The sequence below is a fragment of the Heterocephalus glaber genome, unplaced genomic scaffold (assembly GCF_053883595.1).
Source record: "Heterocephalus glaber isolate CG9 unplaced genomic scaffold, H.glaber_assembly_v1.0 deba00001613, whole genome shotgun sequence".
Classification (NCBI taxonomy): Eukaryota; Metazoa; Chordata; class Mammalia; order Rodentia; family Bathyergidae; genus Heterocephalus; species Heterocephalus glaber.
In genome coordinates, this window is record NW_028258384.1 from 7,390,709 (window position 1) to 7,462,797 (window position 72,089).

At 37.0% G+C, this 72,089-nt stretch overlaps 2 pseudogenes; one reads left to right on the plus strand and one right to left on the minus strand.

Annotated features, from left to right (window-relative positions):
• Positions 1 to 27,385: 27,385 nt before the first annotated feature.
• Positions 27,386 to 28,513, plus strand: LOC101707814 (protein DEK-like; annotated as a pseudogene).
• Positions 28,514 to 31,961: 3,448 nt separating this feature from the next.
• Positions 31,962 to 35,025, minus strand: LOC147822473 (histone-lysine N-methyltransferase, H3 lysine-36 specific-like; annotated as a pseudogene).
• Between the last annotated feature and the right edge of the window lie 37,064 nt (positions 35,026 to 72,089).

Genomic DNA, 72,089 nt, shown 5'->3' on the forward strand with positions numbered 1-72,089 from the left:
AGAACCTCAAGCTCCTAGAAAAATAAGAGCATTACAAATCCAAAGCTCGTACAAAAGAGGAAATTATAAAGATCAGAGCAGAAATCAGTGCAATGGAGACTAAGAGAAAGATACAAAAAATTAATGGAACAAAGAGTTGATTTTTTGAAAGAATAAATACAATTGATAACCCTTTAGTCAACCTTATCACAAAAAAGAAAGAAAAGACTCAAATCCATGCAATTAAGAACAAAAAAGGGGAAGTCACAACAGAACCAGCAGAAATCCAGAGGATCATCAATACCTACTTTGAGAATCTGTACTCTAATAAAATGGAAAACACAGAAGAAATGGACAGATTCCTAGATACATATGAATTGCCAAAGTTAAATGAAGAAGATATAGAAATTCTAAACACCCCAATTACAATGAGTGAAATTGAAAATGTAATGAAATATTTGCCAACAAAGAAAAGCCCAGGTCCTGATGGCTTTACTGCTGAATTATACAAGACATTTAAAGAAGAATTAATGCCATTACTCTTTAATCTCATTAAGGAAATTGAAAGGGAAGCAATGCTTCCAAACTCATTCCTGGAAAGAAGTGTGACTTTGATTCCAAAACCAGGGAAACACCCAACCCAAAAAGAGAACTACAGACCAATCTCCCTAATGAACATAGATGCAAAAATCCTCAACAAGATACTGGCAAACAGAATACAGAGGGTCATCAAGAAGATCATACACCCTGACCAAGTCCAATTCCTCCCAGGGATGCAAGGATGGTTCATCATATGTAAATCAATAAATGTAATACACTATATTGTCAAGAGTCAAGGACAAAAATCATATGATCATCTCAATAAATACAGAAAAGGCATTTGACAAAATCCAACACCCATTCATGATAAAAACCCTACAGAAAATTGGAATAGAAGGTCTTTATCTCAACCTGATTAAGGCTGTCTATGAAAAACCAACAGCCAACATCATACTAAATGGTCAAAAACTGAAAACTTTCACTCTAAAATCAGGAACAAGACAAGGATGCCCACTATCACCACTCTTGTTCAATATAGTTCTGGAAACATTAGCCACAGCAATTAGAAAAGAGAAAGAAAGAAAAGGAATAAAGATAGGAAAGGAAGAAGTTAAACTCTCATTATTTGCTGACGATATGATACTTTACATAGAAGACCCAAAAAACTCCACCAAGAGGCTTCTGGACTTAATTGACAGATTCAGTAGAGTAGCTGGATATAAGGTCAACACTCAAAAAACAATAGCCTTCTTATACACAAATAGCAGACTCATTGAGAGAGAAATTAGGGAAACAATTCCTTTTACAATAATAACCAAAAAAATGAAATATCTAGGAATCAATCTAACAAAGGAAACAAAAGACCTCTACCCCTAAAAACTACAGCACTCTGTAAAAAGAGACTGAAGAGGATATAAGGAAATGGAAAGACATCCCTTGTTCCGGGGTAGGAAGAACCAATATAGTGAAAATGGCCATACTTCCAAAACTACTATATAGATTCAATGCAATGCCAATTGAAATTCCAACAATATACTTCACAAAACTAGAGAAAACAATCCAAAAATTAATTTGGAACCATAAGAGACCTAAAATAGCTAAAGCAATTCTAAGCAACAAAGGCATGGCTGGGGGTATCACAATCCCCAACTTGAAACTATACTACAAAGCTACTGTGATAAAATCAGCATGGTACTGGCAAAGGAACAGACCTGAGGATCAGTGGAATAGATTAGAAGATGCAGAAACAACTCCAGACATGCTCAGCCAGCTCATCTTTGAAAAAGGAGCCAACCACCATCATTGGAGGAAAGATAGCCTATTTAATTAATGGTGTTGGAAAAACTGGATGTTAACCTGCCAAAGATTAAAACTAGACCCATACCTATCACCATGCAATAAACTAAGATCAAAGTGGATTAAAGATATAAGTATTAAGTCAGAAACACTAAATTTGCTGGAAGATAAGTTAGGTAGAACTCTTCAAGACATTGACATAGGAAAAGACTTCATGAACAAAACCTCAGCAGTAAGGGAACTAGCAGAAAGAATCATCAACTGGGATCTCATCTTATTAAAAAGCTTCTGCACTGCAAAAGAAACCACCAACAGAGCTAACAGACAACCTACAATATGGGAAAAAAATTTTAGCAGTTGTACCTCAGACAAAGGACTACTATCTAGAATACATAAAGACATGAAAAAAATCAGACCCCCCAAATTCAAAGACCCAATTCAAAACTGGGCATCTGAAATGAACAGACATTTTTCAGACAAAGAAGTAAAAGCAGCAAACAAATATATGAAAAAATGTTCAACATCACTTGTCATTTGAGAGATGCAGATGAAAACAACACTGAGATTCCACCTCACCTCAGAAAGAATGGCTGCTATCAAGAAATCAACCAATAACAAATGCTGGCTGGGGTGTGGAGAGAAAGGAACCTTTCTCCATTGTTGGTGGGAGTGCAGGCTGGTGCAAACACTGTGGAAGTCAGTATGGAGATACCTCAAAGAACTAGAACTGGAGGTCCCATTTGACCCAGCTATTCCCCTGCTGGGTGTCTTCTCAAAAGAATTAAAAGAATCATACCACAGTGATATATGTGCATCCATGTTCATAGCGGCACAGTTTGTAATAGCTAAAGCTTGGAAGCAGCCCAAGTGCCCATCAACTGGAAACTGGATAAAGAAAATGTGGTTTTTTTATAAAATGGAGTACTACTCAGCCAAAAAAATGAAAAACTAGTGTCATTTATAGCTAAATGGATGCATATAGAGGCCATACTCTTAAGTGAAATAAATAGGACACGTGTAAATACCGAATAATTTCTCTAGTGTGAGAAACTGATAGTGTAAACAAGGGTTAAAATGATTAAAATGAATAATTGATAATTTGAAATAGGAAAAAAGGTCCAAAGACGAAGGAGTGAAGGGAGGGGAAGGGGAAAGGAAAAGAGGGAAAGGAAAATCTATGAGAAAAGAAAAAAATGGAAATGAAATCTTTGTAAATAGGGAAGGGCGGAGGGGATGAAGAGCACACAGGTAATGGGGGAAAAATAAGAACCAAGATATATCATGTACAGGTACAAACACCCAATGATAAATGTAAACTAATTGTATACCTAAAATGTACCAATAAAAGAACAAAAACAAAAAAAAGTCTGATGGGACGTGAAGGGATGGAGGTAAACACTCCTTTCTGTGCCTTGTATCTCTTAGCATCCTTAGTGAAACTCAGTGGTCCTCCTAGTGATGTCTCTCCCTCCAGCCCGTGTCCTCTCTGGGTTGGGGAAGAGAAGCCCCCTATGGCTGGACCCCTCCAGGGCACCTGCCCCCCATCTCCATGCCACACTATACTCTTCTTCCAGCCAAAGATGTCATCCTGTCACCCAGGATGGGCTGGCCACCTCTGCTGCTATTGGCTCTGTCCCTTTCTGGCTCTTAAACTCAGTGAGTGGCTTCCTACCTCCTCCTTCTCATCAGCTTCCAGCCCTCAGGGCAGGTGTCTGATCAGCTGTGTCACACCACACTTGAAGATGTGCTCGTGCCATAAGTGCTCCTGACCAGCTGCACCTGCCCTAACCTGCAGCCTCTGCGTCCTGCCCCCTACTCCCAGCCTAGCTCAGTGTCCCTCCTCCCCCCCTCTCTGTGTTCCAGCATAAAAGAGCCAGATGGTGCAGACAGGGCTGCTCAGAATTCTGCCTCCCACTACTACAAGAGACCTTGGACAGGTTGTGGAATTTCCCGAGTCTCTTTCCTTGCCTGAGAAATGGAATAGCACCCGCACTTGAGAGGCTGAGGCAGAAGGATTGCTGCAAGTTCAAAGCCACCCTGGGCTGCATAGTGAGTTCAAGGCCAGCCTGACCTACATAGCCAGACCCTGTCATTAAAAACAACAACAAAATAAGAATGTCATGTAGAGCTTCAGATTAGGATTTCTAGGTAGAGGGTAGTTTCTCTTGTCCCTCTGGGGGCCAGAGCCTTCCAAACACCCGGCATACTGCTGAGCACAGCATGTAATGGATGAGGAACTAAATGAATTGCTGTTAAATTTTCTTTAATGGAGTTTATGTCTCAGAGGGTTAAAAAAAATTACCCTGTAGGTTTCTCAGGGACCTTTGAGATTTACAGAACATGAAATCAGAAAGGTCTAATTTCAGAACTATGCTGAAAGTAGATAGATTGATGCTAAGACGGGAAGTTTAATGTATTCACTTCTATTAAAAACACAAACAAAAGCTTCTCCGAATCTGGAAGCCTGAGCCTTTTATCTTCTCACCTTGGAGAAACAAAGAGGTGGATGAAAAGTGCCCAAAGGCAGGGCCTCGGGTGGCCACTGAGCTCTGTGAACCTGTACGCACTGCAGTGCCTCCCACAGGAAGCCGCTGGCCACAGAGTTCACCCAGAGCCTGCAAGCCAGGAGATGGGGACCTTAGTTTCAGGTGCACCTGATGCTAGCCTCTGCCATATTGGCACTTTTCTTTTCTTTTGATTTGTTTGTTTGTTTTGTTTTTTGAGACAGGGTCTTGCTATGTAGTCAAGGCTGGTTTCCATCTCTCAGCGATCCGCTTGCCTCAGCATCCTGAGTTCTGGGATTATAGGTGTACACCACCACACCTGGCAATTTTGGCACTTTTCAAAGGTCTCCTTTGTGGTGGACTGATAGTCCTCAAAAGGGCCTTGAGATGGGGATTGATCTGGACTTGGGGTGACGTGGTCTTGTCTGAGCTGGGCCACCCACTGACCCAGGCAGCATCCAAGGCCCTTGAGCAGTGGGTACCACCTAGGCCCATCCTTAGCAGGGAGCAGGGCTTGAGGAGGTAGCTTGCAAGGAAGACGAACTTCTGACTGTGCAGCAGTAAGTGGATGGGACACAGACTTTCCAAGCTGCTGCATGGCCCTTGCTAGTCACAGCGCCTGCACCCAGCTCTGTACCTGCAGACGACACACTCTCTGCCTCCATTGACCCTCTACAGAGAACTTGATCATTTCACAGGGGTCCAAATGTCAAATTTCCTCAAGAGCACGTTGCTAGAAGTAAGACTCCTGGAATTCCATCTGAGACCAAAACGGTGCCTAAGCTGGACTGTGAAATCACCCCCGAAGGTCCCACCAAAGCCTTGCATGGCTCAGATTTCAGGGACCCAGCTTCCTTACTGGGGACGTGGATGGCCAGGTCTATAGTCACCATGAGGCTGAAAGGAGCGGTTCCTGGTGGGCGTATTGTCACTCCTAGGTGAGCACCGCACGTGTCTGAGAGCTGAGCGGCAGGCAGGTGAGTGGTCCTCAGAGGTGGCTCCTGAGAGTGTGCTAGCAGGAGGAGGCTCCGGGAATCCGGAATCAGGAGCAGGAAAGCGGCTGGCAACTGGCGGGAAGCACTGAAGCCTCAGCCTGGGGACCGCCACCAAGATGTGAGGTCCGGCCCCATCTCTGGCTTCTGGTGGCCTGGCCCGGTCATTTCATCGCCTGGTCGATGGAGTGCCGGGGCAGCTGGTTGAGCCGCCCCTGCGTAGGTGCGCAGGAACTTCTCACTGTCCATGAGGTTCGACCCCATCTTCCTCAGCATGAGCAGCACTCGGACCTTCTGCTGGATGCACATCTCCTCCGGACTCTCCCAGGGCACGCCCTCGCGGTTCATCCCCTCCACCCAGCTCTGGGGACTCCTGTTCTGAAGTTGACTCCTGTTCTGAATTTAACTCCTGGGCACACGGGTGCCAGGAGGAAGAGAAGGCTGCTGCCCTCAGATCCCTGCCCGGACATGACTCACCTCTCGCACCTCATGCAGGAGGGAAGCGCACTCTTGTTAGCTAAAATTTTGATATTATAATTATATTTTATAACAACTTTGGATATCAGATTTTCATTTCTCTGTAATAATTATTGTTGACATTTGTTGTTGCTGATTTTTGAAGGATTTTTTTCTGAAGACATTCTGTGAAGTGTTTATTGTTTGTTGTTTTGGAGGCACTTTAGTCTCTGCTCCATTCGCATTGCAGTTAGCTAATGATTGTACAGATATTTTCATAAATATTTGGAAACAATAAGTTGTTCAGAGGGACATTTTGTAGATTGATACTTGGCTTTAACACATAACCAGACAGTTAAGATCTCTGCCATTATCTTTACTACTTTCTTACATAGAACATCAAGTTAAAGTATATATATCAAAGTTTTTCTTTTACATTTCTCCACTCTCAAATCCTATATCTTTAATAGTAAAAACATAAAGCTTTAATTGTTGATATTTAACTCTGTAAAATGGTCTATTTGTACATGCACAACATACTCCGATCATTTCCACTTTCAATCACCCACTTGCCCCTCGCTCCTCCACTCATGGTCCCCTTTCTATTTTCTAGTAGACTCATTAAATTTCACTTTGGCTTTTTTCTAGATTTCATATAAGATTTAAAAAATGATATTTTCTTTCATATTCTCATTTATTTTGCTGACATTATGTGATCTCCAGTTCCATTAATTTTCCCGAAAATGACATGATTTCATTGTTCTTTATCTGTGAATAATACTGCATTGTGTATATACACAACAATTTCTTCATCCATTTATCAATTAACAAGCATCTATGGTGTTTCCATAGCTTATCTATTGTGAAATGCCTCTCAGTAAACATGGGTACACAACTATTTCTGTACTATGCTGAGTATAATATTTTGTAGTTTATGCTAAAATGTTGTATAACTGCCTCAAATGATAGCCTTACTTTTAGTTATTTGAAGAACCTCCATATTTATTTCCAAAGTAGTTCTATTAATTTACATTCACAATAGTGTATAAGGTTTCCTTTTGTTCTGCATCTTCACCTGCATTTATTGTTTTTGTATTGTTGATTATTGCCATTCTGGCCTTGTGGAGATGCAATCTGAATTTAGTTTCAATTTGCCTTCCCCTGATGGCTAATAATGTTGAACATTTTTCCATGTATTTACTGATCATTTATACTTCTTTTGATAAGTGACTGCTCAGTTCTTTTGCTTGGTTATTAATGAGATTATTTTTTCTTAATGTGTTGTTTTTGTATTTCTGAGTTCTTTGTATATTCTGGAAATTAATCCTCTGTCAGAAGAGTAGCTGGCCAAGATTTTCTCTTATTAAATAGAATATCTCTTCACTCTGGTCTTTCTTTTTCTGTGCAGAAAGTTTTTAATTTGATGCCATTTCATTTGTCAATCCTCAGTGCTTTTTTCCTGAACAATTAGAGCCCTATTAAGGAAGTCATTGCCTGTGCCTATGTGTTGAAGTGGTTTTCTATGTTTTATTCCAGCATTTTCAAAATTTAGTAACTTGCAATTAGGTCTTTGATTCATTCTTAATTGATTTTTTTACAGTGTGAGTGATGTGTTTCTAATATCAATATTTATATTATGGAAATCAAATTTCTCCAGCATGATTTGTTGAAGTCTGTCTTTTCTCCAATGTATGTTTGTGTTGCATTTGTCCAGAATCACCTGACTGTAGCTCAGTGGTTTTGCCTCTTTGTTCTCTATTCTTTTAAGTCACTGTTTTTATATAAGTTCCATGTTCTTTTGTTGTTTTGTTTGTTGTGTTTTGTTTTAAACTATGGCTTTGTAATATATATTATAATCAGGAATTTTGATGCTCCGAGCACTATTTATTCTATTCAGGATTGCTTTGGTTATTCTGGGTCTTTTTTATTTCCACATGAATTTTTGGATTTTTTCTCTAGTTTACTAGTTTACTCTATCTAGTTTTTCTCTAATGTCTGTTAGGACACTTTGAAGAGCACTTTTATTTGATTAGTCCTTTTATCATTAACACTGTTGCTAATAAATTTAAAATGGGTATAGTTTTCTCTACAAACTTTTTTATCTGTAACTACTTATTCTGTACCAGTTGGACATGTCAATCTCTTCTAAATTTACTATTTTCATTTTTCTTTTATGCTATTCTCCACCTTTCAATGAAAGTTTAATTGCTATGCCAATTCTTCAACCTACATAAAAATTTGTTGTCATTTAAAAAAAAAGAGAATGTTAACAATATTTTCTAGGCCAGCCTACTTCTTTCTATGTATCTTACTCTTTGCCATAGCATCTATCCTTTTTATTAATGTTATTAGTACATTTTAGGTATAGAATATAATGACATTCATCATTGGAAATTTGTACCTTTACATAATCTATCTTGGTTCTTTTATTTTCCCCCATTCCCCTGCCCTTCCTGGAACCCCTCCACCCTTCCCTATTTACAAAGACTTTGTTTGCATTTTTTCATTTTATCATATTAATTCCATTCCCTTCTTTCCTTTCTCCTATTCCTCCCACTTCCCCTTCCCCTTTGCCCCCTTTCTTCTTATTTCGCATTATCTATTATACCTTTTACTCCTTATTTAAGCTTTCAGTTTCTCACACCAGAAAAACTGTTCAGTATTTACACGTGTGTCCTGTTTATTTCACTTAAGAGTATGGCCTCAATGTGCATCCATTTAGCTATAAATGTCTAATTTCTCATTCTTTATGGCTGAGTAGTACTCCATTTTATTTTTAAAAACTATATTTTCTTTCTTCAGTCTCTACTTGATGGGCAATTGGGTGGTTTGCAAGTTTTACAAACTGTTCTGCTATGAACATGAGTGAACACATATCACTGTGGTATGAACATGAGTGAACACATATCACTGTGGTATGATTCTTTTAACTCTTTTGGGAAGACACCCAGCAGGGAAATAGCTGGGTCACATGAGACTTCCAATCCTAGTTCTTTGAGGTATCTCCTACATGATTTACATAGTGGTTGCAACAGTCTACACTCCCACCAAGAGTAGACAAGTGTTCCTCTTTCCCCAAAGCCCCACCAGCATTTGCTATTGGTTGATTTCATGATAGCAGCCATTCTTTCTGGGGTGAGGAGGAATCTCAGTGTTTTTTTCATTTCTATCTCTCGATTGACCAGTGATGTTGAACATTTTTTCATATGTTTATTTGCTATTTCTACTTCTTCGAGAAATGTCTCTTCATTTCAGATGCCCATTTTTGGATTGGGTCTCTAAATGTGGGAGGTCTGATTTTTTTAAAAAGTTCTTTATATATTCTAGATAGTAGACCTTTGTCGGAGCAACAGTTGGTGAAAATTTTTTCCCACATTGTGGATTGAGTCTTTACTCTGTTGACAATTTCTCTTTCTGTGCAGAAGCTTTTAAATAAGAAGAGATCCCACTTGTTGATTGTTTATGCTAGTTCGGGTGTGACTGAGGTTTTGTTCATAAAATCTTTTCCTATGCAAATGTATTCAAGAGGTCTAATGAACCTCCCTTGCAGCCGGTTTAGTGTTTCTCTTTCAATATTTAGATCTTTAATCCCTTTTGATTTTAGTTTAGTGCATGGTGAGAGCTATAAATGTAGTTTTAATCTTTGGCAAGTTGAAACCCAGTTTTTCCAGCACCATTTATTAAAGAGGCTATCTTTCCTCCAATGAGGGTTTTTGACTCCTTTGTCAAAGATGAGGTGGCTGAGTGTGTCTGCAGTTGTTTTTGCATCTTCTAATCTGTTCCACTGGTGCTCAGGTCTGTTTCTTTGCCAGTACCATGCTGTTTTTATCACAGTAGCTTTGTAGTAGAGTTTCAACTTGGGGGTTGTGATACCCCCTGCCATGTCTCTATTGCCTAGAAGTGCTTTTGCTATCCAAGTTCTCTTCTTCTTCCAAATGAATTTTTGGATTTTTTTCTCAAGGGCCTTGAAGTATGCTGCTGGAATTTCAATTGGGATTGCATTGAATCTATATAGCAGATTTGGAATTATGGCCATTTTCACTATGTTGGTTCTTCCTACCCAGGAGCAAGGGATGTCTTTCCATTTTCTGATATCATATTTGATGTCTTTTTTCAAAGTGCTATAGTTTTCAGAAGAGAGGTCTTTGATTTTGTTAGTTAGGTTGATTCCTAGATATTTCAATTTTTTGGATGCTATTGTGAAAGGAATTGTTTGCACATTTCCCTCTTAGTGAGTCAGTTGTTCCTGTACAGGAAAGACACTGATTTTTGTGTTTGACCTTGCATCCAGCTACATTACTGAATTTGGTCATAAAGTCTAGAAGACTTTTGGTGGAGCTCTTGGAGTCTTCTATATAGAGTATCATGTCAACTCCCAATAATGACAGTTTGAATTCATTTCCTATCTTTATTCCTTTTATTTCTTTCTCTTGTCTAATTGCTGTGGCTCTTGTTTCCAAAACTTTATTGAACAGGAGTGTTGATAGTGGACATCCTTGTCTTGTTCCTGATTTTAGTGTGAAGGATTTCAGTTTTTGACCATTTAGTATGATATTGGCTGTTGGTTTTTCATAGATTGCTTTTATCAGATTAAGGTAGAGACCATCTATTGCAATTTTCTTTAGGGTTTTTATCATGAATGTGTGTTGGATTTGTCAAATGCTTTTTCTGCATCTATTGAGATGATTGTATGGTTTTTTTGTCCTTAGCTCTATTAATATAGTGTATTACATTTATTGATTTGGGTGTGTTGAACCATCCCTGCATCCCTGGGATGAATCCCACTTGGTCAGGGTGTATGATCTTGATGATCTTCTGCATTCTATTTGCCAGTATCTTATTAAGGATTTTTGCATCTATGTTCATTAGTGAGATTGGCCTATAGTTCTCTTTTCTGGTTGAGGCTTACTCTGCTTTGGGGATCAAGGTGATGCTTGCTTCCAAGAATGAATTCGTGAGTATTGCTTCCCTTTCAATTTCATTGAAGAGTTTAAACAGTAGTGGCAGTAGTTCCTCACTAAATGTCTTGTAAAATTCAGCAGTGAAGCCATCAGGGCCCAGGCTTTCCTTAGTTGGTAAGTTTTTAATTACATTTTCAATTTCATTGATTGATACTGTGTTGCTTAGAATTTTGGGGTCTTCTTTGTTGCAATTTGTTAATCAATATATAGCTAGTAATCTGGCTATTTCTTCTGTGTTTTCCATTTTACTGGTGTATAGATTCTCAAAGTAGGTTTTGAGGATCCTCTGGATTTCTGGTGGGTCTTTTGTAACTTCCCCCTTTCATTCCTAATTGCATAGATTTGGGACTTTTCTTTTCTTTCCTTTTTTTTTTTTTTTTGATAAGATTTGCTAAGGGTTTGTCAATTTTGTTTATTCTTTCCAAGAACCAACTCTTTGCTTCATTGAGTTTTTGTATCATTCTCTTTGTCTCCATTGCATTGATTTGTTTCCTTTATAATTTCCTCCCTTGTATGAACTTTGGGTTTGTCCTGCTCTTCTTCTTCTAGAAGCTTGAGGTTCAACATCAGGTTGTTTCATTGGGCTTGCTCTGTTTTCCTAATATGAGTATTCACTGCTATGAATTTCTCTCATAAGACTGCTTTTATTGTGTCCCATGGATTCTGATATGTTGTATTGTCATTGCCATCTAATTATAGGAACTGTCTGATTTCTTCTTTAATTTCCTCTGTGACCCATTGGTTATTCATAAGTGTGCTGTTCAATTTCCATGTGCTTATGAAATTCTTGTGGTTTCTTTTGCTATTAATCTCCAATTTCATCACCCTGTGGTCTGATAATATACAGGGGATAACTTCAATTCCTTTCCACTTACTTAAACATGTTCTATGAGCAACTATGTGTTCTATTTTGGAGAATGACCTGTGTGCAGCTGAAAACAATGTGTATTCTGATTTTGTCAGGTGGAACATTCTAAACATCTGTTAAGTTCATTTGTTGAAGAGTTTGATTGAGTTCTGGTATTTTGTTCTTTATTTTTTGTCTAGTTGATCTATCTATTTGCGACAGTAGGGTATTTTGGTACTCCACTACTATTGTATTAGTGCTTATTTGATTTTTCATGTCTGTTAGTATTTGTTTTCTTTAGTTTGGTGTACTAGTGTTTGGTACATATATATTTATGATTGTCATTTTTTCCTCTTGGATTGTTCCCTTTACAAGGATGTAATGTCCTACTTTGTCTCTCTTAATCAGTGTCGGTTTGAAATCCACTTTATCTGCAAAGATGATAGCTAGTTCTGCTTTTTGGGGGGGTTCCTATCACATGGTGTGTTGTTTTCTACCCTTTAAATTACAGTCTATGAGTTTCTTTTTGAATTAAGTGTGTTTCTTATATGCAGCATATTGTTGGATCTTGCTTCTTGACCCATTCTGTCAGTCTACTTCTTTGATTGGTAAAGTGAGACCATTAATATTGATGGTTTTAACTGATGTGTATTGAGCTGTCCTTGTCATGACATTCTTTTTGTTGGATTCTCCCCCTTTGACTTTAATTTCTTGTTATGCCTGATGGATTCATTCTGCTGGTCTTCCTGGGGTTGTGATCATCCTTGACTTTTCCTAGGATATTGCTTAAAAATTTTTGGAGTGCTGGTTTGGTATTCACGAAGTTCCTAAGGTGCTCTTTGTCATGAAAGTATCTTATTTCTCCATCAATTTTGAAAGATAGTTTTGCAGGGTATGTCAATCTGGGCTGGAGATTGTTTTCCTTTAGGGCTTGAAGTGCATCACCTCAAGCTCTTCTTGCCTTGATGGTTTGTGTTGAGAAGTCTGCTGTGATTCTGATGGACTTTCCTTTGTATGTGATTTGTTTCTTTAACTGCTTATGGAATTTTTTTTCTTCTGTTGGGTTTCTGGAATCTTAACAATTATATGCCTATGTATAGATTTTTTTATCACAGCTAGTTGGAGTCCTATATGCCTCACTTCTCTGTATGTCATGTTCTTTTCCCCTACTTGGGAATTTTTTTGCCATCACTTCTGTGGACAGTTTTTTTTTTTTTTTAATGTTGTCTGCACTCTCTCCTGCTTCTTCATTGACTCTGATCAGTCTTATGTTATTCTTCTTTGCATTGCCTAGCAGCTGCTGGATTGATTTCTCATGGTCCCTTACTATTTTAAAGAAATTTTTCTTTTCCTGGTCACTAATTGCAATCCTATCTTCTGTATCTGAATTTCTGTCCTCACATCGGCTCATTCTGCTGCATAGACTTTCAGTGGAGTTTTTAATCTCCTGCAAATCTCTTTCCATCTGCTTTATGGATTCCATTTGTTTCCTATGTTGGGATTCCATCGTGTTCCTCAGCTCCTCTATTTTATTTTAATCTGTGTCTGCTCTAGATTAATTAATTGTGTCTTGCACTACAGGTACAATCTCTGTTGTTACCTGAGAATTTTTTTTCTGATTTCGATTTTTCCAGATAGTCTTTCATTGCCAGTTAAGGGAGTCCAGGTGATGGAGTATCAGATTGTTCCATCTTGTTTCCCTTTGGGGTTGCCTCAGGTGACCTGGAAGTCTAGTTCTGAGACTTTTTTATGTGTCTTCTAAGTTCACAAGATGCAGCCTGCTGTGCCTTTGTTGAGGCAACTTTTTGCTTACCCAGTGGTCTTCATTCTCAGCAAGCCACTGAGTGGCCTTTTCTCTGCTTCTAACCAGTGCACCAATTTCTGGGTTCAGAATGGTGGCCTTCTGAATCCCTGAGCTGACCTGTTGTTTGGGCGGGCTTCTGGCTGGGGCCTGTGCACACTTGGGATGGTATCTAGGTGTGCCTCTGGCTAGGGCCTCCCCCCCATATAGCTGTTGTCTGGGAGGGCCTTCAGCTGGGAGCTGTGCACCCCAGTTCCTAGCGTCTGAGCAGACTACTGGCTAGGGTCTCTGTGCACTTACCGATGGTATCAGGGGAGGCCTCTTGGTGTTGGTTGTGTGCCTGTGAAGCTCTTTTCTGGGTGGGCCTTTGGCATGGGCCTGTGGGTCTAAGCCACTGGAGTCAGGGCAGGGCCCTGGCTGGATCTGTCTGCAGCCATGCCACTCTGGTCCACACTCCATAGCATCTATCTTGACAAGAACAAACATTACTTGACAAATAAACATATGAAAAAATGTTCAACATCACTGGTCATTTGAGAGATGCAAATGAAAACAATGCTGAGATTTCACCTCACTCCAGAAAGAATACCTACTATCATGAATTCAACCAATAACAAATCCTGGCAGGGCTGTGGGGAAAGAGGAACCCTGCTCCACTGCTGGTGGGAGTGTAGAGTGGTGCAACCACTGTGGAAATCAGTATGGAGATACCTCAAAGAGCTAGGACTGGAATTGCCATTTGACCCATCTATTCCCCTTCTGGGTAGCTTCCCCAAAGAATTAAAAGAATCATACCACAGTGATATAAGTGCACCCATGTTCATAGCAGCACAGTTTGTAAGAGCTAAAACTTGGAAGCAGCCCAAATGCCTATCAACTGGAGACTAGATAAAGAAAGTGTAGTTTTTTTATAAAATGGAGTACTACTCAGCCATCAGAAATGAGAAATTAGAGACATTTATTGCTAAATAGATCCACATTGAGGTTATACTCTTAAGTGAAATAAATAGGACACACATGTGTAAATACTGAATAGTTTCTCTGGTGTGAGAAACTGAAAGTGTAATTAAGGACTAAAAGGTATAATAAATAATGTGAAATTGGAAGAAAAGGGGCAAATGGGAAGGGGAATTAGGAGGCATAAGGGAAAGGAAAGAAGGGAATGGAATTAATATGAGAAAATGAAAAAAAGGAAACAAGGTCTTTGTAAATAGGGAGGGATGGAGGGGTTGAATTGAGGGCAGGGAAAGGGGATAAAATAAGAACCAAGAGAGTGTGTGAAGGTTTATATTTCTAATGATGAATGTCATTATATTGTACACTAAAATGTACCAATAAAAGGATATCTGAAAAAAGAACAAACCTTACTATGTCTAACATGATATATCTACTTTTATTCTTTAAGTTTATTTATATATTTGGTACCAGGGATTGAACTCATGACCTTGTGATTGTGAGGCAGGCACGGTTCCACTGAGCTAAATTCCTGGGCCTATTCTTTAATTTTAATGGATAAATTAATAAAAACTCACTAAATACTTTGATGGTTTATATCTAGATGTCCCCTCAAAACCTGATGCTGTCATAAGTGAGGCTTTTGAGAAATAATTATATCATGAGGGCCTGATAATCATTGGTGGATTAGTCTACTGATGAGTTTATAGCAAAATGTGGTGTTAAGACATGAAGCCTGCTCAGAAGAGATGGGCGCTGGGAGCATGGCCAGAAATGATGCAGTCCCCTTTCTCCTCCCTTGCTATCTCTCTGTTTCTCACTTCCAAGCTCTGAGCTGTTTTTCTCCAACCATGTCACTCTGCCTTGGAGCCAGCAAACTGAGGACTGAAACTGCTAAAAATTGTGAAGCAAGACACACTTCTCCTTCTTTAACATGTGAGTGTCAGATATGTTGTTACAGCAATGAGAAACTAGACAAATACAATTGATAAATTAATATATATTCATACTCTAATTGTAATAATTTCATATATGCACATATTGTACATTAGCTAAATCAACCTAAAGAATGTATGCATTGTTTCATCTACTTATGATTTCTTAATTCATTAAATTTATTGGTACATTTTAATTATACATTATTATCACATTCATCATTGGGAATTTGTACCTGTACATGGTATATCTTGGTTCTTATTTTTCCCATTTCCCTTCCCTACATTCAATCCCTCCATCCCTCTCTATTTACAAAAGCTTTGTTTCTGTTTTTTCCTTCTTTTCTAATTTTTTCTTTCCCTTCTTTCCTTTACCCTGCCCCTCCTTCTTTCCTCCCTAGTTCACCTTCCCCTTTGAACATTTTCTTCCTATTTCATATCTGTTATACATTTTAGTCCTCATTTACACTTTCAGTTTCTCACACCAGAGAAACAATTTTGTACTTACACATGTGTATCTGATCTATTTAAGAGTATAGTCTCAAGGTGCATCCTTTTAGCTATAAATGTCTATAGCTTATCTTTCTTTATGGATGAGTAGTACCCCGCTTTATTAAAAAAACACATATTCTGAGAGGTCCTGGGTCACAGGGAGCCCCGCCCCGCCCCACCCAGCCCACACCAACAGCAGCCATCCACTTGGCCATGTGGGGGCCTGCAGTACACCACACTCCCCCCCCCGCCCCGCTCCTCTGGCCTCTTGTCTGTACTGCCACCTGGTTCCACACTACAAAGACACAGGGGACACCAGATCATCAGACCACTGTACTGGGTAAGTTGGAGGGATTATCACCTCACATTGGAACCTGGACTATCTTGAGGGGAAGGGCAGCTGGAACCTGCACTACAACCTTGCAGAGTTCAACCCTGCAGGACAGGGAGCTCAACTTGGGACCTGCAGCCAGAAATCTGCCTGAATCGCATGGGTCTGCGACTGGCTTACTGAGACTCATTGACATATATATGGACACTGCTGCCCATGTTGTCTACTGTGATGGCAGAGACATACCCTGAAGGAGGCTCTTCATTTTCATTTTTATTTTTTATTTCCAAAATTAGTATTATTGGGTTTTTTTCTTGCTTATTTTTAATTTTTTCCTACTTTTTGCAAATTTTTGTTTTTCTCTTCTTTTTTTTCTTCTTTCTTTTCTCTTTCCTGTCTCTCTCTCACACACACACTCTCTTGCTGTCCCACATTGTTCTTAATCTCCCTTTTTGTTACTTTCCTGGCCCTAATTCAGATTTCTTCTTTATTTTTCTTTAATTCTCTTTTTCTTTCTCTCACCTGTGTCCTCTGGCCTCACTGCTAACCTTCCCCAATCCTTCTACCTATCTATCCCTCCATCCTCAACTCCCTCTAACTCCCCATCGCGAAGGGTAAAGTTGCTACATTGAAGAGTTTATTCACTATTAACATATGTTGGGTTGGTCCTCGATTTTGATTTCATTCACACAGTTAAAAGTGATAGATTAATAACTACCACAAATTGTCATTTTCTAAGATGCACTTGATGCAAGGGTGTTGCTGATTGTATCACTTGGGCTAAGGTGTTGTTATTGATCTAGTCAGTGGTCCTTCCTGGTATAATGAAAATGGGGTAGCCTCAGAGTCATTTTTGACTCAAAACCTAAATACCAACTATATCTGGAAGACACCTCTGAGAAGCAATCATTCCATAAGGGTTCTAATTGCAAGCAATAAAGATACTCACAATAAGCTATTTTGAAGTATGAACCCAGGAATTAAACCAAGAACAGTACCAAAAACAAAAATGAGAAGACACTTAAGCAAGGCACAAACTCAGACTTCCACCCCACCAAGGGTAAACTCTGGGAGAAACAAGATGGAAAAGTCTGAAAATCAACCACTGGGACACACTGAACTGATAGCACAGGAAGTAACAAAACAGACGAATGGGGCTTTAGAAAAACTCAAAGCAGAAATAATTTCTCAGATAACTACAGAGAAGATGAACAGAGTGAAAGCCATGACTAGAGGCTCTAGAACTGAAACAGATAAAAAAGTAGATGAGCTTAGAAACATGTTGGAAGCCATGAATGCCTAGCATAAGAAAGAAATGGAAACCATGACTGCCCAACATAAGAAAGACATGGAATACATGAAACAGATTCAAACAGATATTCAGGAGATTAAAAACTTCATTGAAAGCATGCAGAGCAGATTAAGGGAATCTGAAGATAGAATGTTAGATATAGAAGACAGGATCATGGTTAAGGACCATGAAAACAGAGATTTCTTAAAAATAGTAAGGAACCATAAGAAATCAATCCAGCAGCTGCTTGATGATGCAAAGAAGAATAACATAAGACTGAGAGGAGTCCACAAATAAACGAGACAGTACAATTGACATAAAAATATTTTCAAAGAAGTAAGAGTGGAAAATGTCCCAGACAGAGGTAGAGAGTTGGACATACAGATAAGTGAGGCATATAGAATTCCACATAGACACGATCAAAAAGAAAAAAATTTACATGTAGACATATAATAGTCAAGATCCCAGAAACCCAACAGAAGAATAAAATGCTACAAGGTGTTAGAGAAAAGAAACAAATCACCTACAAAGGAAAACTCATCAGAATCACAGCAGAATTCTCAACACAAACCCTCAAGTCAAGGAGAACCTGGAGTGAAATATTTCAAGACCTAAAAAATAATAACTTCCAACCTAGACTACTGTATCCTGCAAAATTATCTTTCAAAATTGATGGGGAAATTAGATACTTCCATGACAAAGAACACCTGAGAAATTTCATGAACACCAAACCAGCACTACAAGCAATTTTAAATAATATCCTAGGAAAAAGCAATGAAGGCCACAACTCCATGAGGCCCAACAGAGGGAAGCCACCAGGCAAAGTAAGAAACTAAAGGGAAAAGCAAAAAAATAAATAAAAGAGCCAACAAAAGTAAAACATCATGAAAAGGATGAATCAATATCTATCCATTATAACCATCAATGTTAATGGCCTCAATTCTCCAATCAAAAGAAATAGACTGGCAGAATGGATTAAGAAGCAAAGTCCAACAATATGCCATATACAAGAAACACACCTAACTCAAGAAGAAATTCATAGACTGAAAGTAAAAGGATGGAAAACAGTTCTCCATGCCACAGGAACCCAGAAAAAAGCATGGGTAGCAATCTTATTTGCAGATAAAGTAGATTTCAAACCAAAACTATTTAAGAGAGACAAAAATGGTCACTACATCCTTGTGAAGGAAACAATCCAAGAGGAAGGGGTGACAATCATAAATATATATGCACCAAATATGAATGCCCCCAACTATACAAAACAAATAGTAATGGACATGAAAAACCAAATAAGCAGTAACACAATTGCAGTGGGGGACCTCAATACATTATTATCACAAATACACAGATCATGTAGACAAAAAATTAGGAAGGAAATTCCTGAACTGAACCAAGCTATTGAACAAATGGACTTAATAGATGTTTACAGAGTGTTCCACCACACAAAATCAGAATACACATTCTTTTCGGCTTCACATGGGTCATTCTCCAGCATAGAACACATGCTAGCTCATAGGAAATGTATAAGTAAATGTAAAAGAATTGAAGTTACCCCCTGTATATTATCAGACCATAGTGTGATAAAATTGGAGATCAATTACATAAAAAACCTCAAAACCCCCACAAACACATGGAAAGTGAAGAATGCCCTCCTGAACAACCAATGGGTTACAGAGGAAATTAAAGAAGAAATTAAATAGTTTCCACAAGTAAATGATAATGCCAGTACAACATACAGGAATCTATGGGACACAATGAAAGCAGTTCTACACAGGAAATTCATATCAGTGAATGCCCATATTAGGAAGACAGAGAAAACTCAGATGAATAACCTAATGCAGAACCTCAAGCTCCTAGAAAAAGAAGAGCATAACAAATCCAAAGCTTGTACAAGAGAGGAAATTATAATGATCAGAGCAGAAATCAATGCAGTGGAGACTAAGAGAATGATACAAAAACTCAATGAATCGAAGAGTTGGTTTTTCGAAGGAATAAATAAAATCAATAAACCTTTAGCCAACCTTATCAAAAACAGAAAGAAAAGGCTCAGATCCATGCAATTAAGAATGAAAAAGGTGAAGTCACAACAGATCCAGTGCAAATCCAGAGGATCATCAATACCTACTTTGAGAATCTGTACTCTAATAAAATGGAAAACAGAGAAGAAATGGACAGATTCCTAGATACATACAAATTGCCAAATTTAAATGAAGAAGATATAGAAACTCTAAACACCCAAATTACAATGAGTAAAAATGAAAACGTAATAAAGAATTTACCAATAAAGAAAAGCCCAGGTCCTGATGGCTTCACTGCTGAATTCTACATGACATTTAAAGAATTATCGCCATTAATATATAAACTCATCAAGGAAATAGAAAGGGAACCAAGGCTTTCAAATTCATTCCTGGAAGCAAGTGTTACTTTGATTCCAAAACCAGGAAATGACCCAACCCAAAAAGAGAACTACAGGCCAATCTCCCTAATGAACATAGATGCAAAAATCCTCAAAAAGATACTGGCAAGCAGAATACAGAGGGTCATCAAGAAAATCATATGCCTTGAACAAGTAGGATTTTTCCCAGGGATGCAAGGATGGTTCATCATATGTAAATCAATAAATGTAATACACTATGTTTACAGAGTCAAGGACAAAACCATATGATCATCTCAATAGATGCAGAAAAGGCGTTCGACAATATCCAACACCCATTCATGATAAAAAAAAAACCTACAGAAAATTGGAATAGAAGGTCTTTATCTCAACCTGATTAAGGCTATCTATAAAAAAACCAACAGCCAACATAAACCTAAATGGTCAAAAACTGAAAACTTTCACGCTAAAATCAGGAACAAGACAAGGATGCTCACTATCACCACTCCTGTTCAATATAGTTCTGGAAACATTAGCCACAACAATCAGACAAGAGAAAGAAATAAAAGGAATAAAGATAGGAAATGAACAGGTGAAACTGTCATTATTTGCTGATGATATGATACTTTACATAGAAGACCCAAAAAACTCCACCAAAAGACTTCTAGACTTAATTGACAGATTCAGCAGAATAGCTGGATACAAGGTCAACACTCAAAAATTAATAGCCTTCTTGTACACAAATAACAGACTCACTGAGAGATATTAGGGAAACAATTCCTTTTACAATAGCATCCAAAAAAATGAAATATCTAGGAATCAGTCTAACAAAGGAAGCAAAAGACCTCTACACTGAAAACTACAGAACTCTGAAAAAAGAGACTGAAGAGGATATAAGAAAATGGAAAAATATCCCTTGTTCCTGGGTAGGAAGAACCAATATAGTGAAAATGTCCATACTTCAAAAAGTGCAATATAGACTTAATGCAATGCCAGTTGAAATTCCAACAATATGCTTCACAGAACTAGAGAAAACAATCCAAAAATTCATTTGAACCAGAAGAGACTTAGACTAGGAAAAGCAATTCTAAGCAACAGAGACATGGCAGAGGTATCACAATTCCCAACTTGAAGGTATACTACAAACTACTGTGATAAAAACAGCATGATACTGGCAAATGAACAGACCTGAGAATCAGTGGAATAGATTAGAAGATGCAGAAACAACTCCAGACATACTCAGCCACCTCATCTTTGACAAAGGAGCCAACTGCCATCATTGGAGGAAAGATAGCCTCTTTAATAAATGGTGCTGGAAAAACTGGATGTCAACCTGCCAAAGATTAAAACGAGACCCATACCTATCACCATGCAATAAAGTAAGATCAAAGTGGATTAAAGATCTAAATATTAAAACAGAAACACTAAACTTGCAGGAAGATAAGTTAGGTAGAACTCTTGAAGACATTGGCATAGGAAAAGACTTTATGAACAAAACCTCAGTAGCACGGGAACTAGCACAAAGAATCAGAAACTGGGATCTCATCTTATTAAAAAGCTTCTGCACTGCAAGAGAGAACACCAATAGAGCTAAGAGACAACCTATAATCTGGGAAAAAATTTTTACCAGTCATACCTCAGACAAAGGACTACTATCTAGAATATATAAAGAACTGAAAAAAATCAGACCCCTCAAATTCAAAGACCCAATTCAAAAATGGGCATCTGAAATGAACAGACATTTCTCAGAACAAGAAGTAAAAGCAGCAAATAAATATATGAAAAAAATGTTCAACATCACTGGTCATTCAAGAGATGTGGACAAAAACAACAGTGGGATTCCACCTCACCCCACAAAGAATGGCTGATATCAAGAAATCAACTAATAACAAATGCTGGCAGGGGTGTGGGGAGAAAGGAACCCTTCTCCATTGTTGGTGGGAGTGCAGGCTGGTGCAACCACTATGGAAATCAGTATGGAGATACCTCGAATTACTAGGACTAGAGGTCCCATTTGACCCAGCTATTCCCCTGCTGGGTATCTTCCCAAAATAATTAAAAGAATCATACCACAACAATATTTGTGCACCCATGTTTATAGTGGCACAGTTTATCATAGCTAATGCTTGGAAACAGGCCAAGTGCCCATCAACTGGAGACTGGATACAGAAGATGTGTTTTTTTAAATAAAATGTAGTACTACTCAGCAATAAAGAATGATAAACTAGAGTCATTTATAGCTAAATGGATGCATATCGAGGCCATACTCTTAAGTGATATAAATAGCACACACATGTGTAAATGCCGAATAGTTTCTCTAGTGTGAGAAACTGAGGGTTAAAATAATTAAAATTAATAACTGATAATTTGAAATAGGAAGAAAGGTCCAAAGTGGTAGGGGTGATGGGAGGGGAAGGGGAAAGGAAAGAAGGGAAAGGAAAAACTATGAGAAAAGAAAAAAATGGAAATGAAGTCTATGTACATAGGGAAGGGTGGAGGGGGTGAAGGGCTCACAGGTAATGGGGAAAAAATAGGAACCAAGATATATCATGTACAGGTACAAGCATCCAATGATAAATGTAAACATATTGTATACCTAAAATGTACCAATAAAAGAACCTAAGAATAAAAAGAAGAGCACATATTCTTCATCCGATCACCACATGATGGGCATTTGGGCTGTTTTCAAGAGTTAGGTATTAAATGGAACCTCTAGTTTTAGTTTTTTCAGGAATCACCACACTGATTTTCACAGTGATTACACCAGTCTACACTCCCACCAACAGTGCAGAAGAGTTCCTTGATCCCCCCCCTCCCCCCGCACTGGGCCAGCATTTGTTATTGGTTGACTTCTTGATAGCAGCCATTCTTTCTGCAATGAGGTGGAATCTCAGCCTTGTTTTCATTTGCATCTCATGAATTACCAATGATGTTGAAATTTTTTTCATATGTTTATTTGCTGTTTCTACTTCTTCATCTGAGAAATGTCTATTCATTTTTACTGCCCGTTTTTGGATTGTGCCTTTAAATTTCCGAAGTCTGATTTTTTGGAGCTCATTATATATTCTAGATTGTAGTCCTTTGTCTGAGAAACAGCTGGTAAAAATTTTTTCCCACATTGTGGATTATCTCTTCACTCTGTTGGTGATTTCTCTTGCTGTGCAGAAGCTTTTTAATAAGATTAGATCCCAGTTCTTGATTCTTTGTACTAGTTCCCACTTGTCTGAGATTTTTTCGTAAAGTCTTTTACTATGCCAATATCTTCAAGAGTTCTACCTAACCTATCTTCTAGCAAGTTTAGTGTTTCTGTTTTAATATTTAGATCTTTGATCCATTTCAATTTTAGTTTAGTGCCTGGTAAATGATATGGGTGTAGTTTGAATCTTTGGCAAGTTGAAACCCAGATTTTCCAGCACCATTTATTAAAGCGGTTATCTTCCCTCCAGTGAGGGTTTTGGCTCCTTTGTCAAAGATAACATGGCTGAGGATATTTGGAGTTGTTTCTGCATCTTCTAATCTGTTCCACTGATCTTTGGGTCCATTTCTTTGCCAATCCCAGGCTATTTTTATCACAGTAGCTTTGTAGTATATTTTAAGTTAGGGATTGTGATACCTCCAGCCTTGCCTTTGTTGCCTAAAATTGCCTTTGCTATTCTAGGTCTCTTCTTGTTCCAAATGAATTTTTGGATTGTTTTCTCTTATTCTGTGAGATATGCTGTTGGAATTTCAATTGAGATTGCATTAAATCTATATAACAATTTTGGAAGTATGACCATTTTCACCATATTAGTTCTTCCTACCCCAGAACAAGGCATGTAACTCCATTTTCTCATATCCTCTTCAATGTCTATTTTCAGAGTGCTGTAGTTTTCAATGTTGAGGTCTTTTATTTCCTTCATTAAATTTATTCCTAGGTATATCATCGGTTTGTTTGCTATTTTGAAAGGAGTTGTTTCCCCAGTTCCTCTCTCAGTAAGTCTGTTATTCATGAACTAGAAGGTTATTGATTTTTAAGATTTGACCTTGTATCCAGCTCCTCTACTGAATGTGGTTAAGTCTATAAGTCCTTTGGTGGAGTTTTTGGGATCTTCTATGTACAATATCGTGTCACCCACAAATAATGACAATTTAACTTCATTTCCTATTAATAATCTTTTTATTTCTTTCTCTTGTCTAATTGCTGTGGCTAATGTTTCCAAAACTATATTGAACAGGAGTGGTGATAGTGGACATCCTTGTCTCATTCCTGATTTTAACATGAAACATTTCATTGTTAGGCCTTTTAGTATGATGTTGGGTATTGGTTTTTCATAGATGGATTTTATCAGGTTGAGATAAAGACTACGTATTGCAATTTTTCTTCAGGGTTTTTATGAATGAGTGATGGACTTTGTGAATGCTTTTTCTGCATCTGTTGAGATGATCATATGGTATCTGTTCTTGATTCTGTTAATATAGTGTAATATATTTATTGATTTACATATGGATTACCATCCCTACATCCCTGGAATGAATCCCACTTGGTCAGGGTGTATGATCTTCTTGATGATCTTCAGCATTCTGCTTGCCAGTATCTTACTGAGGATTTTTGTGTCTATATTCATTAGGGAGATTGACCCGTAGTTCTCTTTTTTGGTTGGGTCCTTCTCTGGTTTTGGAATCGAGGTAATACTTGCTTCCAGGAATGAATTTTGGAGTATTGCTTCTCTTTCGATTTCATTAAAGAGTTTGAGATTAGTGGCATTGACTCTTCTCTAAGTGTCTTGTAGAATTCAGCAGTGAAGGGATCAGGACCAAGGCTTTTCTTTGTTGGTAAGTTTTTAATTTCATTTTTAATTTCATTAATTGATATTGGATTGTGTAGAATTTTTATATCTTCTTGGTTCAACTTTGGTAATTCATATGTATCTAGGATTCTGTTTCTTCTGTTTTTCATCTTATTAGAATACATGTTCTGAAAGTAGGTATTGATGATCCTCTTGATTTCTACAGAATCTCTTGTAATTTCACCTTTTTCATTACCACTTGCGTGAATGTAAGCCTTTTCTTTCCTTTTTTGATAGGTTGGCTAAAGATTTGTCAATTTTATTTATTCTTTCAAAGAACCAACTTTTTGATTCATTGATTGTTTTGTATCATTCCTTTAGTCCCCATTGCACTGATTTCTGCTCTGATCTTTATAATTTCCTTTCTTGTATGAGGTTTGGGTTTTTCTTGCTCTTTTTTACAGAAGTTTGAGGTTCAGCATTAGGTTGTTTACTTGAGCTTGCTCTCTTCCTAATGTGGGCATTTACCGCTATGAATTTCCCATGTTGGGCTATTTTCATTGTTTCCCATAAATTCTGGTATCTTGTATTGGCATTGGGATTTAATTGCAAAAACTGTGTAATTTTTCTTTAATTTCCTCTGTGACATGTGGGTTGTTCAGGAGGATTATTCCATTTCCATGTGTTTATGAAGTTCTTGTGGTTTCTTTTGGTATTGATCTCCAATTTCATTGTGCTATGGTCTGATAATATACAGGGAATGACTTCAACTCCTTTTCATTTACTTAAGCATGTTCTATGAGCTAAAATGTGATCTCTTTTGGAGAATGACCTATGTACAGCTGAGAAGAGTGTGTATTCTGATTTTCTGGGGTGGAACACTCCATAGCCATCTATTAAGTCCTTTTGCTCAAATTTTGATTCAGTTCTAGTATTTCATTCTTGATTTTTTGTCTAGTGGATCCATCTGTTTGTGAAAATGGGGTATTATGGTCCCCCACTACAATTGTACTAGTGTTTATTTGGTTTTTAATGTCTGTTAGTATTTGTTTTATATAGTTGTGTGCATATATATGATTGTTATCACTTCCTCTTGGAGTGCTCCCTTTACAACAATGAAATGACATTCTTTGTCTGTCTTAATTAGTCTTGGCTTGAAATACACTTTGTCTGCAATTAAAATAGCTACCCCTGCTTTTTTCCAGATTCCTGTCACATGGAATATTTTTTTTCCATCCTTTTGCATTCGGTCTATGAATTTCTTTTTGAATCAAGTGTATTTCTTGTATGCAGCATGTTGTTGGATCTTGCTTCTTTATCCATACCGCCAGTCTACTTCTTTTGATTGGTGAATTGAGAACATTAACATTGATGGTTATAACTGATATGTATTGACTTATCCTTGTCATGATATTTTCCTGTTGTTGGCTCTTGCCCTTTCCCCCATACAATTTCTTACCTTGTGTGATGGATTCATTCTGTTGAGCTTCATGGAGTTGTGATCCTAATTTCCTTTTTCTAGGATATCCTTTAGAATATTTTGGAATGCTACTTTGCTATTCATGAAGTTCCTCAGGTGTTCTTTGTCATTAAAGTATCTAATTTCTCTATCGATTTTGAAATATAGTTTTGCAGGATACATTAATCTGGGCTGGAGGTTGTTTTCTTTTAGGGCTTCAAATACTTAACTCCAGGCTCTTCTTCTCCTTCTCCTTCTCCTTCTTCTTCTTTTTTTGGTACCAGGGATCGAACTCAGGACCTCGCGCTTGGGAGGCAGGTGGTGGAACAACTGAGCTAGATCCCTGGCCATCCAGGCTCTTCTTGACTTGAGGGTTTGTGTTGAGAATGCTGTAATTTTGATGGGCTTTCCTTTGTATGTGATTTGTTTCTTTTCTCTAACTGCTTTTAATATTTTGTTCTTGTGTTGGATTTCTGGAATTTTTGACTATTATATTATTATATGCCTAGGCATAGATTTTTTTTCACAGCTAATTAGAGTTCATATGTCTCACTTATCCTACTTCAAATTCTTTTCCCCTGTTTGGGAAGTTTTCTGAGATTACTTCTGTGAGTAGTTTATTTATGTTTTTGCAGTATCTCCTACTCCATTGACTCCAATCAATTTTAAATTTTTCTTTTTTGCATTATCTAGGAGCTATTCAATTGATTTCTCATGGTCTCTTCATATTTTTAAGAAATCTTACTTTTCGTTTTCACTAACCACAATCTTGTCTTCCATATCTGAAAGTCTGTCCTCACATTCACTTATTCTGCTGTGGAAACTTTCAATGGAATTTTCAGTCTCTTGGATATCTGTTTGGATGTGTTTAGTGTATTATTCCATTTCTTTCCTCTGCTGGGTATTTATGGTTTCCATCAGTTTCTTCAGTTCCTTTATTTTTTTTTATCTGCATCAGCTCTAGAGTTACTAATAATATCTTTCATCATGGTCACCACATCTTGTTATCTGAGAAATTATTTCTGATTTTTTTTCCAGAGTCTCTTTCATCTGTTCTGTTATTTCCATTGTTACCATTTCAGGGAGTCCAGGTAGTTGACTTTCATATTGTTCCACCTTATTGTCCCCTGGTTTTGGCTTTGGTGATCCAGAAGCTCCTTTTAAAGTATCCCAAGGGACATGGGTGGCTGGAGGCTCCCGCTGGGCTGAAAGCAGCAGTGCAAAGCCCAGCCATGAGTGGGAAAAGTGGCATGATTTCCTGCATCAGGCATCCTGGACAGTGGGTGGGAGGTGCCCAGGGCACCTTCCAGGAGTGAGAGGAGGCAACTTTGAAGTTGGGGCCCCACACGCCCTTAGCAGGGATGGAGAGTGACAGCAGCCATTCCGTCCTGCTCTCAGGTCCCCCGAATGTCCTCCTCATCCCCTGCTGTGGAGGAAGAGGGAACTCCTGCCCAGTCTGCATCAGAGAAGGAGTCTGAAATGATCCACTCCCACAAGGAGAGTGAAGAGAAGGAGGAGGATGACTACAATTAGGTGGATGAAGAGGAAGAAAAAGAAAAGAATCATATCGTGGAAGGCAAGAGGGAAAAGAAGAAAGTAGAAAAGTTGACAGTGCAAGTGCCCTCTTTACAAAGAGAATAATTTACAATTGCACAAGGAAAGGGACAGAAACTTTGTGAAATTAAAAGGATACATTTCTTTCTGAGTAAGAAAAAAACAGATGAACTAAGAAATTTACACAAACTGCTTTACGGCAGACCAGGCACAGTGTCCTCGTTAAAGAATGTGGGCCAGTTCAGTGGCTTTCCATTTGAAAAAGAGAGTCTTCAATGTAAAAAGAGGGAAGAAATGTTTAAAAAGTTCAGAAATGCCGTGTTAAAGAACATATGTGAAGTTCTTGATTTGGAGCCTCCAGTGTAAATAGTGAACTAGTGAAGAGGAGCTTGAATTTTTTAATTCATGCAAAACCTTCAGGCAAACCATTGCCAAAATCTAAAAAAACTTCTAGCAAAGGCATTAAAAAGGAACAAAACAGTTCTGGAATGGCAAGAAAGGAAAAGAAACCAAATGTCCTGAAATTCTGTCGGATGAATCTAGTAGTGATGAAAATGAAAAGAAAAACAAGAAAGAATCTTCAGATGATGAAGATAAAGAAAGTGAAGAGGAGCAGCCACCAAAAAAGACATCTGAAAAAGAAAAAACTAAACAAAAAGCTACTTCTAAAAGTAAAAAGTCTGTAAAAAGTGCTAATGGTAAGAAGGCAGAGAGCAGCACCATGAAGAAGAATCAGGACAGTTCCAAAAATGAAAGTGAATCTGAGGATAGTTCAGATGATGAATCTTTAAATAAAAAATTGAAGAAACCACCTACAGATGAAGAATTAAAGGAAACAGTAAAGAAATTACTGGCCAATGCTAATTTGGAAAAAGTCACAATGAAACAGTTTTGCAAAGAGGTATATGAAAATTATCCTGCTTATGATTTAACTGAGAGAAAATATTTCATAAAACAACTGTAAAAGAGCTGATTTCTTGAGATAGAAGACAAAGATGACTTGTTCCCATAGTTTGGAAGATTTGACTTATACATTATACCAGCAAACAATGTATTTCATTTTCTAAATCCTTGTGTTGGTGAACTTACTCCTGACTTTTTTTATCTTGGGTGATAATTTAAATTTGAGTTTGTCATTTTAAATTTCATTTTTGTGCTGTTTTTAGTTTAAAATCTTGCATGGCAGTAATTGATACTTCCTTTATAGTAGTATTTTGTACATTTTGAATTTCTTTATATAAGATTATAGATTCCTGAATTGTGGGTTTTATTGCACTTAATATTAGCTTGCTTAAGACATACTTTTAATTAAGTAGGTTAAAAACTATTATAAGTGGTGTTTATACATGCACAGACTATTGTAGTATTTAGTATATGAAATATTTTGAATACACATCTCTTCTGTCTGTGAACTCAGTGGCAGTGTGTCCATCATCTCAAATTACACAAGCTGTCTGGATGACTAAATCAGAACTTTCTTTTGCATTTGTATATACACCAAATTGTGACATGACAAAAGTGACAGATGTGACAGTTATTATTTTTGTATTTTAAAAAACAATTTGTTGTATATAAAGTCTTTTTATTTCTTTTGTGCAGATCAATTTTTAAACTCATAAACTATGAAGTGTCAGTGTTAGCCAGACAGTGTGATGGAGCAGTGCAAATCAGAATTCAGTGATGAGAACACTGCAGGAACTGTCTAGTTCTGCTTTGTACTGAAAGCATCATCAATTTATAGTTTTAGTGTTAGCTCTGCAAAAGCATAATGTTTTGTATTAAGTACCAACCAAAATCAACATATTAAAGGTTCAAAAAATTTGGGACAGGCTTATGATTAAGTACAAATACATTTGGCCTACATTAAATTACTGATTTTTTTGTTTTGTTTTGGTACCAGGGATTGAACTCTGGACCTTGCGTTTGTGAGGCAGGTGTTGGAACCACTGAGCTAAATCCCTGGCCCTAAATGACTGATTTTTTATTGACTGCTTTTGACCATATAAAATACTGATATTTATGGGAAACCTGGCCACTTTCATAATTATGATAAAAGTACTAGGTATAATACTAGAAGAGAATGTGTAGGCAGTAACAGATATCTCTGACAAAGTATTTCTCAAAAGTGGTAATATACTGTACTTATTTTTAGCTTTAAAGAAATTTAATGTATTTGAGATTTACATTTTGGCCAATCAGGATTCCAGGTGATCAATATGTGGATCACTTCTGAATTTAAAAGACTGACCTGTGTCTATTAAATTGACTGACTTAGTTTACTAAATAGACTTTCTTTGAATTCTAAAATGAAACCTGCTGCTTATGACAAAATTGGGTATTTGTAGTACCAATTAAGTGTTAAAATCTTTGCATCATAGAGCAGAAATAGATAAGAATGATAGATGTTGAATGTTAACAGGTTTGACTTGTTTCTTCACAAAGTTAGGACATTGGAGAAAGGTACACTTAATACAAATGAATGGGACAAGTAACTGAGATCTGAAATCTGGCCTTTGATTTTAAATATTTAATTTGTTCCTATAAACTTTTTCAATAAAAAATCATTGGTGTTTTAAAAAAGTAATAAAGCATCCCAAGGGTTAGATCAATTGAAATATTTCTATTATTACCTAATGTCTTGCATTGTGGTTTTTTCAGCAAGCAACTTAACAACTTTAATATACTATGATCTACTGGTCTCTAGAGGAATGCAACATGGTGATGATTTCAATCATTCTTCCTTTTATTGCCTTTTGGGCTGAGGGAAGGGGGAGGATCTTTTGTTGTTGTTGTTTTTCCATATTTTTTCTCATTCTTTTTCCTTTTGATGACTTACACTTCACTTAATGCTGTGACTAACTCATCTCCCAAGCCCAAGTGTCTTGTGGTTCATTTTAGGCTCATGTTTCAGATCTGCATGCATTGCTTGCATTTTTCTGGTATCTGAATTGTGGTTCCTTGATATAGGAATTCAACATTAATTTCCAAAATTATTGTGGGACTTGTGACAACACAAGACATGAATCAGTGTATAAATTTTTTTGGCCTTTCTCATTTACTTGCTCTAGTATTGTATTGTGTGTGTGTGTGTGTGTGCATGCGTGCGTGCGTGTGTGTGTGATGTCAGGCTGCCATGTAGAACTTTCAGAAAAGAACCTTAAAAGCAGACTGTCCTTTTTTTGCATGCTCTATTTTAAGTACAATGTTCGATGCAACTAACTAAAATTGCATGTTAAAGATATTTATATTTTTTATTTTCTTTTTCATACTTATTTGTTTTCCATTTCCTATATATTTGTTTACTGTGCTGTTCGAGTGGTTGTAGGATAAAAATGCACTGGTGAAGCAAATGCCATGCCAACAGAAGGTGATTTTCCCATTTTATATGTCATACAGCATTTGAAGGACTGTGTATTCTTAAAAAAATCAGTTACTTCTAAATCAGATTTCTTTTCTTTTTTTTTTTTTTGATTTTGTTTTTTGGTACCAGGGATCAAACTTGGGTCCTTGCGCTTGTGCAGCAGGCGGCAAAACCACTGAGTTAAATCCCCAGCCCCATAAACCAGAATTCATTTCTATTCTTCATTTATGTGCAAAATCCCAAAGTGCATTGGGCTTGAATCTCTGAACACTGTAGACCCATTAGAAGACTTTTTTGATTATCACAAATTATAGTGCCTGAAAACACTCTTAAGCTGATTGTCTTAAAAAATGAAAATTCTCAAAAGATAAAACAGGAACAATTATTATAACAAATTGATAATAGTTGAAATATCTGTAGCTTCTTGGAAATGCTTCATCCTTTGTATTTTCCATCATTAGTGAAGTTTGGATGAATGTGTATAATTCAGAGGTCTTCATGGTCACAGTTTAAGACTAGGTAAATGACTTCATCTTTTGAGCTTGAATTCACTATTAATTTTAATTTTATTTAATACAATGTGTAGACAGTTTTCTGTTCTTTAAATTTAGAAGTATGCACAATATATATCTGTTAATTCTGTAAGTAATTTTAATAATTATAATGTATCTCTATCTTATCCTTAAAATATTTAAAACCCTTTATGTGCAGAAAACAAAGTTTCTTAGTTGGTTTCCTTTGATGCTTACTTTCAAAGTTTTCTGATGTTTTAACATGCAAAAACTCAGACTCAAGGACAGGCCATGGAGAGACTTCTGGAGCCATAGACACAGACGAGGTTAGGTGTGGCAACTCAGCATGACCACCTCCAAGTTCTGACTGAGCTAAGGGCCCCTCCAAAAATGAGGCCTCTCTTTCAAGAACTAGACTCTCTTCTTTGGTTGAAATCAAAGAATTCTCATCCGTCTGCTTGTTCTGACTACTAGACTGACATCTGGACAGAAGGCTTCCCCTTTCACAGTGGGAACTTACCTTGTGTGCTTATTCCTGTACTTTTCTTTGCTTTTTCTAAGGTGCAACTATTTGATCATATTCTTCTGTATATTCCAGGAAACACTTGCTTGGTTTCCTAAGGTGTTTCTTCTCTGACTCCACAGCTGGCATATGGAGCTGAGCCTATGGTGTCAAATTGGGAATTCCTGGCTCTTTTTCCATGTCCTCCATGCTGGTACTGGATTTATCACAAATATTCAACTATGGCCCAACTGAATCTAAGTGGCTGACATGATTTGAAGCTGTCAGTGAATCCTCTTGTACACTTGGAGGAGGAGTTCTATGCTCTGGGAATCATCTCACCCCTTCTCTTTACAGTCACCAGAAAACAAGACGACAAAGGCACCCTTAGAGTTTTCCTTTTCCCTAAATCTGTTAGTGCACTTTCCATATTTTGTGCACCTTTGGTTTACATGCTGTCACTGATTTTTAGGCACTACTTGACTTACATTAGTAATGGGTTCATCCTTCTCATCATTCGTTTCAGAATCCAGTTACAGGATTTTACTCTTCTCTAAAATGGGTCCTTTTTCAGAAATTTTTTTGGGGTCAGACTGTTTAATTTTGTTATCAAAATGTACATCAAAAAATGGGCATCTTCACTTGCTAAATGACCCATTAATTGAAGAAGTTCTTCCTAGGAGGATCTGTTGCCCTATTCCTTGATGGCCTAGTCACTGAGCCTCCATTCCCTTTGCCTCCCTGTGGTGTAGCCTGATGAGTCACAGCTGGAAGTCTGTTCAGTTTTCTTCTGTGCTCTGTCTTTAAGGTTTTCCAGTTCACTGTGTTCTTTCCCATCTCACATTTTGGGTGATGATTTTGATCTGCCACAGTTGTGCCTAGTAACATAGTTTGACTGTTTCCAGAAGGAGGGAAGTCTCTTCTGTGGGACACTGAGTTAGGTAAGGAGGCAGACAATTCTACAGACAATGGAGAGTCACTCCCATTAGAGGAACAGTAGGCTGAGTCCTGAGTGCCATCTCCATTTTTTCCTGAACTGTGTAGGGAGCCTTCTGACACTAAAACTTTAGATGCCCCTACAGGCTTACTGGTAGAACAGTCTCCACAGGGAGGAGTCTGGTAAGAGACCAGGTTTTGAGCTGTCATCAACCTTTGATCCTTGGTCTTACTATCATGATATCTTTTAACATCATTAGCAGTGTACTGAATTTGTAGTCTGGTTCAATAGGTATATGATTCTGACTAGAAGTGGAAGAAGAAAGTAATGGTTTTGATGTTCCAGAGTCACAGACATCATCACTTAAGGATCTGTAAGAAAGTTCTTTCAATTCTGACAGATGTTTCACCACTGCTGTTTCTATGTCACTTGAATCCCTGGTTTTCTCATGCAAGTTGTTCAGTAGTGTAAGCCCATCCATATTCCTACTTTTAGAAATACTGGCCAAAGGAGAACCTTTAGGATCATAACAGCAGCATTTCAAACTACACTCCTCATTTGTAACTGATGAGTCTACTATAAATGGATTTTCTTCGTGTTTGCACTTTATATTTTGGAATTTGGGCTGTTTTCTTTTTGAATGTAATAGAGCTTGATGTGTAGCTCCACTTTTTATTAGTGACTTCTCACTGGAAATTGATGGTGTGTTAAATTTTGGAGACAGACTATCATTTCTAAAATCTGACCGGGATTTTTGAACAAAAGTAGACACCTTAAGAACAGAGAGATTAACATAAGATGTCAGTTCTGGACTCTTGTGTTTTACAAACCAGTAAGTGGTCTGTATGTGACTTAACAATAAAGGACTCATTTTGCTTTTACCCTAGTGGTTGTGTCTTTTACCCTAGTGTTTTACCCTCATGTTTGTGTTCATCTTTTCATTTTTCTGCATGGATAACATGTTCTCTTTTCTACCAAAAGTATCTGTAATTTCAAGGATATTGTTATCAGATTCTGAGCTGTGTTGCATGGAATCCAGATCACTGCTTCCCTCATCAAAAGTGGTACAGATACTAATAGAATCACTTCACTTTTCTTCAACACCAGCTCCAATATAGAAGAGCTGCACTTTTTAATTACACAGCAGACCTTACTTTTTCTCCCCAGAGTGTTTAGAGAACAAGGCACCCTCAGATAATCCTAATAAAGTATTTGAAGTCTCAAATTCTTTAAACAAACTGAAGTCCCAAATTCTTTCATTACAGTGTTTTTTCCACATCTTCATGTGGAAAGAAAAAACTACATGGGGCAGGTGCTGGACTCACTGAGCCTGTTTGCTATCATGGAAAGTTTATTAAAGGCCTGATTATCAGATACATCCCCAAAGATAAAGTTTAGGCTAAGGTTCTTAGGTGTCTTTCCCCTCTGTTCCTCTTCATGTGTTTCAAATTGTATAAGGCCCTTTTTCACATTAGTCCTTTTTAGATTATCAGAGCTTTTTCTAGCTTGAGATTTAGCACAGGGTTTTTCCTTCTTATATGCAGAAAGTTCAGAATCAAAAGACATCTTTCAAGCAGCAATGGGTCATGTTCTGATTCAAGATCATTTGTACAGTCCTCAAATGGCATATCCTCTTCACTGTCCAACTTTATTGAACTGGTGACACATTTTCTGTTCTTTGATCCTTTGAGAACATCATATTGTTCAACAAGATCAACATGTCTTTCCATTTACTGAAAATTTTCTAAGGCACCTTATGTCTAGATTCTTTTTATTTCTGCTTTCCTCTTTTCCTAAGGACAGGTAATTCTTTAAATTGATACCTGCCTTCAAACATGAGGATTGCTTTCCTACCCACCAAGACTCTTTCAGAAGGGTTTCCAAAAGCCTTCACATTGTCCTGCAATAGGACCTCTGGTTGGCAACTTTCATTTTTGAATGCATGTTAATCAACAAATCAAAGGAAATCCTGCAGGGCCACCATAGATATCTCTTTAATTTTGCCCAAATGAGATCTCCAACTTCATACTTCAGTGGTGCATACTTTTTCTTGTGTTGACAAAATGTTAATTCCTGTGAAGTAAATGATGATGAAGTTTCAAGTAATTCTAGCATGTTTTGTTATGTACTGGTACTGTAATGTGGATCATCCAAAATGGCTGTCCTTGTCTTCAGGGGCATCTAAATTCACCTGACTGGAAAAGGGCAGCAGACAATTTCTCCCAGATAGTTCACAGGTCTGATCCATCCCGGGGCAGCATCAACCTCAGAGTGCAACATTTGTTCCTGGAGCTGCACAGGGCTACAGCACACTACTCAACTTGAACCCCAGTCCCAATAGAACCTGACCTGGCTGGGGCCTTTACAACTGTCCCACTAGGGCTGCATCAATCCCCACCTTCACCTAAGGTTACAGCCCAGGCTCCCCATCCACTGAGAACCTGCCCTCAGCCCACTCCTTTTGGTCCAGGCCAAGGCAAACCTCCTCCTTACTGTAGGGCTCACTTGGGGTCTAGAGCTAGAGTCTTCCAGGGCTCAGGCCCTGATCAGGTGGAGCTGCAGGTGAATCTCCTGCCAGGTTGCACCCCAAACACCACTGCTACCACAGACCAAGTTGAGCAGGATACAAAATGGAAGCAGCAGATCAGGTCTGCCTGCCTGAGCCAAGCCTGTGCAGCCCCAGAGCTCCCTCCCACCACAGGTTTGATGCTGGATCCCCAGCCCCAGCAAGCTACCCTAGAACAAGACAGACTGGTCAGACACCCTGCCCAGGGCTCCCCACAGCCCGACACCCACCACCTCTCTCCTGGCCAAGGCCTCTGTGACCTCAGTGCTGATCCTATCCTGCACACCTGAGGCGAGGTGCAGCCTGATAGAGCACCTGCATCTAGGCCTGCAGCCCTGCTCCCCCACTTGGTGAGGCCCAGTCTCCAGCTGGGGCACCCTTATCAGTAATATCTCTCAATGTGAATGGTGTCAATTCTCCAGTCAAAAGATATAGATTGGCTGAATGTATCAAGAAACAATACTCAGTGATATACAACATCCAAGAAACACATTTACTTCTTTTTTTTAAAACACATTTACTTCCAAAAGAAATTCTCAGATTAGAAATCAAAGAATATAAAACAATATTCAATGCAATAGGAACCAGGAAAAGAGAAGAGTAGCTATCCTAATTTCAGACCAAGTGGATTTCAAGCCATAACTGATTCAAAGGGACAAAGAAAATCACTACATATTGGGTGAGGGAACAACTGAACAGGAAGAGATAGTGACTATAAAAATAGGCACCAAACACTAGTGTGCCAAAATTCACAAAACACACAATATTACATGTGAAAAAGTCAATTAAATACAAACTCAATTATAATGGGAAAACTTGATAACCACCCATCATGTATAGACCCATTAACTAGACAAAAAAATGAACAAAGAAATACCACCATTGAACTAAACTTTTAAACCAGTTAACTTAATATGTATTTATGAATTGTTCCACCAAACAATAGAATACATATTCTTTTCAGCAATACATGGGATTTTTCTCCAAAATAGACCACATGTGGGCCAGGGATTTAGCTCAGTGGCTTTGCACCTGTCTCCCAAGTGCCAAGGTCCTGAGTTCGATCCTCAGTACCAAAAAAAAAAAAATAGACCACGTGTTATGCACTAAAAAATGCTTAAGTAAGTGCAAAAGATTTGAAATTTTCTCATTCTTATTATCAGATCATAGTTGACTTAATTACTTGCTTGTTGCTGGGGCAAAATACTTGAAACCTATAAGTTAAAGGAAAAAAGGTTTATTTTACCTCACAGTTTATAGAAGTTTCAGTCCATAGTTGTCTGACTGCAAAGCAGGGTGGCACGGCAGAGGGACATCAAACAGGGGAAAGTGTCAATGGCAGAGCAGGCATGAGGAAGCAAGCAACAAGCAAACCTCCCTTTTCCTTTTATGCCATCCAGGCTACAAGTATTTTAAGTGGTGCTACCCACAACTAGAGTAAGCCTTCCCATTATCCATAGCCAGAACTACGTTAAACCAAAATATGGAATAATTTAGTACCATGCCCCTTTAACCCAGTATCACACACCCCAAATCTAGGCAACTTCAAAAAGCCCCACCTATGAGCACATGAGGCTTTGCAGGACATCTATATATAAATCATAACAATAGTGCGATGACATTTTAAAAAAATCAATGACAAAAATAACAGAAATTATACAAATGCATGGACATTAAATAATACTGTCTTAAAGAATGAATGGGTCATAGAAGAAATCAAGGAAGAAATTAGGCAGTTACTAGAATCAAGTAATAAAGTTAGTACAACACACCAGAACCTATGTGACACAATGAAATCAGTCCTAAGAATGAAGTTTATATCTATGAATGCACACATCAGAAAACCAGTGCAAGCTAAAATAAATACTATAGTGATGCATGTCAAGGTCCTAGATAAGCAAGAAAAAATCAAAATCCAAAGCCACTATAAGAAAAGCAATTACAGACATCAGAGCAGTAATTAATAAAATTGAGACAAAAAATGAAGGAATCAAAGACCTGTTTCTTTAAAAGAATAAACAAAATTGACAAAGCCCTAGCCACTCTTACCAAACTAGGAAAGAAAAGATCCAAGTTCATGCAATTAGAAATGAAAAAGGCAAAAGTACAATGAATCCTGCCAAAATCCAAAAGACTATTGGATACTGCTTTGAGAATCTGTACTCTAAGAATTTGGAGAATTGAGAAGAAATGAAGAAATTGCTAGATGCATATGAACTACCAAAGCTGAATCAAAATGATATAAAGATCTTGAATAAACCATTAGCAGGTAACAAAATTGAAGATGTGATAAGAAACATTCAACTAAGAAAAGCCCAGGATTAAATTTATTCACCACCCTATTTTGGAAAAACTTTACAAAAAAGAGAACTACAGGCCAATTTCTTTAATGAACATAAAAAGAAAAATCTTCAATAAGATACTAGGAAAAAGAATCCAACAAATCATCAAAAAGATCAAAAATCAGGACCAAGTAGGATTCATTCTAGGGATTTATGTAAAGTTCAATATAGAAAAATCAATAATGTAATAATATACCACATAAACAGAAGCAAGGACAAAAATCACATGAACATCTCAAAAGATACAGAAAATTCCCTTGGAAAAATTCAACATCCATTCATGATTTCAAAAAACTTTGAAGAAAGCAAGCATTAAAGAGCCTTATCTCAATCTGATAAAGTCATTTGTGACAAAACAATGGCCGACATCATATTAAATGGGGAGAAGCTGAAAACTTTCCCTCCAAAATAAAAAAAAAACCAAGAAAATGATATCTGCTATCAACATTCTTTGTTCAATATAGTTCTTAAAATGTGAGCCAGACCAATCAAGCAAGAGAGTGAAATAAATGGGATATGTATAGGAAATGAAGAAGTTAAAATATTATTATTTGTCAATGACATGATTCTCTACAGACAAAACAATTCCCATTTGTAACCAAATTCAGTCACATAGCAAGAAAAAAATCAACACACAAAAACAACTAGCATTCCTAGACATCAATAATAAACTCACCTAGAAGTTAGGAAAACAATAACTTTCTGACAGCATTAAAAATTACAGAGAAAGTGAAAGAAATCTGAAACAAAAACTAAAGTATTCTGAAAGGAAATCTAAGAGGACATCAGAAAATAGAAAGATATCCCCTACTCCTGGATATGTAGAACAAATATATTCAAAATGATTGTATTTCCAAAACTGATATACAGATTTAACACAACCCCAATCAAAATACCAATGCCTCATACAAATAAGAAACCAATTCTGAAATTCAAGTGGAACCAAAAGAGACCTAGATAACAAAAAGCAGTCTAGGGCAACAAGAACAAGGCAGGAGGAATCACAATCCTAGACTTCAAGTTATACTAAAAAGCTACTGTGACCAAAAACAAAACAAAACAAAAACAAACTTGTGGATCAATGGAATAGGATCAGATACACCTTCAGGCACACTCAGCTAACTGATCTTTTACAAGGGGGCCAAAAACTTTTGCTGGAGGAAAAATAGGCCCTTTGCCAAATGATGCTGGGAAAACTGGTTATCCACATGCAGAACATTGAACCTAGCCACATGTCTCTCACCATACACTAAACAAAAATCAAAATGGATAAAATATCTAAATATTAGTACAGAAACACTTAACCTACTGGAAAACAAAATAGGTAAAACTGTTGATGGCATAGGAATAGGGATGGACTTTCTAAGCAGAAACTTGGTTGCACAAGAAATACAACCAACAATCAACAAATGGGACAATATCAAATTAAAAACCTTCTGTACAGCAAAGGAAATGATCAACAGAGTGAAGAGGCAACATACAGAATTGGAAAACTTTTTCCAACTACTCCTTAGACAAAGAACTAATACAAAGAATTGAAAAAATTAGACCCCTGCCCCAAACTAAAAAAGATTCAATCAATAAATGGGCAACTAAAATGAATACACACTTTGCAGAAGAAGTAAAAGTGGCAAATAAATAGATGAACAATGTTTAACAATGCTGTCCATTCAAGAAATGGTAATAAAAACAACACCAAGATCCCATCTCACTCCAGAAAGAATGGTTGCCATCAAAAAATCAAATAATACCAAATGCTGGTGAGATTGGGGAAAAAAGAACACTTCCTCAATTTAGCAGGTATATAGGCAATCACTATGGAAATTAGTAAGGAGATTCTAAAACTAGAAATTCCATTAAATCTAGATATTCCTTTTCTAGGAATCTTCCCAAAAAAGTTAAAGTCATCAAATTATAGTGATGTTTTAATATCCATGTTTATAGCAGCATAATTTGCAGTAGGTAAATTTTATTTATTTATCATTTAATTCTTTTATTGGTACATTTTAGGTATACAATATGTTTACATTTGTCATTGCGTGCTTCTCCCTGTATATGACTTATCTTGGTTCTCATTTTTTCCCCATTACCTGTGCACCCTTCACCCCCTCCAACCTTCCCTATGTACATAGACTTCATTTCCATTTTTTTCTTTTCTCATAATTTTTCCGTCCATTCTTTCCTTTTCCCTTCCCCTCCCATCACCCCTACCCCTTTGGACCTTTCTTCCTATTTCAAATTATCAGTTATTCATTTTAATCATTTTAACCCTTATTTACACTTTCAGTTTCTCATAATAGAGAAACTATTCGGTATTTACACGTTTGTCCTATTTATTTCACTTAGGAGTATGGCCTCAATAGGCATCCATTTAGCTATAAATACTCTAGTTTCTGGTTCTTTATGGCCGAGTAGTACTCCATTTTATGAAAAAAACCACCACGTCTTCATTATCCAGTTTCCAGTTGATGGGGACTTGGGATGTTTTCAAGCTTTCGCTATTACAAACTGTGCCACCCTAAACATGGGTGCACATATATTGCTGTGGTATGAGTCTTTTAATTCTTTTGGGAAGATACCCAGCAGGGGAATAGCTGGGTCAAATGGGACCTCTAGTCCTAGTAATTCGAGGTATCTCCATACTGATTTCCACAGTGGTTGCACCAGCCTGCACTCCCACCAACAATGGAGAAGGGTTCCTTTCTCCCCACAACCCCGCCAACATTTGTTATTAGTTGATTTCTTGATAGCGGCCATTCTTTCTGGAGTGAAGTGGAATTCCAGTGTTGTTTTCGTCTGCAACTCTCGAATGATGAGTAATGTTGGACATTTTTTCATATATTTATTTGCTGCTTATACTACTTGTTCTGAGAAATGTCTGTTCATTTCAGATGCCCATTTTTGAATTTTGAATTGGGTCATTGAATTTGGGGGATATGATGTTTTCAGTTCTTTATATATTCTGCATAGTAGTCTTTTGTCTCAGGTACAGCTGCTAAAATTTTTTTCCCAGATTGTAGATTGTCTCTTACCACTGTTGGTGATTTCTCTTGCAGTGCAGAAGCTTTTTAATAAGATGAGATCCCAGTTGTTGATTCTTTGTGCTAGTTCCCTTGCTACTGAGGTTTTGCTCATAAAGTCTTTTCCTATGCCAATGTCTTCAAGAGTTCTACCTAACTTATCTTCCAGCAAGTCTAGTGTTTCTGTTTTAATATTTAGATATTTAATCCACTTCAATCTTAGTTTAGTGCATGATGATAGATATGGGTCTAGTTTTAATCTTTGGCAGTTTGTCCAACACCATTTACTAAAGAGCATATCTTTCCTTCAGTGAAGATGGTTGGCTCCTTTGTCAAAGATGAGGTGGCTGAGTGTTTCTGGAGTTGTTTCTGCATCTTCTAATCTATTTCATTGATCCTCACTTTTGTTTTTTCCCATTACCATGCTGTTTTTATCACAGTAGCTTTATAGCATAGTTTCAAGTTGAGAATTGTGATACACCCTGCCATATCTCTGTTGCCTAGAATTGCTCTTGCTATTCTAGGTCTCCTCTGGTTCCAAAGGAATTTTTGGATTGTTTTCTCTAGTTCTGTGAAACCTACTGTTGGAATTTCAATTGGCATAGCATTAAATCTATATAATAGTTTTGGAAATATGGCCATTTTCACTATATTGATTCTTCCTACCCAGGAACAAGGGATATCTTTCCATTTTCTTATATCCTCTTCAGTCTCTTTTTTCAGAGTGCTGTAGTTTTCAGTGTAGAGGTCTTTTGCTTCCTTTGTTAGATTGATTCCTAGATATTTCATTTTTTTGGTTGCTATTGTAAAAGGGATTGTTTCCCTAATTTCTCTCTCAGTGAGTCTGTTATTTGTGTACAAGAAGGCTATTGTTTTTTGAGTGTTGACCTTGTATCCAGCTACTCTACTGAATCTGTCAATTAAGTCTAGAAGTCTTTTGGTGGAGTTTTTTGGGTCTTCTGTGTAAAATAGCATATCATCAGCAAATAATGACAGTTTCACTTCTTCCTTTCCTATTTTTATTCCTGTTATTTCTTTCTCTTTTCTAATTGCTGTGGCTAATGTTTCCAGAACTATATTGAACAGGAGTGGTGATAGTGAGCATCCTCCTTGTCTTCTTCCTGATTTTAGCGTGAAAGTTTTCAGTTTTTGACCATTTAGGTTTATGTTGGCTGTTGGTTTTTTTATAGATAGCCTTAATCAGGTTGAGATAAAGACCTTCTATTCCAATTTTCTGTAGCTTTTTTTTTTTAATCATGAATGGATGTTGGATATTGTCGAACACCTTTTCTGCATCTATTGAGATGATCGTATGGTTTTGTCCTTAACTGTAAACATAGTGTATTACATTTATTGATTTAGGAATGTTGAACCATCCTTGCATCCCTGTGATAAAACCTAATTGATCAGGGCATATGATTTTCTTGATGACCCTCTGTATTCTGCTTGCCAGTATCTTTTTGAGGATTTTTGCACCTATGTTCATTAGGGAGATTGGCCTGTAGTTCTCTTTTTGGGTTGGGTCATTTCCTGGTTTTGGAATCAAAGTAACACTTGCTTCCAGGAATGAATTTGGAAGCCTTGGTTCCCTTTCTATTTCCTTGATGAGTTTATATATTAGTGGCGATAATTCTTCTTTAAATGTCATGTAGAATTCAGCAGTGAAGCCATCAGGACCTGGGCTTTTCTTTATTGGTAAGTTTTTTATTACATTTTCATTTTCACTCATTGTAATTGGGGTGTTTAGAATTTTTATATATTCTTCACTTAAGTTTGGCAATTCATGTATATCTAGGAAACTGTCCATTTCTTCTCTGTTTTCCATTTTATTAGAGTACAGATTCTTGAAGTAGGTATTGATGATCTTCTGGATTTACACTGGATCTGTTGTGACTTCACCTTTTTCATTCTTAATTGCATGGATCTGAGCCTTTTCTTTCTGTTTTTGATAAGGTTGGCTAAAGGTTTATTGATTTTATTTATTCTTTTGAAAAACCAACTCTTCAATTCATTGAGTTTTTGTATCATTCTCTTAGTCTCCACTGCATTGATTTCTGCTCTGATCTTTATAATTTCCTCTCTTCTACAAGCTTTGGATTTGTTATGCTCTTCTTTTTCTAGAAGCTTGAGGTTCTGCATTAGGTTATTCATCTGTGTTTTCTCTGTTTTCCTAATATGGGCATTCACTGATATGAATTTCCTGCATAGAACTGCTTTCATTTTGTCCCATAGATTCCTGTATGTTGTACTGGCATTATCATTTACTTGTAGAAACTGCTTAATTTGTTAATTTCCTCTGTAACCCATTGGTTGTTCAGGAGGGCATTCTTCACTTTCCATGTGTTTGTGGGGGTTTTGAGGTTTTTTATGTTATTGATCTCCAATTTTATCACACTATGGTCTGATAATATACAGGGGGTAACTTCAATTCTTTTACATTTACTTATACATGTCCTATGAGCTAGCATGTGTTCTATGCTGGAGAATGATCCATGTGAAGCCAAAAAGAATGTGTATTCTAATTTTGTGTGGTTGAACACTCTGTAAAGATCTATCACATCCATTTGTTCAATAGCTTGTTTCAGTTCAGGAATTTACTTGTTAATTTTTTGTCTAGATGATCTGTCTATTTGTGATAGTGGGGTATTGAGGTCCCCCACTACAACTGTGTTGCTGCTTATTTGGTTTTTCATATCATTTAATATTTTTTAGGTATAGTTGGGGGCATTCATATTTGGTGCACATATATTTATGTTTGTCATCTCTCCCTCTTGGATTGTTCCCTTTACAAGAATGTAGTGACCATCTTTGTCTCTCTTAAATAGTTTTGGTTTGAAATCTACTCTGTCTGCAAATAAGATTGCTACCCGTGCTTTTTTCTGGGATCCTGTGGCATGGAGAACTGCTTTCCATCCTTTTACTCTCAGTTTATGAATTTCTTTTTGAGTTAGGTGTGTTTCTTGTATACAGCATATTGTTGGATTTTGCTTCTTAATCCATTCTACCAGCCTATTTCTTTTGATTGGTCAATTGAGGCCATCAACATTGGTAGATATTGATTCATCCTTGTTATGATATTTTTCTTTTGTTGGCTCTTTTATTTATTTTTTTCCCTTTTCCCTTTAGTTTCTTACTTTACCTGTGGCTTCACTCTGTTGGGCCTCATGGAGTTGTGACCTTCATTGTTTTTTTTCTAGGATATTATTTTAAATTACTTCTAGTGCTGGTTTGGTGTTCATGAAATTTCTCAGGTGTTTTTTGTCATGGAAGTATCTAATTTCTCCATTGATTTTGAAAGATAACTTTGCAGGATACAACAGTCTAGGTTGGAAGTTATTTTCTTTTAGGGCTTGAAATTCTTCACGGCAGGCTCTCCTTGACCTGAGGATTTGTGTTGAGAAGTCTGCTGTGATTGTAGTGGGCTTTCTTTGGTAGATGACTTGTTTCTTTTCTCTAACTGCATGTAGGATTTTGTTCTTCTGTTGGGTTTCTGGGATCTTGACTATTATATGTCTAGGTGTAGACTTTTTGTTTGTTTGTGGCTAGTTGGAGTTCTGTATGCCTCACTTATCTGTATGTCCAATTCGCTACCTCACACTTTCTTTTCTGCTACACACAGGTCGTTCTCCAAAATAGAACTCATACTCACTCATAGAATATGCTTAAGTAAGTGCAAAAGAATTGAAGTTATCACCTGTGTATTATCACACACCATAGTGCAATGAAATTGGAGATCAATAGCAAAAGAAACTGCAAAAATTTCATAAACACATGGAAATTGAAAAAACACACTTCTGAATAACAAATGGGTCACAGAGGAAATTAAAGAAGAAATCAGAAAGTTCCTACAATTAAATGACAATGACAATGCAACATATCAGAATCTATGGGGCACAATGAAAGCGCTGCTATGAGAGAAATTCATAGCAGTTAATACTCATATTAGGAAAACAGAACAAGCCCAATTAAACAACCTGATGCTGAACCTCAAGTTTCTAGAAAAAGAAGAGCAGGAAAAACCCAAAGTTCATACAAAGGAGTAAATTATAAAGATCAGAGCAAAAATCAATGCAATGGAGACTAAGGGAGTGATACAAAAAAATCAATGAAGCCAAGAGTTGGTTCTTTGAAAGGATAAACAAAATCGACAAGCCCTTAGCCAACCTTATCAGAAAAAGGAAAGAAAAAGCCCAAATCCATGCAATTAGGAATGAAAAGGGTAAAATTACAATGGATCCAGCAGAAATCCAGAGGATCATCAATACCTACTTCCAGAACCTATACACCAATAAGATGGAAAACACAGAAGAAAGGCACAGATTTCTAGATATATATGAATTACCAAAGTTGAAGTTGAAGGGAGAAGACCTAAAAATTCTAAACAACTCAAAATCAATCAAGGAAATCAAAAATTTAATTAAAAACTTATCAACTAAGAAAAGCCCGGGCTCTGATGGATTCACTACCAAATTCTACAAGGCATTCACAAAGGAACTACTGCCACTACTGTTCAAATTCTTCAATGAAATTAAAGGGGAAGCAATACTACCAAATTCATTCCTGGAAGCAAGCATCAGCTTGATCCCCAAAGCAGAGAAAGACCCAACTGAAAAAGAGAACTGTAGGCCAATCTCACTAATGAACATAGATGTAAAAATCCTTACTAAGATACTGGCATATCAAATGCAGAAGATCATCAAGAAGATCATTCATACTGACCAAGCAGGATTCATCCCAGGGATGTAGTGATGGTTCAACATATGCAAATCAATGTAATACACTATATCAATAGAGCCAAGGACAAAAACCATATGATCATCCCAATAGACGCAGAAAAAGCATTTGACAAAATCCAATACACACTTATTATAACAACCCTATTAAAAATTGGAATAGATGAACTCTACCTAAATCTGATACAAGCCATCTATGAAACACCAATAGCCAATATCATACTAAATGGTCAAAATAGGAAATCCTTCACACCTAAATTAGGAACAAGACAAGGATGTCCAGTATCACCACTCCTGTTCAGTATACTTTTAGAAACATTAGCCACTGCAATTAGACAAGAGAAAGAAATAAAAGGAATAAAGATAGGAAATGAAGCCCACACCAGCACAGAGGTGAGCCACTCCCTTTGCACAAGAGGGGGCTTCCAGGCTACTGTACCACCACACAGCACAAAGGAGGTGACCTGGTCCCAGAGCATGGGAGAAGGCTTCCAGGCTGCTGTACCACTCTTGCAGCACAGAGAAGGTGAGCCACTCCCAGCACACAGGAGGAGGCTTCCAGGTTGCAGTACCACCCTCACAGCATAGAGGAGGTGAGCAATGCCCAGAACACAGGAGGAGGGTTCCAGGCCTTCATACCACCCCTGCCAGCACACAGGATTGGAGCTGCTCCCAGTGTACAGGAGGAGGATTCTGGGATGTTGTACCGCCCCTGCCAGCACAGGGGAGGTGAGCCACGTGGGTTCCAGCAGCATCACTCCCCCATTTAAATGAGTTCAAAACCAGACTTCCAGATCACCTAAAACAACCCCAAAGGGAAACGAGATGGAACACTGTGACACTCAACCACCTGGAATCCCTGATCTAGCAACAAAAGAGGATCTGGAAAAAATAAAATTAGAAATAATTTCTCAGATAACAACAGAGATTGTGCCCATAGTGAAGGACATGATTAATACATCTAGTGAGGACACAGATAAAGAAAATAGAGGAGCTGAGGAATATGATGGTATCCCAACATAGGAAAAGAATGGAATCCATTAAACAGATACAAACAGATTTCCAGGAGATTAAAAACTCCATTGAAAGTCTATGCAGCAGAATGAACCAATGTGAGGTCAGAATTTCAGATATAGAAGATAAGATTGCAATTAGTGACCTGGAAAAGAAAAATTTATTTAAAATTTTAAGGGACCATGAGAAATCAATCCAGCAGCTGCTAGATGATGCAAAGAAGAATAACATAAGACTGATTGGAGTCAATGAAGAAACAGGAGAGAGTGCAGATGACATAAAAAACTCTTTGCAGAAATAATGGCAGAAAACTTCCCAAGGAGGGGAAAAGAACTTGACATACAGATAAGTGAGGCACATAGGACTCCAAATAGCCTTGATCAAAAAAAAAAAATCTACACATAGGCATATAATTGTTAAGATTCCAGAAACCCAACAGAAAGAACAAAATTCTACAAGCAGTTAGAGAAAAGAAACAAATCACATACAAAGAAAAGCCCATCAGAATCATAGCCGACTTCTCAGTGCAAACTCTCAAGGCAAAAAGAGCTTGGAGTGATGTATTTCAAGCCCTAAAAGAAAACAGCCTCCACCCTAGACTGACGTACCCTGCAAAATTATCTTTCAAAATTGATGGAGAAATAAGATACTTTCATGACAAAGAGCACCTTAGGAACTTCATGGATACCAAACCAGCACACCAAAAAATTTTAGACAATATCCTAGGAAACAACAACAAGGATCACGACCCCAGGAAGCCCAGCAGAATGAATCTACAGGCATGACAGAAATTAAACGAAAGGTGGAGAATCCAACAAAAAGAAAAAGTCATGACAATGATAAGTCAATAGGCATCTGTTAAAACCATCAATGTTAATCATCTCAATTCAGCAATCAAAAGAAATAGCCTGGCAGAATGGGTCAAGAAGCAAGATTCAACAATATGCTGCATACAAGAAACACACTTAATTCAAAAAGAAACTCATAGACTGAAAGTTAAAGGGTGGAAAACAATACTCCATGTGACAGGAACCAAAAAGAAAAAAAAATCTGGAGTACTTATCCTCTTTGCAGATCAAGTGGATTTCACATGAAAATCTGAAACACTCTGGGCTCAAGAATTTCAGATAAGGGATAGTGAACTTGTATGTACAATTCTATTGTGAGCATACGTTTTCATTCCTCTTAAGTAAAACTTAAGAACAGAGCTGTTGGTTTTTAATCGTAATACAAGAAATTTCTATACTGTTTTCCAAAATGGTTTTATCATTTTACATTTACATTAGCAGTATTAGAAAGTTCTAAATGGTTCACACCTAAGCTGACATTTGTTCTTTTAAAACTTTTAACTTTATCTCCCTAAGGAGTGTATAATTCGATCTTGTTATTGTACTGATTAGTATTTTTCTGATTCTACTGTTGCACACATTTTCTTGTGCTGTACTGGCTATTTATCATCTTCTTGTGTCTACTTTTTAATTGGGCTATCTATTAATGAGCTGTAAGAGTTCTTTATATATTCTGGTCATATGTTATATCCATTGTAAATATGGTCTGTTTAAGGACTACTTTTCATTTTAATGATGTCATTTAAAGTTCTACATTTTGATGGAATCTCATGCATCAACTTTTTCTTTTATACATCATGGTTTTTGTATCCTAGGTAGTTCTTGCCTACCCTAAATTCATAAACATTTTCCCTTATAATTTCTTCTTAAAGTTTTATACTTTGGGGCTTTCATATTTAGGTTCACAGATCCCTTCCAATTATTTTCATGTATGGAAATAAAGGGTTGAGGTTAATTTTTTATGTACGGATAGCAGGTGTTCTAGTGCCATTTGCTGAAAGCACTATCTCTTCCTTGGCTCTTGAATTGAGTTTATATTCTATAAAATGCTAATGTTAAATAATCTTTCAAAACTCAGTGGACCATATATGTGTGGTTCTATTTCTAGATTCTTTGTTTTATTCAAATGATCTACATGTCTTTCCTTATACCAACACTGCCTTGATTACTGTAGCTTTAGAAGTCTTAAAATTAGGTACTAAAAGTCTTCTAACACTTTTTTTAAACTTTTCTAGGTCCTTTGTACTCCTATATAACTTTCAAATTTCAATATTCAATTCTTCATTTATAACAAGTATACATAGACCTGAATTTTTATATATACCTTGTGTTTGCTAATCCTGCTAAATTCAAATACAAGTTCTAGGGGCTCCTAGAGATTTCTTAGTATTTTCTCTGTAGATGATCATTTCATCTACATATAAAGATTTTGCTTCTACCTTGCCAATCCTATTATAATTGTGTCATTTTATTGCCAAACTATTTTGGTTGGGCTTAGGTTTCAAAGTTTAATGGACAGATAAAGAGTAAGCATATCTGCCCTTGTTCCCCACCTTAAGGAGAAAGCATTGTATCTTCTCCATTCATATAAGGAGTTCTCAATGGAAGTATGGAGTACATGTCTTTAATCTGTTGGGAAGGTTCTGTTCTACTTCTAGTCTCCTGATAGCTTTTACCATGAACAGCTGTAGAATTTAGTCCAATACTTTTTCTCCAACTAGTGACAGGCTCATATGGCTTTTTCCTTTCCTCTGTTAAAATGATGACTTTTGGGGGTGGATCTTCCAATGCTAAACCAACACTGCCATCCCTATAATAAAACCACTTTCTACATCCTGCCAGATCTGACTTCTAAGAGTTTGTTTTGTTAAACAAATTTCTATCTATGTTCATACTTTTTTCTTCCATTATCTTTATCCAGTTTTAGGGTTAGCACAATGTTGATTTCCTAAAATGAGGGGAGAAGTGTTCCTTCTTTCTTCTGCTTTAAATGTTTGATATAATTTATCAGTTAAAATGTATATGAGCCTGTTGTTGTCATATAGGTAGGTTTTCAAGCTAGGAATATACTTTCTTTCATAGGTGCTATTCAAATTTTATATTTTCTCCAGAGTTAGTTTCATTAATTTGTCTTCCAAGTTACTTCTTAGAAGTTGTCAAATTTATTTCAAAAAAGATTTTTGTAATATGCTTTCTATATTCTTTTAAATTCTTTAAAATCTGTGGTAATGTCTTCTACATCTTGATATTGTAATTTAAAAAATGTATAATTGATATTGTGTAATAGGAAGAAAAGGTCTAAAGGAGCAGGGGAAGTGGGAGGCATAAGAGAAAGGAAAAGAAAAAATATGAGAAAAGGAAAAAAATGGAAACAAAGTCTTTGCAAATAGGGAAGAGTGGAGTGGGTGAAGGGAGGGCAAGGGAAGGGGAAAAAAATAAGAACCAAGTTACTCATGTAATAGTACAAGATCCCAATGATGAATGTAACTGTATTTTATACCTAAAATGTACCAATAAACTTAATGGGGAAAATAAATAAATAAATATGATCTATTTAGGGATTACTTTTAATTTTCTTAATGATGTCATTTAAAGTTCTAAATTTTAATGGAATCTCATTTATCAATTTTTTTCTTTTATACAACATGTTTTTTATATCCTAGGAAATTCTTGCCTACCCTAAATTCATGTACATTTTTCCTTATAATTTCTTCTTAAAGATTTATAGTTTTAGTCTTTCATATTTAGGTTCATAGATCCTTTCAAGATATTTTTATGTATGGAAATAAAGGGTTGAGGTTAATTTTTTACATATGTTCTACTGCTATTTGCTGAAAACACTATCTTTTCCTCTGCTCTTGAGTGAGTTTATGTTCTCTAAAATGTTGATATTAAATAATCTTTCAAAACTCAGTGGACCATATATGTGTGGTTCTATTTCTAGATTCTCTGTTTTATTCCAGTGATCTATATGTCTTTCCTTGCACCAACATGGCCTTGATTACTGTAGCTTTAGAGGAAATCTTAATAATTAGGTACTAAATGTCTTCCAACACTGTTTTCTTTTTCTTTTTACTTTTCTAGGTCCTTTGTAGTACTAAATAACTTTTAAATTTCAATACCCAATTCTTCATTTATAGCAAGTATACATAGATCTGAATTTTTATATGTACCTTGTGTTTTCTAATCGTCCTAAATTCAAATACAAGTTCTAGAGGCTCCTAGAGATTTCTTAGTATTTTCTCTGTAGATATTCATTTCATCTACATATAAAAATTTTACTTCTACCTTGCCAATCCTATCCTAATTGTGTCATTTTATTGCCAGACTATTTTGGTTTGTGCCTAGGCTTCAAAGTTTAATGGACAGATGAAGAGTAGGCATATCTGCCCTTGTTCCCCACCTTAGGGAGAAAGCATTGTATCTTCTCCATTCATATAAGGCATTTTTTCTGGAAGTATGGAGTACATGGCTTATCTGTTGAGAATGTTCTGTTCTACTTCTAGACTCCTGATAGCTTTTACCATGAACAGCTGTAGAATTTAGTCCAATACTTTTTCTCCAACTAGTGACAGGATTATATGGCTTTTTCCTTTCCTCTGTTAAAATGATGACTTTTGGGGGTAGATCTTCCAATGCTAAACCAACACTGCCATCCCTATAATAAAACCACTTTCTACATCCTGCCAGATCTGACTTCTAATAGTTTGTTTTGTTAAACAAATTTCTATCTATGTTAATACTTTTTTCTTCTATTATCTTTATCCAGTTTTGTATTAGCACAATGTTGATTTCCTAAAATGAGGGGAGAAGTGTTCCTTCTTTCTTCTGCTTTCAATGTTTGATATAATTTATCAGTTAAAATGTATATGAGCCTGTTTTGGTCATATAGGTAGGTTTCAAGCTAGGAATATACTTTGTTCAATAGGTGTTATTCAAATTTTATATTTCCTCCAGAGTCAGTTTCATTAATTTGTATTTCAAGGTACTTCTTAGAAGTTGCCAAATTTATTTCAAAAAAGATTTTTGTAATATGCTTTCTATATTCTTTTAAATTCTTTAAAATCTGTGGTAATGTCTTCTACATCTTGATATTGTAATTTTAAAAAAATGTATAATTGATATTGTGTAATAGGATGAAATGTTCTAAAGGTGTAGGGGAAGTAGGAGGGGCAGCAGAAAGGAAAGAAGGGAAAAGAAAAAAATATGAGAAAAGGAAAAAAATGGAAACAAAGTCTTTGCAAATAGGGAAGGGTGGATGGGGTGAAGGGAGGGCAGGGGAAAGGGAAAAAAAGTAAGAACCAAGATACTCATGTAAAGGTACAAGATCCCAATGATAAATGTAACTGTATTTTATACCTGAAATGTACCAATAAACATAATGGGAAAAAAAAGATAGGAAATGAAGAAATTGAATTGTCATTATTTGCAGATGGCATGATACTCTATATAGAAGACCCCAAGAACTCAACCAAAAGTCTTCTAGACTTAATAACCAAATTCTGTAAAGTTGCTGAATACAAGGTCAACAGACAAAAATCAATAGCTTTTCTGTACATGAAAAACAGACTCACTGAGAAAGAAATAGGGCAAACAATTCCTTTCACAATAGCATTCAAAACCTGAAATGCATAAGAATCAACCTAACTAATGAAATCAAAGATCTCTTCTCTGAAAACTATAGCACTCTGAAAAGAGAGATTGAAGATGATACCAGAAAATGGAAAGACATCCCTTGCTCCTGGGTAGGTAGAATCAACATAGTGAAAATGGCCATACTTCCAAAACAGCTATATATATTCAATAGAGTCCCAGTTGAAATCCCAGCTGCATACTTCATGGACTTCGAGAAAACAATCCAAAAATTCATTTGGAACAAGAAGAGACCTAGAATAGCAAAAGCAATTCTAAGCAACAGAGACATGGCAGGGGGTATCACAACCCCCAACTTGAAACTATACTGCAAAGCTACTGTGATAATAACAGCATGGTACTGGCAAAGAAACAGACCAGAGCACCAGTGGAACAGATTAGAAGATGCAAAAACAACTCCAGACACACTCAGCCACCTCATCTTTGACAAAGGAGCCAAACACCTTCACTGGAGGAAAGATAGCCTCTTTAATAAATGGTGCTAGAAAAATTGGGTTTCAAGTTGACAAAGATTAAAAATATACCTATGTTTCTCACCATGCACTAAACTGAAATCAAAATGCATTGAAGATCTAAATATTAAAATATGAACTGGGTGGAAGAGAGGTTAGGTAGAACTCTTAAAGACACCGGTGTAGGAAAAGATTTTATGAACAAAACCTCAGTTGCCCATGAACTAGCATAAACAATCAACAAGTGGAATCTCTTCTTATTAAAAAGCTTCTGCACAGCAAGAGAAACCACCAGCAGTGTGAAGAGACAATCCACAATGTGGGAAAAAATTTTCATGTGCTGTTCCTCAGACAAAGGTCTACTATCTAGAATCTATAAAGAACTTAAAAAACATCAGACCTCCCAAATTTAAAGACCCAATCCAAACATGGGCATCTGAAATGAACAGACATTTCTCAGACAAAGAATTAGAAAGAGAAAATAAATACATGAAAAAATGTTTAACATCACTGGTCATTCCAGAGATGCAAATGAAAACAACCTTGAGATTCCACCTCACTCCAGAAAGAATGGTTGCTATCATGAAATCAACCAGTAACAAATGCTGGTCGGGCTGTGGGGAAAGAGGAACCCTACTCCACTGCTGGTGGGAGTGTAGACTGGTGCAACCACTGTGGAAATCAGTATGGAGATACTTCAAAGAACTAGGACTAGAAGTCACATTGGACCCAACTATTCCCCTACTGGGTATCTTCCCCAAAGAATTAAAAGAATCATACCACAGTGATATATGTGCACCCATGTTCATAGCAGTGCAATTTGTAATAGCTATAACTTGGAAGCAGCCCAATTGCCCATCAACTGGAGACTGGATAAAGAAAATGTGTTTTTTATATAAAATGGAGTACTACTCAGCCATAATAAATGAGAAATTAGAGACATTTATAGGTAAATGGATGCACATTGAGGTGATACTTTTGGGGTACCAGGGATTGAACTTGGGACCTGGTGCTTGTGAGGCAGGTGCCAGGGCCAGGCAATACACTTAAGTGAATTAAACACCACAGACATGTGTAAATACCGAATAGTGTCTCTAGAGTGAGAAACTGAAAGTGCAAATAAGGACTGAAATGTATAATAGATAATGTGAAATAGGAAGAAAGGGAGCAAAGGGGAAGGGGAAGTGGGGGGGATAGGGGAAAGTAAAGAAGAGAATGGAATTAATATGAGAAAAGGAAAAAATGGAAACAAAGTCTTTGTAAATAGGGAGAGATGGAGAGGTTGAAGGGAGTGCAGGGGAATGGGGAACAAATAAGAACCAAGAGAGATTATGTAAAGGTGCAAATTTCCAATGATGAATATCATTATATTGTATACCTAAAATGTACCAATATAATTCATTTAAACAAAAGAGAACTGGCATATTGAAATTATAAAAGAAAATTGACAAACTTTTGAGTAGACTAAATTAAAGTGAAAACTCATAATAAATTAAATCATGATGAAAAGGGAGACATTATGACTTAGACTACAGAGATACACTGGATTATTATAGATAACTGTATGGCAAAATATTAATAATTTAGAAGAAATGGACAAATTCTTGACACATACACCTTACCAAGATTGAGTCATGAAATAATAGCCAAGTTGAACAAAATAATCATAAATAATGCAATTGAATGAGTAATTAAAATTCTCTCATCAAGAAAAGTTTGGATAAACTGGGCATAGGGCAGTATATCTGTCCCAACTATTCAGAAGGCTGAAGTGGGGGAATTATTTAAAAAGACAAGACTAGCCTGGTCATAGTGAGAAACTCAGCTCAAAGCAACTAAGAGTAACATAGACCAGATGGTTTGCTGCTAAATTCTACAAAATATATAAATGAGACTAATACCAATACTAATATAAATTATGTTTCAATTTCTCAGTGATTTTTCAGCAGTTTTAAAAATTTATAACAGAGAGATTCCATTACCTTCTGGCTAACAAGAAACAAAGGTGAAGCTCAAAGGACAAACACTGGGAAGCACAAGTGCTCAGAAACAGGGGAGGCAATCAAAACCAGATGCAGAAATGCAACCTGAAGGAGAAGTCCACCAGATTGGATAGAATATACAAGGGTTTAGAAAGGGCACCTGTGCTACCTCTTTATTGCAGTACCTCTTACACTCTAAGTCAATGAACATGTCATCTCTGAGAAGCTCTAAAGGCCTGAGGGAGAGAGATAATACTATAATGATGGCTAGACCCCTGGAGTAGACACTAAACCTTTTCACACCACCCACTGGAAGAGTGACTCCAATGAGAGAAATATTTACAGATTAGGGTGCCAGAAAAACTGAAAGCCAATCACCTGAAGGGCAAAGACAGAGCTAGCCCTAGTGGACCATTCAGAAAGTAAAAGAACAGAGGCATTGTTCTGATTACACAGAGCTGGTCATTGGTAAAATTGCACTTCAGGGAGTTGCAGGGGCAGATAGTGGTTATGTATAGTGAGACCCAGAAGGTAAAATTAGTTCCAGCCTTGTGCAAGAGGGCACTTTCCCATTGTTTCCCTAAACAGGGGGAAACTCTACAACCTTAGGATAGTCTGCTCACTGTCCACTATTTTATACTCACATGGGAAATCTCCAAGCCTAGCCAAAGCACTGTGAACCCTAAGGCACCATAGATATTTTAGACTGTAAAGTGATGTGGTGTGGAGTGTGAAGAGATGTAGGTGAAAAAGTAGAGAGATTACAGCTTAGACAGAAAGTGACATGGCATTCTCATCTGGAGCCTTATAGAAAGTGAACACAGAAGCTGGTCCCAGAGATTATCGTGGAGGGAGGGAAGGAGAACAAGAAGATTCCTTCAGAAATCATTGAAAGACGGGGCACTGGCCTGACCAAACTGCACATTTCCATACTCCGAATCAATTGAAAGTGTCTGATCACAAGATAAAAACAAAAACTTCTGGATCACCACACCTACAAGGGTGAAACTATCACTAAGCAAAGCAGTGCCTCAAGGGTGGAAGTGGTAGGTTGAAGTATACTTGAACCCCTAAGGCCCTTCACTCAGTGCCAGGCAAGAGAACAAATCACAGAATAGGAACTGGCTCTGTAAGTCGCAGGGGCTGGAAGTGGCCTGATAAGAGGGGAGGAGAAATGACACTAAAGCAGTACAAAAATCAAGCACTCACAGAAGCACCAGCTAGTTCTGTGCCTGTGAGATATCCTGACACATGCCCATACTTCAGTTGCTGAATGTGAACTATTGAACACACAACCAAACAGCCACTGAGCAGCATGAACCCCACTCACCCAAATACATGGATTTGTTAAAGAGGATTTGAGGAGTTTGGAGGAGACATTACAAAAGGCCTGGAGAAGGGCAGCTTAGCCACAAAGCTTACCAGAATACACTCATCCAGACACTTATACAAAGAGAGCAGAGAAGTGGACCTAGGGATTATCATGGAGTAAAGGGAACAGACACTGAGATTTTGCAAATCAGGGAAAGACAAGGTACTGGCAGAACCACTATGAACTAAACAGAAAGTGTCCAATTACAAGACAGAGGCAAAAGTAGCCACAATTTCCTCCTGTGGAGGAATGAATCTGAATTAAGCAGAGTAACTACAGATGGGAAGAAAGCTCAAAAGCTCAGAGGTCTATCTGGACCTCCAAGAATTATCATTTACTGACAGACAAGAAAACAAATTATAGCATAGTAAGGGTGCCAGCTCATTGAGTTGCAGAACTATGCAGTGGACTGATAAGGAGGAAGAGGAAAGGCACCTTGTCCTTTCCCTGGACTGTAAAGTGCAGGAAAGAACCAGTTCATCCAGACACACATTTCCCCCACACCAGAAAAAGCTTCTCCCTTTGTGAAAGTAGGGAAAGAACATATTGATTGAATTCAAATATCAGTATAAATAGAACTGAGGTAGTTTTTGAATTTTCTTTTTGTCTTTTGTTCTTTCTATTTCAATTCTTTTTTCTTTTCTCTTTTCATCGTATATGTATGATGAAAAGAGAAATATATATATATATATATATATATATATATATATATATATATATATAAAGAGAGAGAGGGAGAGAGAGAGAACCAAAAAATGTATACACACTAGGAAAAGAAAAACTTGTATAAATATTTTAATACTAAATTAATTTATTGAGACATCATGATTAATACAAGTTATCTTTGTCATGTACAACTACAAAAGGTGCTCAAAGTGGTGACCATTAGCTTACAGATATTTATTAGTATGGTGAACTGCTGCTTGGGTAACCTTGGTCATTGAGATTGCTGCACATGCATTTTCTTTTATTAAATTAACTTCATTGGTACATTTTAGGTATATATTATGATCACATTCATCATTGGAAATTTGTACCAGTACATGATATATCTTAGTTCTTTTTTCTTCCCATTCCTCTTCCCTCCCTTCCACCCTTCCACCCCTCCCTATTTACAAAAGCTTTGTTTCTTTTTTTTCCTTTTTTTCTCATATTTTTCTTTACCTCCCCCCCCCCCCACTTCCCCTTCCCCTTTGAACCTTTGCTTCCTATTTCATATTATCTATTATACATTTTGGTCCTCATTTATACTTTCAGTTTGCAGATCCATTTTCAATTTCTTCTCTATGGGCAGGCAGTGTAGTGAATTTTCTGATATACAAGACAACCTCTAGAGTCCCCCATACGAGAGTAACACCAACAATTGAGAAAACACCATATTTTTCTTTTCCTGAACTGTGTATACATTTTTGACAAAATAATATATATATATATATGGATGATGGTATGTATATATATATATTTTTATGATATCTGTAAATGTGAAAATAAGAACTAACCACTCCTTTAATATAAATAGTATATTTCATAGCCATGATAGGGTAATGTGCACCAAAAATTGTGTATAGAATAGTCAAACACAAGCTTACTATCAGCATATTATCAGAATGCTGGGGTCCATGTCTCACAGTAACAAAGAATGAAACTATAGACAGATGAGGCAGAATGTAAGAAAATTTACTTAAAATATATAGAGGCATCTAGCTGACTTCCCTACCTAGTTTACTGGCTGGCTTTAAGTGGCACAGGATTCTTGCTTCCCCATAATTTGGCTGTGCTGTATTAGGAGTCTGACTGAAGCCTATGTGACTCATGTGGGCATGACAGATGGTGCTTGGGCGAGCATAGCCCCCCACACCAATAGCTGAAGTAGAGGTCTAAGTCCTGGTCTGTGAAGCTGCACGGCCCTGATTGAGATAACATCGTGGCCAAGGAGAGTGTGGCTCCAACTAAATTCCTTTCCCTGAATTATCACCTCCCCCACTGACCTGAGAGGTTACTGGTTAATTACAACCCTGTCTTGGTCTTCCTTTGTTCCTTCTGCAGGAAATCCTTGTCCCCCTTTTTACAAGCCTTGCCTGCATTAACTGCTATCACCAGATGCCTCACACACTTATCACTAGATGTCTTACATACACCCTGCCCTATTTCCTCCCACACTTGTTTAATCCATAAATACTGAAGGTTTTGGGTGTCTGGCAGCTCAGTATGAACCATCTCAAATCCCCATTTTCTGTTTAAGTCTTATATCAGTGCCTTTCTTTCATCTTGTGTCATATCACCTAAGCAGGAGACTGGAGCTCAAGGCCAGGGTATCCGATAGAGGCAAGGAAGTAGAGCTCCGACTATCCAGAAGGGGGTCATGAGCAAGATACACTTGAAGGCTCTTTGTCTAGGGGTTTCTAAGGAGTTGAGAAGGGAGCTCAGACCACTGCGCAAGTAAAGTGATCTATCCTATAAGAGACTGCATACTTTTTAGGGTCCAATCTATATAGTATTCATGCAGTGCTCATGGAGGGCCCATGCACCTTTTAGTCAGTGGTCTGCCTGGTTGTGCTCTAGTCATGCTCTGGGAAGGTCTCTGACTGCAGGACACCTGGCAGATGTTTTTTTTAAAAAAAAATAGATGTAGGGTAAGGACTCAGCAGACTCCATTTAGAGCTTTATGAGTTCATTTTGTGGCTGCTTTCCTTATTGCCTAATAGAATCCTAAAGGCTTTCTCATTATCTGCTCTGAAGAGGTGATCCTAACTTCTGTTAGGAAAAAGGGACAATGACCACTCTAGCTGCTTTGTGCTGTACAGGGATGGCAAGATGTAGGTGGTCATCTGGGACACACTCCAAAGGAATTGACTAATGGCCTGTGATAGAATTCAGGTGGGATTTTTATGGCAGGCTCTATCTATAAAACATCTAAAATTTGACAGACTCAAGGTAAGAGAAAACAAAGGTTACCAAAAGATTAAGTATATTGGTCCAAATAGTAAGGCTATAAGAAGCATTAGCCAAGGCCCCCTCAAGGGAAGCAACCAGGATGCCCAGCTCTAGATTTTAGACCAGTATCCTCATGAATCCAACATTTCCTGGTAGATTTTAGAAGCATGATCAGATAGATTTGATGCTGCATGTCTTACAGTTCTAAACTGACCTAAATGCAACATTTGTCCTCTAGGAATAAACATAATTTACCCTTTTTAGCAGTCAGGATATACAGTCATTTCTTTTTGGTTTTGTGGAGTTACTGCTGGTAGTTGAGTCTATTTGATTTGTGAGGATCATGATGTTCTATGTGATTACCTCCTGACTGTCTTCCAGATCTTTAGACAAATTTTGGTAATAGAAGAGGGAGGTGGTTAGTCTCCCTATTTCACTGTCCACTCTGGTTGACCTGAAGAGGAAAGAGTTTTATAGCTCATTTAGTTCTTCCCCCACTGGCTAGAGAAATTGGTAGGGCCTGGTTACTAGAGACTATGATAATCTCTGGAGTTAAATAAATGAGTGTCCATGTTCCTGTCCAGTGTGCCAGAAGACACAAAAAAGATTTAGTGTTTAATAGAAAGAAAAGTCCTTGAGTATCAAGATAGAAATGATTTTCAATAGTAAATATATGAATGAGCTTATTGTATTTTTTTCTTTCCAATATGGATAAAAGTCCCAGCCAATACATCTTAATCTGTCAAGGGCTGAAAGTGCCCATTAAAGTTGTCAGGAATAGCTCTATGTATAAAAATTTTGCTATGTACTAACATTTATTTGGTTGAGTTTTTGTATCCAGGCACTAGAAAACAATCACTTGTTGTGGGGTTGAAGCAATCCTCCCATTGGTACAACAGACACAAAGCAAGGGTCTCTTCTAGAAATACCTTGAAGGAATGCTTTGTAACCCTTGTTTTTCTATAGAAGGCCTCCCTGAAACTTGTACCTGTTGTTTGAAGGCCATGGCTTGGGTTACCCAAAAGGTGGCATAATTTCATAAGGGCTTTATTTTAGAGTTTGTTTGCAGAGTCTCCCAGTGTACACAATTCTGTCTCCAGCCCAAATCCTGAGTTCTCATTATGTAGAGGGGAACCTGGAATTTAAGTGATATGTGAATGGATATTGAGCCCCAAATGAGTGGTCTTGTAGAAGAATCTTGAGTAAGGTTACGTCAAGAGAAGAGGAAGTTAATTGCCCTTCTCATAGAAGTTACTTTTTTCATTTTGTAGACCTGAAAATATAGAGACCATCTAAAGATATTAGTGGAAAAGGGCAAAACTTCTGCTATTTAAGATAAAATATTTTTCCAGTGGCTGAAAGTTGAGCTAGGATGGGCACAGAAGTATACTGGGAGGAAGGTGGGGGGAAAATGTAGCCAACATTCTTTAGGCAGATTGGGATTATCTGAGTTCAATAAAAGATGGATCATGTTTAAACCAGGAATGGTGGTACATGCCTGTAATCCCAGCACTTGGCAGATTGAGGCAGGAGCATTACCACAAGTTTGAAACCTGCCTGGGCTACATAGTGAGTTCAACATCAGCCTGGCCTACACAGTGAAACTCTGTCTCAAAAACCTAAAAATAAACAAATAAATGAGATGGGTCAGTTTTAAGGTTTTGGATAAGTAATTGTCAACTGTCTTGTCTTTTATGGGTACCTCTTGTACTATTGAGGACAGAGTGAGGCTCAGAAAGATCAAGAGCATGTTGGAGAAAGTTATTTTGAGATCCATGGCTCCACAGCACTATGGCAGTAAGTATAGCATAGAGGGGCATGCTGTGATAGAACTAGTCATATAGACCTACAGTACAGGGTCTTTTAGCATCTGAAATAATTTTACCCCTCATGAAGTAGGCACATCAAGTTGAGTCAGTGGAAAATTAAGGTAAAGATTCCTGTGAGCACATTGAGGCCATACTCTTAAGTGAAATAAATAGGACAAATGTGTAAATACCAAATAGTTTCTCTGGTGTGAAAAGCTAAAAGTGTAAATAAGGATTGAAATGTATAATTGATATTGTGAAATAGGAAGAAAAGGTCTAAAGGAGTAGGGGAAGTGGGAGGGGTAGGGGAAAGGAAAGAAGGGAAAAGAAAAAAACATGAGAAAAGGAAAAAATAGAAACAAAGTCTTTGTAAATAGGGAAGGGTGGGCAGGGGAATGGGGAAAAAATAAGAACCAAGATACATAACGTAAATGCACAAGTTCCCAATGATGAATGAAACTGTATTGTATACCTAAAATGTACCAATAAACTTAATAATAATAAAAAAGATTCCTGTAAGCAAAACTACCCAAAACAGAGGTTGAATAGAACCTCTTTGTCTATCATTACTTATCTTTTAGAGTCAGATGAGATGATCTTTTGGAAGAGGAGTTTGAGGTCCTCTAGTGGCAAATAGGTGTAGTGATCAATCTTTTCACCCTTAGCTGGTAGTGACATCTAGGTTTGAGTCTAGAATTACATATCCGGGACTCATTCCAGGACACCTTGACAGCAGCTGAATTGGACAGGGTCACTATGTGTGGTCCCTCCAATGCAGGCCCTTCCCTGAAGACTGAGGTCTCCAGGAATAATGTAAATGGTATTGAATCCCCAGAATTTGAAATACTATCTCGGTGAGTAGATCCATTAAGGTCTTTGTAGAAGGTTCAAGCATTGGTCTGAGGTATGTCATTGAGAACTGTGGGATTTTTTGAGAAATAAACTGAAGAGGGCAGTTGAATACATGTGGACCAAAGAAATTCATTGTAAGAAAAATCATTATTAGTCATTTTTATCAAGATATGTTTGAAAGCCAGAACCAAATAATGTTTTAAATCAGATACTTATGCATAAGAACCCTTCTTTATAATATCTCACCTCTAATTTTTGGTACAGTTGACATGTGTCTTCATCATGATTTTGAAAACTCTCACCCTTTTTTATATCCCTTCTTATCCTGAAGACATTATTAATTAATTATCATTTGTTATATACCCTCATTCCTGGGATGCTGTTCTGGTTTTTGGTCTTACCTGGTTCCATGTTGGAGGGCAAGAAATTAATGATTTGAAGTTAATGTCATAACCCTTTTAAGCCACATTTTAGCAGCAAAAAGATCTGAAAGGAGGAGCTCTTAGGCCAAGTTTACCTGGAATAACTTAGGTTTAATTCTACCTTTGTTGTATATGATAGTTAACACTTCAAAACCTTGGATCAGATCTCTTTGTTAGAAGTTATACTTTGAAGAATATTAAGACAATAGTTATAAAGTTAAAAGAAAAGGTACAAAACTAGAATAAAACAAATTTAATTTGTATTATAGTTTTGAACCAAGATATGATTTTTATATCAATTTTACCTAAGATAATAAAAGAACCAATATGTCTGGGAATTTTGCCTGAGCAACCTTAATATATTTTAGGTCTGTAGAAAAGAATGCCTGCACTCTGGTGGATCCCTTGTTTCCTCCTCCTACTGCTTGCAGGGGGAGCAAGGAAGCAGATTTCCCCATATAGGGGCTCTCCTCTCCTTTGGGTTTGGAAAAAGGCCTGGATAAAGTAGGCAAGTTGGTCCAGTGGAGGAGAATGATCCTTATTTTTATGGAGGGGATCATGGTGATGTCATGTGAACCTCTCATAGCTATCAAGAGCAGGATTTATCTTGCATTGTTGACATAGCTTTGGATTATTGCTTAACTCAAAGAAGGCCTGTGTGTAAGGGACCTCTGGCCATTTCCCTGGGGATAGATGAGCCAAGCATGAGTACAAAAGAAAATCAGACACTGCTTTTAGAGTGTCTGGAGGTCAAAGAAGTCCCAGATTATGAGGACACATTCCAAGAGGGTGATGGGTGCTGAAACCAAGCATTTCAATTTTTTGAAAAACAAGGGGAAAGAAGGTGTCCCACACTTTCTTTTTTGATTTACTCCTTCGCCAAGGCATTCCTTGGTCATTTGTGAAATTCTAGTTGCTTGTGACCACAAACTAGGACTGACAGGGCGCAAGACTACCAGTTTAGTTACTCTGACTTGTGTGCCCTTCTCCTCCTCTTGTATCTCTTAAGCCCATTAGTTGTAATAAAAAAGCTTGTCCTTCCTAGCCCACACCCAGTTGTAATGATTTTGTAAGAGGAATTGAAGGTCTGCTGCCAAGGTGGGTATCAAACACCTGAGAGAAATTATAGTAAGAGAAGGACATGTTCCCACAGGGCATGGAGATGAGCCTGTCATCCTAAGAGGATGTCTTTCACATAAATACACTCATTATCCAATGTATAAGCACATTTCTTTTATACAATAATGCATAACAATAATACATAACTTAGTCATTTTGGGAGGACAAAATCTTATCATATAAAATCTTTTATGCCAAAATATATCCTCATACTTATAATTTTCTTTATGTTTCCTTCTCTGTCCTACTTACTGTTTTGTTGGTTGCTTTTGTAACAAGGCTAGTAGCCACTTGGATTTTAAAATATCCTAGTACACTTCTTTTCCCCTTTGGAGTCAGAGTGAGTTTAAAGATGTTTACATAACAGTTAGGATTGGCTGAATAACAGACCTCCAAATGGCCTTGAGTAGCATCCTTTTCTTAACACAAACAGATAGCAGCAGAAGAAAAAGTTAATCCTATAATTATGGTTTAAAATATCTCATGGTCTTTTACCAGAAAAGTTTTAAGCCCTTTGATCAAACAAAAATATTAACTTAGACTACAGAATTTAAAAGTAAATGTATGAATCAGTCAAGATGTTCCCCAATGAGCTTTCATTAACTCCTCACAGACTGCCAGGAAGGCGCATTCTTTTTCCCCTGGCATCTCAAAACAGGAATTACCCCAACATTGCCATTCACTAGAACCCAGTGCAGGCTGTCTGTAAGCCAAGAGTCATTTTTTACCTGATATTTAGCCTTGTAGCCTGACTTATTCTTTATACTAACTTGGGTTTAGACTGTAGCTTGAAGTCATTCCGATGGTCTAGATCTTTTTAATTAATCTTTATCATTTTGGCAGTATTTTACCTTGACATTGGCACTTTTCTATTCCCATTCTCTTTTGTTTGTACTCACCTAACATGAGTTTGAATTTGGAGTTTAGTCTCTGTTGTTGCTGTCATGGGAAAGCACCCCATGGCCACTGTTATCTTACATAGATTTTTTTCTTTAAGTCATATTGTTTACTAAGTAATAATAATATTTTACCTAATCTTGGAGGTTAGGAACCCTGGGGAAAAATGGAGAGGCTAGACATCATGGAGAAAATTGAGGCATATTGGTTTAGGTATCTACTTTCTCAGCCACCAGCCACGGACAGAGCTTTGTCTGGCAATTCACTTTAATCAATGCCAATTATTATAAGCACAGTTTAATGTCAGAAAAATAGGCAAGACATAATGAAATCAGAATTCACTTTTAGATGATTGGCCAAGTGGGATTATGATAATCTGCTGCCCCCTTCTTTAGTTTAAATAATCTAGTCAAGTGGAGTTTTCCCAAGAGTGCACCATAACACTTTTAGATGAATAAAAACAGATCTCTAGTAATACTTTTACTATTTTAACAGTTTAGAGTTACCCCAGAAAGAGTCAGGAGAAGGAAAGAACATCAGTGTCAGAACCTGGAAATAAAAAAAGCAGATTCAAACAATTTAGAAAGGCACAGGTGGCAGCCCATTATTAGGTGGCAAAAGCTCCCAATCCAAGAGCCCACATTGATGCTAGGAAGTATTGCATAGGAAAATTAGACATTTTACTTGAGAGTTTGAGGATCAAATCTAGACCACTTCTTAAGAATACAGTGCAGACAGAAGTGAGTCAGAGGGACCAGGAGATGCAAGACCTATCATGGATCCTATGGAGATGCCACATCCACCCAAAATGTGCCCCTTAGGGCAACGGCACTCTCTTCCCAGAGCGACACACAAAATATGTGTCTCTTTTGGCAAATTCCCCAAGCAGAAAGTCAGCTTCATTCTGAGGTCACTATTGAATTGATTAAATTAGGCCACATAAGCAAGTGAGACAACAAATGAGAGATAGTTGTGATCACAGCAATGAACAGTCATCATAGAGAAGAGGAACTCACTGTCTTGGAAAGATGGAATTGGAAAGCTTCATCACTTGTAAGTCTTCCATATCAGGAAATCCAGATGTGGAATTCCAGATCAGGAATTTTAGTTCCGCATAAAATTCATAATGAGCACCCAAAGAGATATTACTGGAATACCAAGGTCATGTGTCACTGCAACAAAGAATGATAGAGGAGGTACAGTGCAAGCAAATTTATTTAAAAGATTTAAAGGAAAAACGTAGAGCTCCCCATAGTCTGGAGGTAACTCTGAGTAAGATACCTATGAAAACTGTATGTCTAATGGTTTTTAAGGTATTGAGAAGGGAGCTCAGGCCAATGTGCAAGCAATATGATCTCTACCCTATAGAAAACAACATATATTTCAGGGTCCAAAACTAAATACTTTACAGTGTTTACACAGTGCCCATGAAGGGCTCATGTGCCCCTGACCATGGGCCTGCCAGATCATACTCTGATTGTGCTCTGAGGAGTACCCTGGTAGCTGCAGAACAACTGGAAAATATTTTTGTAAGATTCCTAGAGGATGATGACATTTTGGGCTTTCTCACTCCATTTTGGGGCTGCTGTTCTTACTGCCTCATAGAATCCTAACCTCTGTTTCATCAACAGGTAACCATCAGCTTAACTCAGGGTCCAAGTACACTTCTCTCTCACTGTGCTTTTTTCTTTTGTCCCCACAAGTTTTCTCTCAGATCCTTTCTTTACCATCTTCCACTTGTTATAAAAATGTCAAAAAGTTTAACTTTCTTTTGTCTTTAATTTCTTGTTATATTTTTATCTACTTTTCCTCTTTCTGATCTAGTCCCTTTATTTTCCTTCTCCTCCCTTTATCCTCTACATCACAGTCTACCTGTCAGTAGTAGTATATATTGGTCTTTATGGTTCATTGTAAAAAGGGTAAAATTGATCATACAAATTTTAAATTGCATGACAGATATATGGCTGGCTGATACAACCAGTAGTGGTCCATTCCTTGAAACATAGCAAACATCATTTGCTGAGTAGGTTGAAGAGGTATAAGAATACCAAAATATAACAAAAGCCAAGATAATATCTTAGGGAAACATACACTAAATAAAGACATCTCCATACTAGGTGACAAATGTTTTTCTACTTTAATTGATCATCAACTCTCACCACAATATACAATAGAGGAATGAGAAAAGAAGGCAAGAAGATGCTTCCAAATATTCTTAACTCCTCAAAAGCTGATACTGATGTGGAGGAAGTTAAAAAAAAACCAAAGAGTTAAAATTTTTTGAAGATATAAAAAAAGAAACAAATACATACATCCATAAGACATTCAACATTCTCAAAGGCATGTTAACTAAACAGATAAGAGACTTAATTGATGAAATGATCAGCTTAAGGATGACACAAACAAAAAGTAAAGAGAACTAACCAAGATGATACAAGATATGAATGACCATCTTAGTAAAAAATAAAGAACCATGAAAAGATATCAAACAATATCTAGGGTATAAAATATATTGATAATATGGGCAGCACAAATGAACTATATGTGAAACGGGTGTCATACTAGAATATAGCTGGATACAATAGATCATATACTCAGAAATACTTTGAAAATAGCAAGAATACATGGAAAGTAGATCCAACAGCTAAAAAGTGACTAAAACACTCCAGTAATTATAGAACTGAAGGACAGAGAAAGTTATAGTACAAAAAGAATTCAAAACTTTTTTACCAAAATCATGGCAGAAAATTTTTCATGTGTACAGAAAGACTTCAATTTCTAGGTAGCTTATCAAAATAATAGCATATTTCTCAATATAAACCTTAAAGTAAAAAAAAATGGAGCAAAGTTTTGCAAACTCTAAAAGAAAACAACTGTCATCCTCAAATAATATATTCTGCAAAACTATCTTTCAAAATTGATGGAGAAGTAGTTTCCATTACAAAGGGCACCATTAGTAGTTTATGACCACAATAACACAGCTCCAGAAAGTACTCAAAGATTTCCAAGACAGAGCCAACAAGGCCAAAAAGACTAAAGAGCCCCCCAAAAAATATATATATCTAACAAGGTAATAAGTTAAACCAAAGGAGAAAACAAAGCAACAACAACAGCTGCAATGACAATATTTAGTCAATAACTTTCAGTTATAACTCTTAAAGTAAAAAAAAACTCAAATAGTTTTCTCTCTCAATCAAAATACACAAATTGGTAGATTGGCTAAAAGAAACTCAACTGTATATTGCAGCAAGAGACATACCTCATCTGTTAAAAAAACAGAGGCTGAAAAATGAAAGAATGAAAAATGATGCTCCATGCAATAGGGTCCTGAATGCAAGCAGGAGTAGATATTCCATTTTCAGACAAAGGAGAAATCAAGCCAAAAATGATCAGAAGAGCAAAAGGTCATTGCATACTGGTAAAGGAAACAATTCAACAATTGCAAACATATAGAGATAAAGATAGAGATAGAGATAGATATAAAATGCCAGTGCACACAATTTCATAAAAAAATACTAGTGGAAATAAAAAATGAAACAGACACCAATGCATTCATATTGGGGGACTGCCATACATTACTATCACAAATAGGTCAACCAGGCATAAATCAACATAAAAATGTCAGAGATGTATCACACCTTAAAAAAATATGGACCTTACAGGTATCTACAGAGTGTTCCATCCAACAATGGAATAGAAATTTTTCTCAACAACACAAAGAACTTTTTCTAAAATAGACCACATCTTAGGTCATAAAGCATGCTTAAATAAACACAAAAGTATCAAAAAAAAAACCCTCCTGCATGTTATCACATCATACCATAATGAAAGCATAAATCAAGGCCAAAAAAAATCACAAAAACTAGGTAAATACATAGACATTGAATAACACTATTTCATATTCACTGGGTCACAGACAAAATCAAGGAAAATTATAGAAGTCCCTAAAATCAATTGATAATGGCAGCACAACACATCATCAGAACCTATGGGACACAATTTAAGCAGTCCTAAAAGGGAAGTTTATAATTGTAAATACCCACATTAGAGCTTGTTTGGAGGTTCTAGCAGGAGAGCGCAGCTACTCGCATACTCTTGACTGAGGAAATGGTCCTCTATCGGGGAGTTCGTCCTTTTTTATGGCGCACACAGCTTCAAAAGGGATGCACATGGAACAGTGAGGGAGGAAGGAGACACCCACCTAGCCAGCCATATCAGCCAAATCAACCCTGGTGATCAATGGGGGGTCAAATGTTGGAGCCAAATCGCCCCCACATCTGTGAATACCCACATTAGAAAAATGGAGCAAATTCAATAAATAATCTACTCATGCATCTCAAGGTGCTAGAAAAAAAAATCTAAATTCAAAACTTTAAAACTGCAAAAATCTGAGCAGAAATTAAGAGAAATGTGTCTAAATAAACAATAAAAAGATCAATGGACCAAAGAATTGATTCTTGGAAAGGATATATAAGATTAATAAACTCTTGGTCCCACCAAGGAAGAAAAGACTCATATCATGTCAGTAAGAAATGAAAAAAAAGAAAGAAAATCACAACACATCTGAAATCCAGATGACAAGAAACTACCTCAAAAATATATATTCCAGCCGGGGATTTAGCTCAGTGGTTCCGCCGCCTGCCTCTCAAGCACAAGGATCCGAGTTTGATCCCTGGTACAAAATATATATATATATTCCAATAAATCTGAGAATCCAGAAGAAATGAAATTTCTAGACATTCGAATTATCAAGACTGAACCAAGAAATTATAAAAATCCAAACAGATTACAGGTAGCAAAATAAAGCCTTAATTTAAAATCCTATCAACTAATAGAAGCACAGGACATCATGCAGTCACCTCTGAATTTCACCAGATTTCAAGAAAGAACCAACACCAATTCTCCTCAAACACTTCCAAGAAATTCAAATAGTAGGAACAGTGCCAAACTCTTTGTTTTGTTTTGGTTTTTTGGTACTAGGAACCAAACTCCTAACCTTGTGCGTGTGAGGCAGGTGTGGGGCCACTGAGCTAAATCTCCTGCCCCAAACTCATTTCTTGAAGCTAACACTATTCTGATAACAAAACTGAATAAGTTTTTAAAAAAGAAAATTGTAAAGGAGCCAACCATCCTCATTGGAGGACAGATAGCCTATTTAATAAATGGTGTTGGAAAAACTGGATTTCAACCTGTCAGAGACTAAAACTAGATGCATATCTATCACCATGCACTAAACTAAGATCTAAGTGGATTAAAGATCTAAATGTTAAGACAGAAACACTAAACTTGCTGGAAGATAAGTTAGGTAGAACTCTTGAAGATATTAGCATAGGAAAAGAGTTTACGTACAAAACTTCAGTAGCATGGGAACTAGCAGAAAGACTCAACAACTGGGATTTCATCTTATTGAAAAGTTTCTGCACTGCAAGAGAAACCACCAACAGAGCTAAGAGACAACCTACAATGTGGGAAAAAATTTTTAGCAGCTGTAACTCAGACAAAGGGCTACTATCTAGAATATATAAAGAACCGAAGAAAATCAGACCCCTCAAATTCAAAGACCCAATTCAAAAATGGGCATCTGAAATGAACAGACATTTCTCAGACAAAGAAGTAAAAGCAGCAAATAAATATATGAAAAAATGCTCAACATCACTGGTTATTCAAGAGATTCAGATGAAAACAACATTGAGATTCCACTTCACCCCAGAAAGAATGGCTGCTATCAAGAAATAAACAAATAACAAATGCTGGCAGGGGTGTAGAGAGAAGGGAACCCTTCTCCATTGTTGGTGGGAGTGCAGCCTGGTGCAACCACTATGGAAATCGGTATGGAGATACCTCAAAAAACTAGGCTCAGAGGTCCCATTCGACCCAGCTATCCCCCTGCTGGGTATCTTCCCAAAAGAATTAAAAGAATCATACCACAGTGATATATGTGCATCCATGTTTATAGTGGCACAGTTCATAATAGCGAAAGCTTGGAAACAGCCCAAGTGCCCATCAACTGGTAACTGGATAAAGAAGATGTGTTTTTTTTTTATAAAGTGGAGTACTACTCAGCCATAAAGAATGAGAAACTAGAGACATTTATAGCTAAATGGATGCATATTGAGGCCATCCTCTTAAGTGAAATGAATAGGACACATGTGAAAATACAGAATAGTTTCTCTAGTGTGAGAAACTGAAAATGTAATTAAGGATACACACAGATGAAATGTCCTAATAACATATTTCTCGGATTGTGTTTCCATTGTGTGTCATATGACTGTATCGAAATTTAAATTAGGGAGAAGTTTGGTTTATGTGGAGTCTGCTAACTAACTGGAGTTTTTTTCCAGATAATTATTTGTTCAGTGTTGGTCTTGGGGATTTTCTGAAACAAATCACATCCTCTGGTGTCTTGTTGGTGCTTGAGATGCTTTTTTAAGTTATATGGAAAAATGTTTAAGTGCTTTTCAGTTTTGTTTTGGTTGAGTTCTACTGTATTTGAATATTGCTGTAGTTTTTTTCCCTTTGCATTGTTCTTCTTTGAATGATTTTAATTTTTTGTATGTGTGTGCTTGATAATAAAGTTATTTTAAAAATAAAAAAAGAAAATTGTAGGCAATAACCTTAAAGATTAGGGTTGCAAATATTTTCCACAAAATACTTGCAAACAGAATGCAACAAACTATTAAAAAGATCATTTATCGTGACCAAGTTGTTTTCTTTCCAGAGATGCAAGGATGATTCCACTTTTGTAAATCAATGAACATAATACACCACGTAAAGAGATGTAAAAGCTAAAAAGCACATGATCATCTTAATAGATGCAGAAAATGCCTTGATAGATCCAATACCACCTATGCTAAAAATCTTGAAGAAAATATGTGCAGAAGACCTTATGTTAAACAAATAAAAGCCATTCATAACAAACCCTCTGCCAACATCATACTAAATGGGGAAAAACTGAAAGCATTCACTCCAAAATAAGAAACAAAACCAGGATCCTCATTCTTCCCACTCAAGTTCAATAGAGCAATTAGACAATAAAAAGGAAGTTAACAGGAAAGAAACAAACTATTCTTATTTTCAGGTGACAGGATCCTTTATCTCAAATTTCTATAGAAGAAAGAAATCAGAAACACAATCCATGCAAAATACCTTCGAAAATTAAATTCCTAGATAGGAAGAAAAGGTCTAAAGGAGTAGGAGAAGTGGGAGGGGTGGGGAAAAGAAAAGAAGGGAAAATAAAAAATACGAGAAAAGGAAAAAAATGGAAACCAAGTATTTTTAAATAGGGGAAGGTGAACAGGGTGAAGGGAGGGCAGGGGAATGAGGAAAAAATAAGAACCAAGATACATCATGTAAAGGTACAAGATCCCAATGATGAATGTAACTGTATTGTATACATAAAATATACCAATAAAGTTAATGGAAAAAAATTAAATTCCTAGGAAGTAACCTAACCAAGGAAGTGAAACACTGCTGCAATGAAAACTGCATTGCTTTTAAAGAAATATATTACAGATGACATTAGAAAAATGAAAACATATTCCCTTTTCTGTTTAGGCAAAATTAATATCATCAAACTGGCTATATTACAAAACATGATATGCCGATTTAAAGCAATCTAATCAAAATACAATAACCTTTTCTTTACAGAACTAGAAAAAGCAACTGTATAATTTATACAGTAGAAGAATAGATGAAGAATAACCAAAGAAATCCTGGACAAAAAGAGAAAGATGGAAAGCATCACAATCCCAGACATAAGTTAAACTGCAAAGCAACAATAGTTAAAATAGCTTAGTACTGACATAAAAACCGACATGTTGACCAACAGAATAGAATGAAGTGTGCAAAAACAACCTAAGAACCTTCAACCATCTAATTTTTGACAAATGAATAAATAATATATGCTGGAGAAAAAATAACCTCTTTTATAAAATGCTGCTGGAAAATTGGTTATCCATATTCAGAAGAATGAATCTAGATCTATATTTATCACACTGTACTAAAGTCAAATCAACAGAGATGAAAAATCTTATTTGGAGTGCGCTCCAAATGAAAAGGCTGCTTGGGCTGCACCTCCTCCAGCCCGGGAGGGGCGGTGCCCTTAGGGAGGAGCCAGGGCACAGCACATGTGGTGTTCCCCAGGTTAACCCCGCACCCACATAGAAGCTGCACAGCCCATCTCGCCTCTGAGTCTCGGTGTCCCTGTCTGCAGAGCAGAGGCCTTGGGGCCA